Below are 72089 nucleotides of genomic sequence, written 5' to 3' on the forward strand. Positions count from 1 at the left end.
CGAGAAATCAGGCTCATTCCAATGTACACTGTCTGGAACCATGCGAAATCTAGGTGCATAACAAGCAACTTGTTCTTCCAAACAGTAACAGCGGTCGATATATCACATTGCAGAGATGCCTTGATATTTACACACGGCAATGACATGTGAGCATGGAATCTTATAAACCTGCCATTTTTGACAACTACAAGTGCTCTCCCTCAAATTTACCTCATGACGATGATTACCCCTATATGCAGAGTTAGGGTTTATTGGTGTTCTGACTTCAACTAGACCATCTTCATGACTAAACACAGTAACTGAATGCTTTGGTGCCTTTTTTTTTTTCATTTATTGAATTTATTCTTTGAATAGGCTGTAATGCGTTCACCAGCTGTAATCTCTGCACGTGCCTTAGTATACCGATCGGCAAAGTAGGCTACACAACGGTAGTATGTAAGATCGACTAACGCAGTTATGGGAAGATTTCTAGCACTCTTTAGAACACCGTTGAAGCTTTCAGACAAATTTGTGGTCATTGCCCCATAACGATGTCCACCATCGTGTGCCAATGTCCACTTCTGCACTGGTAATTCTCTTAAATACTTATCACCATCTGCATTTAATTGAGTAATTTTATCCCTTGTTATTTGATACTTTCGTAGCTGATTCTCCATACCTGCCCACATTACCATAGCCTTCAAGTTTTTATTCCTAATTTTTTGGTTGAAATTGCTAGCCACATGGCGAAGGCAAAAACGATGATGCCAACGTGTCGATTCACATATAACCCGTATCGCTGACATTATACCAAGGTGGCGATCAGATATGACACATAACTCATCTCGATTAGTGATATTATTCTGAATACAACGCAAAAACCAATACCAGCTATCATCAGATTCCTCCTCCACAATGGCAAAGGCAAGTGGAAAAAGTCTATTGTCACCATCCTAAGTTGATGCAATCAATAACTTACCTCTGTACTTACCATATAGGAAAGTTCCATCTATACTAATCACTGGCCTACAATGTTGAAAACCTTCAATTGATGGGCCAAAAGCCCAGAACACTCTTTCGAATATAGCACAGCCTGGCATAGTAGTAGGTACCGTTCTCCAAATAACCCTGCTGCCCGGGTTTGATTCAGTCAAAGCTTTCAACTATTTTGGCAATAATTGATAAGATTTGTCCCAATCACCAAATGCTCTACCAATTGCCTTCTGTTTCGCCTCCCACACCTTAAAATAAAAAGGCCGGTATTCGTACTTATTGTAAAGACTCTGTTGAAGCGAAAAAATCCTTATGTTTGGATCATCTTTGACAATATCCCTCAACTCTTTCTCAATAATATGAATGTCTAATTGCTCGTGATCTTGTGTGAGCGTGGACTCCGTACATGTGTGTGGACCATTGTATTTCCTAACCTCAAAGAACCCATGCGTAGCCCGGAAGCATGCTCGAAGACGCCAAGAACAATTTTTGCAACGTACAGACCAACATGCTGGATCTGACTCTTTTACAGTAAATGTTTGGTTCCTCTTGATGTGATATTGTTTAACAGCAGCTTGTAGTTCATCCTTATCAGCAAAAAGCAATCCCACATAAAACTCTTGGGTAGGGTCCCAAGTACTCTAAATGGGCTTTTCAAATGGTGGGGTTGGATCAATCATATTATCCCACGTGTTCTGTGAAAAGCTCAGTGATGAAGGTTGATGGAATGCCATTGCTGGACTATTTTCATGATTAGGTTCATTGGGAAGCTTCTGTTCATCTCCAACATCATCAAGGACCTCGTCGTTATCAAGTTGGTCATTACTATCCATGGCCCGCATCCTTTCTGATAATGTATGGACCGCATTTTCAGTAGTAGCAGCTATGCGGTGTGTTTCATTGGGATCATTAGCAGCTCTCTGAGTGGCGGTTTGGTCATACTGAGCTTCAAACTCTGGTGCAACATGCTCAGTTAGGTTATCATAGTCAACATCATTGGTGTTCATTGGCCGATAAGGAGCATGTTGGTCCTCAGTTGCAACATGGGTATATGGAGCATGATAGTCAGCACCACCAATGTTGATTGGGGAACGAGCCACATCTTTAGAATAATGACCAGTATGAGTGGCATATGGATCATGAAAGTGCCCGCCATGTGAATAACTGAACGGTGCACTCGGTCCTTCGTTGCCATATCGAATGGGAAAAACATCTTGGTGACTTCTTATGGGCTCCACACCCACGTACAACTCTGCACCTACAAAACCATATTGGCAGTCTAACATATCGAATATTGCATTGACACCATTATCATCTTCTACCAAAACTTGTTGGTAATTCACAGGATGTGGATGACATTGAAAAGGAAATTTATACCAAATAGTAAGTTTTGAATCTTCTCTGTTTATATGAAGTGTGGATGCTACTCTATCACATAGATCTTCAAATGTCACACCCCTGCTTAATGAAAGCATAGAAGGAGGTGGCCCTTGGTAATAAACCTCATTTTCGCCATGTTTAATTATTCCACCGGAATGGATGAGAAAAATGAACAACTTTTCTGCCATTCACACTAAAACATAAAAGTAGTATTAATATATTAACACTGCACAACCATTAAAATGCAATACAAGAAGGTAATCTATTAAAAATATTCAATGTTTAAATAGTTAGAGTTAAAAGAATTCTATTAAAGAGGATTGGTTCACTGATAATTTATTATTGTCTATCATAGTAGTTAAAATTATTTAGAATGATCTGTTATGGTTACGTAAATTATTTTATGTTGCTCTTCATTTTGCTTCTTCTAAAATAAGACAGATTATATTTCTCATGCATCATTACGATAATAGATAAATATTTATAATATCGTATAATTTTTGTTATTATTATTATAACTAAAACTTAGATTTTTGATTTAGGGGCATATACTAACCTTATTTTTTTGGGGGTTTTCTTATAGCATACATGTATATTTTAGGCTAACAAAGTAAGAATTTTTTTAAGAAAAATTTATGTCAATTTTAAAATTCATTTTTGCTATATGAAATTTTAGGCAAGACCCATAATTTAAAACATATCATACAAATCAGTTCTTGTTGCAAAACACATAATACAAAAACAAGATTTTCATGAACAAATAATTTAACAAAAACAAAATTTTCATGCTTAGCTATGCCCCTAAAACATATCAACATGAATATTATAAAAAGAAAAGTAACTACTTAAAGAGATGTAACTCACCTTGTAAAATGATAACCACGGATAGGTATTTGCAAGTGTTGTTCCTTATAATTGTTTGTAGAATGTATGACACGCATGAATTGAAAATGATTGATAGAATTATGAGGGGAATAAGAGTGAAGAAGAAGGTTGATATAATTTTTGGGGGGAAAAGAGTGGAAAATAAGAAACGTGAAAACTAAAGTAATATTGGTACTGTTTAAATAAGATGCAAGTTTCGTATAAGTTAAATTCTTAGATTTTAAACTGTACTAATAGAAATTGACCAAATATAGCAAGGACCAAATTTTAGGCGTGATATGGTTTTATTGGGAAGGATGAATGAAATCATTTCAGGCAGAAAATAAGAATGAGAGGAAGAGGTGAATATTTTCACAACAAATTATAAGTGTCAGGTTGTTACTAATTGTTATTGTTAGGGCAAAAAAGTATCTTAGCGTTGGGTTCAAATTTGAACCAACAACAACTAACCACCTATGATTTATTGTAAAAATAAAAATGTTGTGTACGGTTTTTTTTTCCTTTTATTTCGGCAATGCCACTGCAAAGAATCTCTGCAAAATTCTCTGTTTTTTTGTTGTTTACACCGTGCACATCAATCATTTTTTCTTCCATAAATTTCTCCCATGCATGGATAAGAATCTGAATAAGAATATCTATGTACTTTAAATTGTACTCATAAAAATTTACCAAATACAACACAGTTCATAAAAAAACAAAAAGCCTAAAAGATGAGGAGACTTGTCACAACACAGTTCATAAAAAAACAAAAAGCCAAAAAGATGAGAAGACTTGTTACAGGGAGAAGGGATAAAAAGTAAAAAGAATCTCTGAAACCAAATTTTAGGCGTGATATGGTTTTATTGGGAAGGATGAATGGAATCATTTCAGGCAGAAAATAAGAATGAGAGGAAGAGGTGAATATTTTCATAACAAATTATAAGTGTCAGGTTGTTACTAGTTGTTATTGTTAGGGCAAAAAAGTATCTTAGCGTTGGGTTCAAATTTGAACCAACAACAACTAACTACCTATGATTTATTGTAAAAATAAAAATGTTGTGTACGGTTTTTTTTTTTTCCTTTTATTTCGGCAATGCCACTGCAAAGAATCTCTGCAAAATTCTCTGTTTTTTTGTTGTTTACACCGTGCACATCAATCATTTTTTCTTCCATAAATTTCTCCCATGCATGGATAAGATTAGAATAAGAATATCTATGTACTTTAAATTGTACTAATAAAAATTTACCAAATACAACACAATTCATAAAAAAACAAAAAGCCAAAAAGATGAGGAGACTTGTCACAACACAGTTCATAAAAAAACAAAAAGCCAAAAAGATGAGGAGACTTGTTACAGGGAGGAGGGATAAAAAGTAAAAAGAATTTCTGAAACCAAATTTTAGGCGTGATATGGTTTTATTGGGAAGGATGAATGGAATCATTTCAGGCAGAAAATAAGAATGAGAGGAAGAGGTGAATATTTTCACAACAAATTATAAGTGTCAGGTTGTTACTAGTTGTTATTGTTAAGGCAAAAAAGTATCTTAGCGTTAGGTTCAAATTTGAACCAACAACAACTAACTACCTATAATTTATTGTAAAAATAAAAATGTTGTGTACTTTTTTTTTTTCCTTTTATTTCGGCAATGTCACTGTAAAGAATCTCTACAAAAATCTCAGTTTTTATTTTATTTTTTATTTATGGTACACATCAATCATTTTTTCTCTTCTATAACTTTCTTTCATATACGTTTTAGAATTTAAGTACTTTGAATAATAATCAAACGGTACTTGAATTTGTTTCAGACAGACGGACAAGACAAGAATCAAACACTCAGCGTACTTGAGTTTGTCGTTTTCCCCTCCGGCAATGCCAATTAATTTTCCTTTTTTTTAAATTTTTTTCTCATTTTCGGCAATTGCATTGCCACAATTTTTTTTTCTTTCCCCTATTTCGGCAACACCATGGCCACAATTCTTTTTTTTTTTCCTATTTCGGCAATCCCATTGCCATAAATTTTTTTTTTCCTCTTTCCCCCTATTTCAGCAATACCATTACCACATTTCTTTTTTATTTTTTTTTCTCTCCCCCTATTTCGGCAATACCATTGCCACATTTCCTTTTTTTTTCTCTCTCCCCCTATTTCGGCAATACCATTGCCACAATTCCTCTTTTTTTTTCTTCCCCCTATTTCGGCAACACCATGGCCACAATTCTCTTTTTTTTTTCCTATTTCGGCAATCCCATTGCCATAATTCTTTTTTTTTTTTTCCTATTTCGGCATTACATGGCAAGTGGCCACCATTCTTTTTTTTTTTTTTTTCTTCCCCCCCATTTCGGCAATTCCATTGCCACAATTCCTTTTTTTTTTTTTTTTCTTTCCCCCCTATTTCGGCAATCCCATTGCCATAATTCAAAAATTTTTTTTCTTTTCCCTCCATTTTCGGCAATGGGATTGCCACAAACCTTTTTTATTTTTTCCTTTTGGGCACTCGCGCATGGGCACTCAGTGGAGCGGGCAGGGCTGGACAGAAGGAATTTTGGCAACACTGTTGCCGAAATTCCAAAATTTCTCTCTCCTCAGTTTCTATTTTCTCTCTCATACTTTTCTTCGAATTTCGGCAACACTGTTGCCGAAATTCACTCTCTCTCCTCAGATGCCTTATCGTCAGTCCCATCAGATGCCTTAGTCTCGTCGGTAGTTGAGTTCGTCAGTCCCATCAGATGCCCCCGGATTCTGTGGTCGTCATGATGTGCCATGACGACCATAGAAGATGAAAGTTTTTTTTTTTAAAATAATCTTTTGGCTACGTCAGTAGTGTACATCCGTCTAGGCGGAATCTTATCACTAGGCTTCGTCAGTAATGTACATCCGTCTAGGCGTAATCTTATTACTTACTTCGTCGGTAATGTACATCCGTCAAGGCGGAATCTTATTACTAGGCTTCGTCAGTAATGTACATCCGTCAAGGCGGAATCTTATTACTTACTTCGTTGGTAATGTACATCCGTCAAGGCGGAATCTTATTACTTACTTCGTCGGTAATGTACATCCGTCAAGGCGGAATCTTATTACCTAACCATTTTGGATGATCTTTTGGCTTCGTCAGTAATGTACATCCGTCAAGGCGGAATCTTATTACTTAATTCGTCAGTAATGTACATCCGTCAAGGCGGAATCTTATTACCTAGCCATTTTTGATGATCTTTTGGCTTCGTCAGTAATGTACATCCGTCAAGGCGGAATCTTATTACTAATTCGTCAGTAATGTACATCCGTCAAGGCGGAATCTTATTACCTAGCCATTTTTGATAATCTTTTGGCTTCGTCAGTAATGTACATCTGTTAAGGCGGAATCTTATTACTTAATTCGTCAGTAATGTACATCCGTCAAGGCGGAATCTTATTACCTAGCCATTTTTTATGATCTTTTGGCTTCGTCAGTAAACCGACGATCTGGACACTCCCTCTTTCGTCCTTTACGTTCGTCCTCCCTTTTTTCCCTTTCTTCTTTTTTCTCCATATCTTTAATGGCGGCTAGCGCATCCTCAGTATTCATGTACTTTTGCGCCTTTAAGAGCATTTCTACCATCGTCTTAGGTGGATTTTTTGCCAGTGAAACCACAAACTCTCTAGACTTTAGCCCTGCTTTAAAGGTCGTCAGCTGTACTTTGTCATCAGCGTCGTCCACTTCCAGGGTTTCTCGGGTAAAGCGTTTCACGTATGACCGCAAGGTTTCTTTCTCCCGTTGCTTAACAGTGAGTAGGTGGTCCGCTGGTCTCTTAGGACGTTGCCCTCCGACGAAATGGCGCAGAAAGGCGCTACTCAACTGTTCAAAGCTATCAATGGATGAGGTTGGCAACTTTATGAACCACTCTCTTGCAGCTCCTTTAAGTGTGGTAGGGAAGGAACGACACATTATTTCATCAGGGGGCTGTTGGAGGCCTAATGTCGTCTTGAAGGTATTAAGGTGATCTTGGGGGTCCTTAAGCCCGTCAAAATGCTCAAGCTGAGGCAACCAAAACTTCGCCGGCACTGGTCGTTCCAAGATTGCCACGGTGAAAGGAGAATCTGTTGCCCTAACCATTCTATCTAGGCTCTGATCTGTCTTCTCCTTAATAGCATTTCTCAGTTCGTCCATCTCTTTCCTCATCTCTTGAAGAAGATCAGAATTTTGTTCGTCTGGAGTAGTGGTCCTTCGTCGGTCGCTTCTCCCATGGTTGTCTCCTTTATCCTACTGGACAACTCTAGACCGATTCTCCTTATGCTGAAGCTGTTGTCTTATCTCCTGATTCTGCCTGGTGAGTTCTTTAACGGTGGCCGCAAGAGCTTTGACTTGTTGGGCTAAGGCCACTGAATCTTGGTTGGACTCCATCTGGATATTGAAGTTGGTAGAAATTACGCTTTCGAATCGTTAGTACGAAAATGTCGTTCCCACAGACGGCGCCAAACTGATGGAGCACAAGTTCTTCAGTTGTAGTGAGGTCGTCCAGACGGGACCAGACTGATGAATCACGGGTTCGTCAGTTGTAGTGAGGTCATCCAGACAGGACTAGAGGTCTGCTTGTGTCGCGACGGAAGAAGAAATTCTTTGGAATGGTCACCGGTGTGGTGCCTACCACAACGCCTCCGATGCCAAAGTTAGTACAAGGGAGTTTATAATAATAGACTATAAGAATGATTAGGGATATCTTGTAACTGTGTTCGTACCTTCTGTTGGCAATGCGTGGGCTTTATATATGTTGTTCTAGATTCTAGCCGTTGTGGCAGTTATTGTGGCTTTAATGCCTCTTTTAGTAACGCTTCTTGCTGAGTAATGGGGTTTTAATATGCCTTCAACGGTTCGTCCAGCTGGTTCTGTAACCGTCCGGGGTGTTATTGGTGGCATTGAATGATCCTGCTATCCTCGTCAGTGACGTGTATACTTGTTTAGGCTCGTTTCAGAGAGCGGTCTCGTCAGTCCTATCAGATGCCTTAGTCTCGTCGGTAGTTGAGTTCGTCAGTCCCATCAGACTTCATTTTAGAATCTTCATCGTCAGAAGACTCATCCGTGTCACTGTTCTTGGCCTTCAATGCCAGGCTCTTGCCCTTACCCGACCTTCCAATCCTTGTCAAACTTAACTCATAGGTCTGCAGATTTCCAACGAGCTCTGTTAAAGGAATCTTGTCAATATCTTTTAATTCCTTGGCATGAAATCTCTCGGGTAGAGATTTGAGCACCTTTCTCACAATCTTGGATTCAAGAATGATTTCCCCAAGATTGAAAATTGAGTTTACTATGTCCTTGAGCCTGTCATAGAACTCATCAAATGACTCATCCTCCTCCATCTTGATTTCTTCGAAACTAGTAGTGAGCCTCTGAAATTTCAAATCCTTGACAACCTTGGTTCCTTCATAAGTTATTTGGAGAATGGTCCAAGCCTCCTTTGCAATTTCAATGGAGGATATCTTCTTGAACTCCTCATTTGTGACTGCACTGAATAAAACATTCAATGCCCTGCTGTTGAAGTTTGCCGCCTTAATCTTTGCATCATCCCAGTCGGTCGGCACTTCCTTCGGCTTGGTTTAGCCTATTTATCTCCAACGCTTGCCAAACTTTCTCATCTAATGACTGAAAAAAAGCTCTCATGTGTATTTTCCAATATGCATAGTTAGTATCATCAAATAAAAGAGGTACAATGAGTGACTGTCCTCTATTCATGACAAACAGGGGGTCAATGGATCTCACAACAAAGATTAAAACCTAATCAGAGTGTACCTACTCTGATACCACTTGATAGACCAAAAATGTATTGACCCATTGTGATGAATTAATTGATTAATTATCAAAGTTTATTAATTAATCAATTAATTAAATTAACATGCAATGTACGTGGCAGCACTAACAAATTACCAAATAACTAAATATACAATGAAAATTAAATGATATGGTGATTTGTTTACAAATAGGGAAAACCTACATGGCAAAAACCTCACTGGGTAATTTTAAGGCCACCACTCCCGATAATCCACTATTATCAAACACAAGCGGTTACAAGTAAAGGAATCCTAGTACCTTATACAACCTATAGTTGAACCCTTACCCCAATACCCAATTGGACTTATTCTATAGTGACAATCTCTCATTGTATTGCACGACTCCAGTACGTGACTAACCAATAGATGCACGGATCCCAATATGCGATTTGATCGCCAACTTGAGAAGGATGTTGGCTGCAAAGTTCTTCAGTTCATCAACCGATGAAGATCATGAAGTTGCTTGGTCACAAAACCTTATAGTATACAAACACAGTAGCTTCTTCAAGATGAACTAGGTCAATTAGGTTTTCAGTCACACTTTTCTTCACACTTGTGGAATTGTGCTCTTGTGCAATTGTGCTACCTGTGACAATCCTTAAAATAATCCTTATATTTGTTTAGGGTTGTGAGAAAAGAAAGCCTAAACACATACTCACATATTTGATGAAAAATAGATCTAAAAAACTGAATTTCATAAACCTCGATGGATAGGCATCTATCGAGATAACTGTCAAGCCACAGGCTTCAGCAGCTTTTAAACCTCGATAGATACTAGCTATTGAGCTAGCTATCGAGTTTTAATGAACATCACTTCCTTACTTGATTCTTGGATAGACTTGCATGGCTTTAACACTTGAACTTGAAATATTGTTTCTTGAAGTATTAAACACATCCTAGATCTACCCAATTACAAGTAAAGTGCGTTTTGTTAAAGGATTAGCCAATACATAAAATGTTGACATATGTTCCTAACATCAAATCACATATGTCCTAACAGTAAGTATAACTACTCTGTAGTTTATCAAAAGAATAATGTCAACTCACCTAACTTGTCTAGTTCAAACTGCCGAAATTTGTAACCAATCCTTTGGATTTTCGGTGGGTCAGTGATGAATTGGAATTTTCCCAACCCGCTAGTGGTGGATTTGATAGAAATATTGGCTTTTACTCGCCCAATCCAACCCGCGCACACTTCTATTACTAAACCCTATCTCCATGACATGATACCCTTGTCAAAGGTTTTGACCCTACTACCCAAAGTTGGAGACTTCAGCAACCTCCTCAACCTTGTCATCCACTAATGCGTCCACCATCGCTTCATCCTTATGAATGAAAAACAAAATTTGCATAGCTCAATTTCTTAATGGTCTGTTTGGATTGAGAGGGAGGGAGGGGGAGTAGAGTAGAATAGTGTAGATGTAGCCCAAAATTAGCCTATTTTCAGCCAATTCTACTCTACTCTCATTCACTCTCCCTTCTTCCCCCCTCCATCCAAATATGGTTGTGAATGGGTGTAACGGTTTAAAATATGAGTATTTGGTTTAATTTATAAATAGAAATATGTGTTATGATACTACTAAAATTATTTCCCAAATTTTTTTTTTTAAATTTTACAAATTCAAAAATAATGAAATGACGTTATTTTGAAGGGACTTAAAGGCAACGCCCATTTACCATAGTGGATAGGATAAGTAATAATTGAAATTTAAATGACTGAAATGAAAGAAAAAAAAAGTTTCAACTATGAGTTGAATTTCTAACAAAATTAATTTAATGTAGATTGTAATTTTCCCAAAAATAATACAACATTTATACATTTATAATATGGCTTTCTTTTTTATTTAAAGTAAAGGTTAAAGATACTACATCTCCATTGATTGAACTCATGCTTTTTTTGTTGAGGCATGGTAATAACATCTAAACTTCAAGTTCATGTGGTCTTTTTTTTTTTTTTTTTAAATCTTCTTTTTATGAACTTTATCATGTGGTCCACGTGAGCATTGTGTAAGTTGTGTTATGAATTTTAAGTTAAAATTATTAGTATTATGCATGTATGATACATAATTTAATCATGAAACACTATTGTGGGGGGTAAAATGATTAAAATATGTATTTGGGCTTTGAGCTTGATTTGGTGGAGAAAGCCTGTTCGAGCATAGCTTTTGAGGCCCGCAAACCAGTTCATGCTATAAGGGTTGGAGGAGTATCTCCTCGGATGGGTCAAGTAAAGGTCATAGGACATGCTAAGGTGTTTGGAGGGAGAACTCTGGAAGATCTGATGGGTAAAGGCATGATTCACGCGGTTATTGGAAGTAAGAGCATATGATAAATATCAAAGGGAAAAGGGTTGCTACCACCACATTAAAGACCCTGCACCTACCTCCCTGGCCGTATTAATGGAGAAATGACATCTAAACAGTAATGTTCAGCCTTCCAGCTAGTGTTTGAAGACTTCAAGAAGGTGCTAGATGGGACAAGTATCTAATTGGAAGATCTATGTTACACGTGGAAGAAGAAAGGAAGAAGAAGAAGATGGATATAAAAGAACAAGAGAGGTATGAGAAGAAAAAAAAGGAAAAACGGTAGTTGTAATATTGTTTTTAAGGAGAGAAAGGCAGTACAATTGGTCCTCGGATTATGTCCGAGGAGAGTTTCTTTGCTATTCCCATCTATTGAACACGCGGATAACGGCAATCTAGCCCGATTCTTCTCTTTATCCAACATCCATAGTCTAGGTTTTAAGCCCACACTCTACAAATTTATTGTATAAGGCTCTTTGGGTCTGAGTCCGTCTAGTGATTGGACCGGGTACAAATTGTGCACTTACAACTATAAACTGAGTCCAAACCTTCTGTCCCACTTTTCCTGCTCCATTCTATACTCCACAAATAAAAACTTGCCACGTGTTCACCTAATTAATTAAATACTACTATTAATTAATAACGGTAGCATTAATAAGTCAATAATGGTAGTATTTAATTAATTAGGTGAACACGTGGCAAGTTTTTATTGGTGGAGTATAGAGTGGAGCAGGAAAAGTGGGACATAAGATTTAGACTCCTATAAACTAAATTTTGTCTAAAAATTTCTTATGTTAACACAAAAATATTTTACACAAAGAGGCTTTCTTACATTCATCATAGGTAAAGAGTAATCGTTTACTTACACTATACTTTTTTTTTAATGCTAATGCATACCAAATATTTTCGGTTATGCTTTCCTTACTTTTAATCTTCTTTTTCTTTACATATTGTTTGGTTTTATCGATAAAAAAAGAAAAAGAAAAAGTACATTGTTAATACAAAGGAGTCATAAATTAGCATTACATTATTCACATAAAGTGATTATGGGTCGAACTCACTTAATAAAAATGCAAATATGGATAATAGTTGTAGATACAGTATTTTATCTGCCTCATTTTACGTGCCGAAATCTTAAATTTTACACAAAAATTGCAAAATTACCATTTTGACTTTGGGAATCAAGGAATGTTTTGAATGTTGGAATTTATCTCAATTGGATGTCATATTACCCCATATTCATGTTTGAGGTCAAAATAATTGGAATTCCCCTATTGATCAATCTTTGATTAAGTTGACTAGGGCTGTCCACGGGTTAGTCTGGGTCAGGTTTGTGCCCAACTCGGAACCGACCCGATCACTTCAGGTTTTCCATGCCTAGACCCGCCACCGACCAGTGAACGAAGTGGGTCGGGTGGTCGGATTTTCATCGGGTATGGATCGATCCTCGGTTGGTTTTGGGTTGTGAGAAACTCTGCCAGATTTTGCCAAAAGCCGCCGGATCTGGCGAGACCTGACCGGATCTTGGGCGAGATCTCGGTGGATCTCAAAGAGATAAGGCAGAACTCGGCAAGATCTGGCCGGATCTCGATGAGATCTCGGCATATCTTGAAGAGATCAGGACAAATCTCGACGAGATCTCACCTAATCTCTTCGAGTTCAAGCCGGATCTCCTCAGATCGGACAGAAAATCAGCGCTATCTCGCCTAATCTCTTTAAGTTCAGGCCAAATCTCCTCATATCGGACAAAAAAATCAACGTTTTCCAGTCAGTATACGGTCAGGTCGGTTGAAAATCGGTTTCTTAGCCTCAAATTCGCCAACCGACCCGCCTTTTTCGGGTTCAGGGGGCAGAGACTCGCCGCCAACTTGGCACCGGCATCGGGTCGGCTGGTTCTCGGGTCGGAGCGGACGATTTAGGTGGGTAGGTCGAGTTTCGGTTCTATTTGGACACCCCTAGAGTTGACTGGCTACCAAACTAAGTCAAAAATTCACTCAATTGTTAAATTTCAAACTTTTATGTCAAAGTTAACCATTCTAAACATTTTTCAAACGTTTGATTGCAAGTAACCCATACCTAACCTTAGTTTGACCAAAATATTCGACCATCGAATTGAGATAATTTTGAGGCCACATGGTAGATAGTTAAATTCTCTTAAATTTGACAATTCATGAGCCCAAATCAAATTTAAATTAAGTAAGATATCGCAAAAAAATGCTTAAATGTTAACTTTTTTGACATGTTATTAAAGTTTTATTATATTTTAATTTTATTAAATTATAAGCAAATAATCACGGATTAACCTAAATGGGGAGTCATTGAAAAGGTGTTGTGACAAATTTCAACCTTTTTTTTTTTTTTTGAGAAAGGTGACAAATTTCAACTTGGTGAGCTTAATTTGCTAAAATTCAAGATAAGTAATTGATGTGAAAAGAGTTTTGAAAGTGTAATTAGTTCATTAATAATGTATGGAGTGGGGTATATTTAATACGTAATATATAATTTTTTTTTACAAGCAAACGTACAGGCACAAAAAGAAGGAATAAGGTTATAAATATGTATTTTTAAGAAAAATATTAATTTAGCCAAAATAAAAAGGATAGTCATGAAATGGAAGTGATAAAAAAGTGAATTAGTACCAGTATTATTGAGAGAGAGATAGGAAGTGTAGAAAACCCCGTGTGGGAGGAGGAAGTAAGCGCGTCTTATAGCAAATGGTTTACTACTACTCATCATTCGTCCTATATGAAAAAAAAAAAGCTCTCTCTTTTGCTTTTCCTGTGTCCTTCTGCGTAAGTAAAGAAACCCCAAAAAAAAACCCCACACAACACAAATATAAAATAGAAAACCCCGTGTGGGAGGAAGTAAAGCGCGTCTTATAGCAAAAGTTTAATACCACTCCTACTCATCATTCGTCCTCTATAAAAAAACAGCTCTCTCTCGTATCCAAAAAAAAAAAAAATAATAATAATAAGCTCTCTCTTTTACTTTTCCTGTGTCCTTCTGCGAAAGTAAAGAAACCCTAAAAAAAAAAACCCCCACACAACACAAATATAAATCATCTTCACCTTCATCTTCGTGGATATCTCATCTTCGCCCTTCATAACCCTAAAAAAAAAAAAATTCCCTCTTTTCCAAATCTCACTCGCTTTTGCCTCTCTCTCTAAAACCCTAACAATTCCTCGAGTTTTTTTTTCGTCTTCGTCCACGCTTTCTACCTGATAATCTTCAGGTACTTTCCACTCTCTCTCTCTCTGTTTATTTGTTAGTGCGAGCTTTCTGATCTGTTAGATAGAGAGGTTTTTGTGTTTTTTTGTTGTTGGAGGTCTGGATTTTGAGTTTCAGTCTTGGAATTCAATCGCAACGTAAGCAAAAATAGAAATACATGTTTGATCTGATTCTCTCTCTTATATACCTACACCTTTTTTTGTTGTCTCTTTGGGTTTTACTTATATTATACATTCGTATAAGTTTAGATCTTTCAATTGCCTTTTTGTCTGTTACATGGATCTTAATATGCTTTTGTTTCTTTTTTTTATGTCGTTTTGATATTCAAAATTTGTAAAATTAGACTCAACTGAGAAAAAAATTGTATTGGGTTTTTGTTTTAAATGGTTTATTACACTCTATTTGCAGCTAAACTGTGTATTGTGCTTTTATGGGACCGGTTTGGACTATGGTAATGTTTTGGTTTTAGAATTTGATATATTCATTAGGTTTTGTAGAGATAGTTGACCTGGAATGAGGGGTGGACTCACTAAGAAGCTGGAATAACCTACCCTAGATGGGTGGGATTTCATCCATAGGATCTTAGTTTTGGATGTATGATCTACTGTGGTTAATACTGAACATGGGATAGATCCCAAGGGATACACTCATCCCTTTCGCCAACTGTTTCACTCTGTTCTTGGTTCAGATGTGGTCATATTTACACATGCATTCCCAAGTGGGTGGGTGGGTCATAAATAGTCTTTAACAGGCACCTGAATTAGTAACCATACTGGTCTGCCCAGTTCACGCGGATCTGTTACTGTGATGATTTCATCGAAACTTCAATATTCGTGGTGTGCAAATGATGAATATTGGATTTTTGTAATGAAATGGTAGTGAAGTGATTCGTGTTGTTGGCTTTGTTTTCTGTGTCTTGGCAGTATACACACATATTAAACCTCAACCCTCACATGCCTAATTTTTAATAGTAACATTATTAATAATTATTCTTCATTTCTTTCCTTTTACAGGTTCACATTTCTCTCTCGAAGACTAATACTTTGGCTACTGATTTCATGGCTACTGCATTGGATATGTCACTTGATGATCTTATTAAAAATAGAGGTTCCCGTGAGAGAGTTAGAGGGCGAGGTAGAGTTCGCCGTGGCCGTGGACCAGGCAGGGCCCCTGGTGGTGGAAGAATGCCTGGGCCATTTCGTAGAGGTCCTCTTGCAGTGAATCCGCGGCCATCAGCATATACCATTGCCAAGGCAAGCTCAAAACTGTGGATGTCTATACATATGCTTGAGAATCTGACATGCTTAAACAATCCAAATACAAGAGGTCATCTAATTCAGAATTAGACTCAAAAACAATTATTCATGGAGAAGCTCATTATGACTCAGCCACTAAAGTGCTTGCGCTGCGGTTGCGTTTGTACCATTATCTCTTCAATTTATATGTACTTGTGGGGTTTTTGGGGTTATGCTTTGGGGGCTTTGCAAAAGATCTCGTTCATTATATGCGGAAGCTTTTTGGTGGTGTCAATAAGCTATAAAGCCACTTCCTAGAATTGTAAGCAAAGGAGCTTTCTTTAGGTGAAATTTTGACATGGAGTTCTCACCAGTAGCATAAAACTACTAAACAATTAGTGGGGTTGATTCTAGAAACATCTATAACTCATACTATATAGTTCCAATCACTTTAGTGTTTGATGACTGGTTCTTTTGACCGGGGGTCTGTGATGGATCCTCTTGCAATGTGGGGAATTCTTTGGTGCAAGATTTCAGTTCGTAACCAGTTCATGGTGTTTTTGCAAAGGAACTTCCTTCGCTCAACTTGAGAACTGGAGCTCTCAATCTTATCTCTGCACCGGTTTACATGCAGTGGGTCAAATCCTTACTCCTATCTACCACTCATTAGCTTAATTTACAGATTTCTGATTAATGGATTGTTTGAGCATGTTTCTAAGACTCGATGCTACTCTCTTAGCAGTTTCTTTTATGTTTTATGGGAATTTTGCTCATTTCCTATGATCTTGAAGAATGGTGAAATTATGCATTATCTGGTCATAAGCTGATGTGTCCTTTTCATTATCTGGATCTTTTTGTGTGCTTTCATCAGTCTGTCCGCAGAAGCAGGAATTTCCCATGGCAGCATGATTTATTTGAAGAGAGCCTTAGAGCTGCAGGGATACCTGGGATAGAAATTGGCACAAAGTTATATGTTTCCAACTTGGATTCTGGAGTGACTAATGAAGATATAAGGGTATGATTCAAGCCATATGTTTTCATCTTAAGTGCTTTCTCTTGAGGATTTTTCTTGAAGTTCACTTGAAGCTTAATGTGCAACTCAGGAACTCTTTGCCGAGATTGGGGACCTGAAAAGATATGCAGTTCATTATGACAAAAATGGTCGCCAAAGTGTAAGCATTTAATTAGTACTTGTGACTTATATTATTTTTTTAATGCCAACTTTATTTTCAAGTTAGGTTTGATGTCTTCCTAGATCTCCTGACTCTGTTGTAGTGGCTATATTTAACGCCTATAGTGTATTAATTTATTTATTATATAATATTTTATGCAGAATTACTCTTTACTCTCTAGCAAATAGATATTCTCTTTGCATTTTGTTTTTTCGGCTATTTTGCAGATTGCATTGGCCATCAATTTATAATTTTGACACATGTTACCTAATATTGGAAAGTCATTTGGAATCAATTTTTTGTGTGGTTAGAATATTCATGTGACCTTAAAAAAATGATAAGTGATTAATGTTGCTAATGTCTTTATGAGAAAACTTATTGTCATCAATTGGAAGCTCCTCCCCTTACAAGTGCTAGGTGGAGGTTGAGGCTGTGGGTTCAAGTCCCATTGCGTGTGTGTAACTTACCCATAAAAAATAATTAGCTTATTGTCATCAACTACCTCTATATTACATTGTTACTCTCTCATGAGAAACTCTTCTAAGAAGCTTATTGTCATCAACTTGGCTCTTGTGCGTGTGTAAAATATTATTTTCATTCTACATTGTCATCAGCTAGTTCAAAGGAAGTTGGGACTGGATAAAATATTATTTAAAAGATTTGGCTCTTGTCATAAGCTTTTTTTTTTTTTTTTTTCTATCTTGTCTTATTTGATCGTTTTAATGTATAATGTTGTTGGAAAATATATGAATAACTTGGTTCCTTAGTGAATCTTATAGAGAAGAGAAGAATTGGAGAAGATATGAAATAATTTGGGCATTGTATTGATATTATAACTTAATTATAGAAGTTTTTCCTATGGCTCTGAATTTAGTTGTCTTAGACCCTCTTACTTGTGGGCTTCATCTTGCTCTCCTAGTGAAAGTTTCTAAAACCTGTCTCCAAATTAGGGTCTCTAATCCAATTAGACCACAGAAGACTCCAAAGCCTACAAAAGCAATCTTTATAAAGGTTATTTGAATTGAATTAGTGAAAGCACGAGTCTTCGGGTTCATTATGCACATGGCCGCCAAAAAAAAAAAACAATACAATGCCCAAAGGCTCATTTCACACATATTTGCAATTTAGGCTTTATTATCTCTTGGTCTGATTTTAATATTTGGAATGATTGATGCTCCCTCTCTGATACCTTCAATTTTTATATGATTCTATTACACGAGTTTCATGAGGTTATGCCTTACTGTAAAAGTCGTCAGCATGAACCATGATACATTCCGAGGTACTTAGCTAATAGTTGGTATGCTATCATACTACGATGGTACTTAAAAGTACATGCATAATGTGTCCCTCAGTATCATAGATGTAGTTCTTTTGAATTTCTATAGTATGGCCAGTTGGATTAGCTTTACTATGGCATTTTTGATATGTTTACTGCCATTTGTCATTGTTGTTGGTATACAAATGCTTTCTTGTGCTTTGTGTTTTGCAATGCCATTCATAGTTACATGCTATATATTTATCAGCTGTGATGAACTGGAATAAATTTGGATTGTTATATATGGAATGCAGCTTTGGTGTTTTATTTTGTTGATTTGTCATATAATATTATTTTTTTCTTCTGTTCTGTGGTCGATTAACGCAGAATTTGTTAGCTTGATATCATACTCTGGTGGTTATACTCCAGTGAGTAAAGTGTAATCTGTGGTACTTGGTTACAGGGTTCAGCTGAAGTTGTGTATACCAGAAGAAGTGATGCCTTTGCGGCTCTTAAGCGGTATAATAATGTTCTCTTGGATGGAAGGCCCATGAGGATTGAAATTGTTGGTGCCAATTCAGATGTGCCTGTCTCAGCTCGTGTGAATGTTACTGGAGTAAATGGAAGGAGGAAGAGGACAGTTGTTATGACGTATGTGATCATATCCCTCTCTATGCTTAAATACAAATGAGGGAAGAGTTTTTTGTTTTTTTTGGCTGGAGTTAAAAATGACAAAATGACAGGAGTTAAATGATTGAAATTGTATGACCTTCACCACTGTGCTAAATGCATTTCCGTCTGTTTGTTAAAGTCTGTAGGGTCTTCTTGAATTTTTTTGATTGGTTAAACCTGCAGTGATGTAATTTTTCCAAGTTTGATGAGTTCATATTGTGGTTGAATCTATTAAATGATTCGAATTATACATGATGCAATAAGTTTTATGTCTATTTGCATTTTCTTGTTGGACAGTTTCTTAGAATTATCTGTGGATAATTTGTTTCAATAATGTTTCTTTTATGCTTGGATTTACATTTTACAGTCATGAATCTCCCATTTAGACATTGTTTTTAAATGTATTTTTTTATCCTTTTTCCCCCAAGTAGTTTTAAGTTTTATCTGTGTAGGGTTATCAAATATTTAATGATTTGCTATGTGTGTGCGATTGGTGAGTTACACCCACCCAGTGCTCACCTTCCACACATTCTTGTGGGAGGGAGTGCCATTTGGAGCTAGGGCTCATTGGCTCTTGAAAATATTTTCGTATTAGATATAAAAAGAGCTTGCAGTCTGGTGATCATTTTGGTGTAAAACTGAGGCAATTTTTTTGAAAGAATTCTGAATTAGTTTAAACAGATCTGCTTTGGTTTTATCCCCCCACCCCCATATTAATGCACAAAAAGGTTGTGTTCATGTTGTATTGTGCACGCATTGGTGATTTGCATTTGATGTGCTATTCTTGCTAAGTCAGCCATGATGGATAAATATTTGCAAAGCTTTAAAACAAGAGCTCTTCAGTTGTTTTTCCATATTTATTTTATTTACTAAAACTGTTGCAAGTTATTTACTGAAGCTTCAATATATGCAGGCCTAGGGCAGGTCCAATTGAAGGCTCTGCTGCAGTTAAGCGTGGCTCTGGGTAAATCTCTGACTTTATTGACCATTCTGTACCTAATTATTATTATATATTTAAAGTCCATCTAGTGTACCTTATGTTTTGTTTACATTGTGCAAATTGGAATGAAGTGTCATAAACCATGTTGCTTATTGGCCTAACTTTGCATGGTTGAAGTTGGATTCAACCTTGATTCAGGCTTTGAGCTTTACTCAAACTGAGTTAGCCTTTTTTACCTATGTTTGGCTGATCTCAAAGTTCAAACTGGCTCTCAAGCCTGATTTAAGCTTTTTTAATTTTTGAAACAGTTTCATTACATTTAGGATATTGGACCTTGTTGAGCAGTTAGATGGGTCCACTGGTATAGTCCTCATCAGCATCCTAGTGGATGCTTGCTTGAACAGTTTCTACCATATACTTTTGTGGTAATTTATTTTAGTCATATCTGAAAAAGAGATTGTGAAAGCTGTTCAACAGTGTGGAATTTTGGATGTCATTTTCTAGTTGGACTTTGTCTTCTTGTTGGGATGAAGATTAGAACTTAAGTAAGCTTAGATCCTATTTGTGTGCGCAAGGTAAAAGGTCTTTTATGCCAAACCGCATAAAAGAAAATACTCACCATTGAGATTCCTGTCCTGGAATAACATCTGAATTTGGTCTCCTTTTCCATGTCTTTGCATTTCTTGGCATTACATTTATTGGCCTCTCCATTTTTCAGCATTTGGTTTAGTCACTTGCAACTGACTTTTACGTATTTCTGGATCTTCTTGTAGTCAAAGCCGACGTGGGGGTGCAAGGGGTGGCCGCGCACGGGGTCGGGGTAGGGGCCGAGGTCAAGGTCAAGGTCAAGGTCAAGGACGAGGTAGGGGTCAGGTCCAAGGCCAGGGCCAGGGCCAGGGCCGGGGTCGGGGTCGTGAAAAGAATCAAGCAGTTGAGATGTCTGTGGATGAACTTAATGATGACCTGGATAGCTATCATGCTGGAGCTAAGCACACTTGAGAGTTTCCAAGCCGAAGAGCTGTTCTGTGGAATTAAATATATTAATAGTAGTCAATTTTAGCTGTCAGCTGTACAAATTTGGTTATTTTGTTGGTGACTTGTGTCTGTTTTCGGATATGTGTAGCGTAAAAGCAGTGAATTTTCATCACAGGATATGTGTAGCGTAAATGAAGTTGCTGGATGATTCTTCATTCTCTAGTCTTGGTTTTCTTCACAAATTTATATGTAACTCGTTTGCCATTTATCTGTCTGCATGTGTTCTTAATTACTTGTATATTATTTATTTGCTGTAAATGATGGAATCTTAGGATGTTATTTGCTAGTGGTACTTGAGCCAGCTTTACATTCCTGATAATGGATGCAGGTTGAAGTCTGAAACCATTGTCATGTCATATCATGTCATGCCTGAATTGAATATTTAGTATTTAGTATCTTCATTTGTTGGATCTAACGTATGTTTATAGTCATAATATTATGATGTTGGTCAATTGATACATAATGAGTTGAAAGAATCTCTTTCCGAGGGGAAAATTGTCTAGAAAGAAATAATGTGGCCGGAGATGCAATGGTTTTGTTCTCATTCTGTACTGACAATGCTTTGTTTTCATATATATATATATATATATATTTTGGCTTTAATCTCCGTAAGGATCTTACACTAGGTCCCTAAAAAGAGCAGCGCTCATGCAGTGGCTCTGCTTTCCCTAAGGTACTTGTTGGGTGGGCCATGTTATACTGAGGGGGAAGAAATCATTACAACAGATCTTAGTTGTCTCTATTATTGTTATAGTATCGCTAATCTCGATGGGTTGTTCTGGGCATTTTGGATGCTTTGCCCTGTGGTGATGTTTGGCAAACGTCCATATATGGAGCCATACTCATACAACCATTCTCAAATGGAAATATCTCGTCCCCAATCCCCCATTGATCCATAATCTCAATGGGTCTTAGTGCTAATCTCAATTCTACCCTTTGATTGCCAATATAAATGTTTGGGGTCGACTACCTAGGGCTAGCAGTAGCAGCAAGGATCTGAACTGCTAAAATGCCTTAGGAGCCACTTAACCTAAGTCAAAGAGCAAATTGGTTTAATTCCTCAAGGCTGAGAAAGGGTTCTAAATGCTTGGAAAATATGTCGTGTCAATCCAATATTTATAAAACATCAAAACAGTACATCAAATCTAGGCAACAAGCCCACTAAAATATTTATTAAGGGCATCTCTTTTCCTTTCTTTCCTAAAATGGTATTTCCCCTTGTGGCTGGTGAAACCGGGGTATGTAATCATGATAATTCTTTCTACAAGATGTACAAATGTGTAAGAGAAGAACCAAAAAACAAATCCTAACACTCCTAACCTCAAACTTAAAACAATGAGGAAACGAAAATGGTGAAAAGAATAATTGCTGTTATTTCAGAGCTTTTGCATCGCTCTTTAGATGTAGTTTTCCTGCCTCATCCTTGTTGAAAAGCTTTTCAACCACTTCATCCCAGTTACTCGTTCCACTGATGGACACTGACTTTGTTTCCGAGGCATCCTCACTATGACTCTCTGAAGTCTCTGGTCCGCTCTCATGAGAGGGTACCTCCTCAGGGTTGATCACAGCATGAGGTATATTCAAACTGACAGCTCTTTCCAGTGCATTTTTGTGTTCTATTTCAATAGTCTGCAACCTCTCGAGTTTCTGTACCTTTGGAGGAGTTGTTACAGTCTCAGAACTGCTTTCCCTCATTCTCTGAAGGAAGAGAGTGAAGTAATATTAGGAATTTATCCAACAGACAACTGAAACACTAAGTCCAATGGCAAGCGGGACAGTGTCAAATAAAAGGCAACAGAAGCTATAGTAAAATCTACATGTCCGGCAGAGGTTGATAGAATACAGTTTGACATGCATATATCTGGTGGAATGCAGGAAACATCTATCATGGAATATATAACACTAAACTGATACAGTGTCACTACAAAATCAATTGGGAAGTTATTTCACATTCTTCTGGTATATCTTAAATTTGCTGAATATCACTATTGGAAGGACAAGACACCCATTGATTAGCAGTTTTATGAATTGGTGATATTTGCCACAATTCCTTAGTAACTTCCATGGCCAAAATTAATACAGAACATAGGAAGAAAATCTCATCAGCCCTAAGGCACCCCAATCATACACACTGCTAATCAAATTTCTTAATTTTCATTTGTTCAAATTTATTAAGTGACTTAAATGAGAGTTCAAGATATTTTTGTGTTAACCCAAGAAATATTAAAAGGAAATTTTGGTGTCAAACATGGAACATACAAAAAGAATGAGAAAAGCCTTTTTTTTTCTTTTTTCTTTTTTAACAAGTAAAATTTGTTTAGTAAAAATGATATATTAAATTAGCACTCACAAATTCTATTTATTCTTTTTTTATTGGTAAGTCACACATGCATCGAGTGGGTCTTGAGCCCACTAAATATGAGAAATATCTAAAAACATGCTAACTACTGAAGATGCCCTACTCACATGTAGCTGAAGTTCACTTCATGCTAACTTACTAGCATCTAATTGTTAACTAGGAAAAATAAACATCTAATCATTAACTTGGAAATAGAATCTATTGAAAACACAAGAGCCAAATATTTATTTTGGATTGGGAAGATAACACATGCACCCAGTATTAAACACATGACTTTATCATCCACCCAATTATTTTTCTTTTTGTTTGGGGGGAAAGAGGAGGAAGCACACCAGGGGAAGAAAGAAGGTTGGGAAGAGAGAGAGAGAAGGGGGGGCGGGGTGTTGACCCGCAAAACACTTCAAACCCAAAGATGTAAAGGCACAAAAAGTTGGACCCTCCAAAAATTGAACCATATACCCGGCCATCAGATTGACACTACACATGCATCCATCTCATGGATTATATCCAGAAATCTCTACATTACATCCCTTGTTGATATGAACCTCTTAATGGATTTACTCCTTATTTTATGTATCACCGGTTAGTCCATGGATCATGTTGATGTTAACAGGAAGTAAAAGAGATTATTTTATATCCTTCCATTGAGAATGTCAACATCTGTCATTGACCTAGATAAATGCAGAGAAGATGCTTTGAATGAACTATTTTACTTCATTTTTTAACCGACTCTGATAGAAATTTCAAGATCATGGAAAGATTTGATACATGCATTCAATCATATTTTTGTTTTATTGGTAAATAATATCAGAGAAAAACTTCATTTAGAATAAAATGATGAAGAAAAAGACAAACAAAGAGTTGTAGAATGTTGATGGCTACTTCCTACTTACTTGTAGTGCCTTTTCTGCTTCCCTTTCTATCCAAACAATTCCATGATCTGATGTTGCATTACATGACAAGACAATATGTTCAAATCTCCCATCAACAGGAATCGCCGTTCTGACCTCGGGAGGAAACCTCCCACATCTGCAATGTACCAAGAAATCAGGAACTCAGTCTAGGATGAGCAGCAGTATTGCCAGCAACCTACCACTACAGTCCTCTAAGAAAAGATAACCTTACAATAGTTTAATATGCATATTTGCAAAATATAAACTTGTGTTCATCATCTAAAATCTATAAAATATAATAGGAAGGTTTTCCTTGACACACACAAAAGGATAAAAAAGAAAGCAATTTAAAAAAAAAAAAAAAAACTTTGTTTCATCTGTGAATAGTCATAACCATTATATGTAAGAGCAAACAATTTTGTTTTGATAAGATATAAGAGCCAACAATTTGTGCAAGACTTGACTCAACAAACCATTGAACATTGCTTATTTATTGATTACTTTATAAAGGATAAAAAAAAAAAAAAAAACCCTGAATATGGCACTAAGCCTTCCATAGAAATCATAAATATGGGAGGTTGAGCGCAATTCTCAGAAATATCTTTCAATCATAACCCTCGTGACAGTCATTACTCAATCTATGGCATGTAAATAACTATTCCTTTGCCTCACAAAGAATAAATTGAACATTATACAATATCCCTAAAATAACATAGTTTGAATTTGTCAGTACCTGCAAAATTTTCTCTCTACAATATGATACATTCTTCCAGGTGCATAAAGTCTTCTTGGATCCCCAAGCTTTTTATTTTCTGGTATAAAGGTATCCCTCAAGCAAACCAGAAATAACAAACATGGCAAGCTGTCCAAAGCATTAATGCCTGGTTTAAGAGATGAGTACTCCACTAAATGTACACAGGTGGTGAATTGCATGGTAAAAGATTCAAGGAAGGATTTTAAGCATTAATTTGAAATTTTGAGAGAAGAATACTAACCAAAAGATTGACTTGAATATATCTTCCAAGGGGGTGGGTGTTCTCGGTAAGAAATCATCCTGGACAAGAATAAATTCTTAACATGACGCTTTCAGTCCAATTCAAGAGACTGATTCTACTAAATCAAATTACTTATGAGGAACATGCAGCTTCATGCAAAATAATCAAAATGAACACCACACTTTCGAACCAAATAACAACCAACCGTAATTATTAGTAGGAAATGCAAGGTTTTTATTTATTTATCGATAATTTGATAGTACAATGGGGGGAGGGGGTTCTACTAATAAAGGAGAACAAACTGTGCAATTAAGCTACAAAACTCTGGGTAATAGGAAATGGAAGTCATTCACCCAAATGTTTGCATATGGAAGACTCATTTTCTAGAAATGATGCGAGCTTTATATAGAAAAAAAAAATTAATATTAAAAAAAAAAAAACAAAGAAGCTTAATACCCCAATATCAAAATGATAGCTTAGATTTAAACGAATAAATTTCAATTTACACTACTAAAGTTTTGGGTAATTTTGATCCCATATATAAAATTATGTCATTTTGAGCTAAGGTTAAGGTAACACTTAACGAACACCTTGCCACGGTGCATAGACAAAGGAGCTTAAATCCAAATGATTTGCCACGGCGCATAGACAAAGGACATGATATAGAATGTTAGGGGTACACATCCAAATTTTGAAATTTTAATGGCTAACATTACAATTATCCCAAATTTTAAGGGTGTAGATTAAATATAATTGATTTAAAAATAGTAACTAAAAAAACCAACATTTCCAATATAGTAGTAATTTTTCGAGAAATGTTATGTCCACAACATTTTCATAATAAATTTAAAGTAGTAAGTTGTTATAGATTGTTATTGATATGGCAAAAAAGTAATTTCAGTTGTAGGTTTAAGATAGGACCGATAACAACTAACCACTTTTGATTTGTTGTAAAAATATTGTGGACATAACACTCCTTTAGTTTTTCACACAACCTCCAGAAAAATAGCCACTTTAGGCAACCTTATAAATAAAACAAACAATACCTTATAAGAGATACTACGTTTACGACATTTTTACAACAAATCACATATGGTTAGTTGTTATTGGTTCTAATTTGTACCTACCATTGAAATTACTTTTTTACCTCACCAATAACAATCTATAACAACCTGCTACGTAAAACTTATTGTGAATGTATTATAAAAATGTTAAAAAAGATATTATCCCTCGTAAAGAAATTTTCAAAGCCAGAAAAAATATCCCATCCCATCAACATCGTTACTATTCGTAAGCCAAAAACAAACTTCACCTAATACTACTACAATACTCTTTTTTTAACTTATTCTATCAGTCAAATTGACAAACACAAGGTAAGCAACAAAAAAAAAAAAAACCATTAACCAAAAAGTTCACCTGCAAGACAACGGAGTGAATGACATCAGCATACTTGACGGCCAAATTGAGAGACATACACCTCGCCGGCGCCACCGCATAGCACCGAATCTTGTCCCTCGGAATCCCACCCAACCTGTCCCGGTGGTTGACAACGATCACCGTCAAGAGCGCCGCCACACCAGACCCGAGCGAGTGACCCGCAAAAACCATCTCATACTCCGACCCATTCTCCACCCAAAGCCGCTTCAAAATCTCCGACTCCTCGTTCAACAGCCACACCGCCGACTTCAAAAGCCCGTGGTGCACATACCCGCCGTCAAACATTTGCTTCCCCAGCCGATTATCCAAGAGCGTCTTGTAATCGCTCTCTTTGACCAAGTTGAGGCCGCGAATCGCCACCACGATTTGGCGGTGCTCTTGGTCGCAGTAGATCAGGTAAGGCGGCGCTTGGCCCTGGGTTTGCTCGTAGGTGACGCGCTTGATGACCCAGTCCGGGTTCAGCCCGTACCCGCCCGACGGCGCCCACTGCGGGTTTCGGAGGTCCGATTCGTAGACGGCGAGGATTATCCGGCAGATACGTGGGACGGGGTCGAACTCGTCGGACGTTGCTGTCGGCCACGTGGCGCTGTCGTCCGAGCCTATGTAGGTGCAGCGCTTCCACGCCCACCGCGTGCAACCTAGTACCACCACGCACTCCAGTCCACACGAGAACGACATGTCGTTGTTGGTTTTTTTTTTTCAGTGTGTCCGAATGAATCTGAAATGATTGATGAATTTTTGGTTAATTACTGTAACACTCTTTATTATTAATAAATAATAATAATAATAGCATAGCAGTAGCAGGTGCTTGTCTTGGTGGTTAGAACTTGGATTATCTGTTTTTGATTTGCTTTCTTGGCTTTGCTGGCCTTTGCTTTTCTGGTTGGTTTGTGTCTGTCTACGTGAAAAAACAGGCTTGCTTATGCGTTGTTGTTGTTGTTGTTGTTGTTGTGTTTTTACAACCTTTGACAACTGTATGTCTCTGCATTACGTGGAATATGTTAACAGATTCCTTTTGTTAATTTTGAATTTTTTTTATAAAAAATTTAGTACAATTTTTATGAAAATATATTTTTTAAAAATAGATAAGGTATAGTTAATCTCACTTAAGGCTATAATCTTACTTTATATATTTTTCTTGAAGGTAAATTTTGACAATTCACCCTTAGATTATGATGGGGGATAAAACAAACATGACGGTACCACCACATGTAAAATTCGTTATGATAGGGTGACGGGTGATATGACCAAGGAGGACGGATGCGTAGTGGACGGACAGGTAGAATGGATGCACATAATTTCCCCCGTCCTTCTCCGGGCTACCTCAAGTCACACTATATGACTAGGGCTGACGTGGCCTTGATTGTTGATGATGCCAAGAAAATTAGTAGGCTAGATGCTTCGGACTTGAAAGGACTACTGGTTCTTTCAACGGCCTGAAAAAGAAAGAAAAGCGTATCAGAAGCGGCCGCCGACGAAAATCCTCCGATGGTAAAGCTAGTTTTCCCTCTAATCGAGTTCCAACTTTTTGAGTAAAAGCCGAACATACCTTTCGCCTTGTCCGAATCGGTCTTTATATAGTGCCTTCATAGACGGTTATCGAAATAGGAACCTCTCCCCTGGATTCGAGGCTTAAACGTAATCGCCATAACCGTCCGAGTTACACTTCTATTTCACAACGGATACATGACCGTTATGCGTGGGATAAGGATTTGTCACATTATATTCGGAGATTCTCCCAAGTATGGTGCCCTCGTCCTGAATTTCCTTCGTCGAGTGCACCTGCTGATCCCAAGTGTAAAATCCTAGTCCATGGATCTTCACGTGGACGAGTCCTCTCAGGGTAGGTTGTGCGCATCCCACGGACGAGGGATGTAGCTTCGCTATCACCCTCTGGACGCCCTTGTTCGTTACCCTCGTCCTAAGGATAACTTCTGGACGGCTGCCGAGGTGATGACCGTCCGTGGACGGTTTGGGTGGTTTGAGTGTTTTCATCCCACATCAGTTGCCCCTCGTCCAGGAGTTATACGATGTACCAATAGATTTTAAAACGCACCACGTGTCGCACATCCATAGGAGGTTAGTCAACTGGTTTACTCCTCCGAGGCATGCGCCACGTGTCACCTTATAATTAGGTCCGTCGTTGCGGTTACCGAGACTTTTCTGCTTATAAATAGTGGTTTCTCTCTCATGCCCCTCTCACTTTTTCAAATTTTTCGCTTTGACACTCTCGTCCGTCGCTTCGTCTAAGAGTATCCTCAGCGTCCTTAGTGTCCCTCGTCTAGAGCCAGGTAATCTTTCTATACTTACTTTAGCTTTCCTTGTTAAGTGTTAGGACGTTTTCAATGGCCTCCTGCTCATCTAGCGACAGTGTGGTCAGGGCCATAGACGAGTATCGCGACGACTCTAGTTATGACACCTCTAGTAACGTCAGTAGTAGTAGTGGTCACACAACTGAGGAATATACATCTGGTGTTCCTGGAATTCCTGTAGAAACTCTTCAAGAGAGTATTAGGAAGAGGACAGCCTCTGGGGCTAACACCTCGACAAGCTCCCCGCCGTCCTCCCCTTTAGACGAACAGGAAACCGTATATAGTTGTGCTCTAGAGGTTCCTTCCAGGACGGACGAGAGAAGGTTAGATTCCCTTAGGACTTGGTTTCAGATTCCTGATGATCTAAACCCTAGGCTAGCTGTCCGAGGTGAGTGGTGTTGCCAGCCTCGTTTTGGAATAGGTGTTTATGAAGCCTATTTGTGCCAGGGGCTTAGACTTCCTTTAAATGCCTTTGCTAGGGAATTACTCACTAGGGCCGGGCTTGGGAGTGTGTCGGCTTAACCCCCAACGCATGGAGACTAGTTGTCTCCATGCAAGTCTTATGGATGGAGGTGTTTGACGGGGACCGTCCTATTACCGTGGACGAGTTCTTGTCTTGCTATAAACCCTCCGAGATAAATCAATCTCGAGGCTTCCATCGGTTCACGGCCGGGGCAATGGCTAGACCGGGGTTAAGTCTTTGCCCTCGTCCGACGAAACCGGAAGACGGAGTTTTTCTTCGTCTCTCGGTTTCCGGCGGGGCATCCCGTTGAGATTGGTAGAGACTCATTTGCTCCTTATACTGGAGACATAGGGAACCTTCGTCCAGAAGGTATGTCACGTTCTTCTTTTTTTTGTTTCTTTTATATTATACTTTCTGTTTGGACGATGGTTTGACCTTAATTTCTTTCTTCCCTTTCCAGCCGTTGGACGACCCTCTTTGAGCAAGTTCCATCGTGACCGCGTCCACAGGGCCCGTCTACATCCTGAACGAGACTTCCACTCGTTAGTGACCCTTAAGCGTCTACACAAGTGGGGACTCGGCCCTGAACCGTCCGTCGAAGCTTCAGCACACGAGTTAACCACCCGTAGACGTGAGTGCTCCTCTTAAGATATGCACTTTTCATTTTTGTTTATGATTACTTGTATATTTATTTATTATTATTTATTTATTTATTTTATATATTTAGGAATGGCAACCATGAAGGGAAACAAGGGGAAGGAAGTTGTCGACGAGGTAGCTAGACCTGAGCCTCGTCCTGCTTCTAGAGAAAAAAGGAAAAGCCTGTCCAAGCATGTGGACTTGGCTAGCTTGCCAAGTCGTCGGGGCAAGAAAGCTAAGTCCGGGCCGTCCAGGACTGAAACCGTTAGGACTGAACTTCCTCCTCAACCACCCGTCCTGGTCTTTGACGTAGATTCGTCCACGCCCCTCAGTGCCACTCCGTCCAAGTCCCCTGCTCCTGACTCGTCCCAGCCTCCTCAAAGGACTTCTACTAATTTATTGGAGAACGAGGATCTGGCTTGGGAACGATTCCAAGAGGCTGTGAAGGGCGAGGACGTAGCTGCGTGCTACGACATGTCCTTGAAAGAGTTCGAGCACTCTGGCGTCCACGATCTCTTCAAGGTAACCATCTTTGCCTCGTCCTGATTTGTCCATGTTTTCCCAATATTACTTCTATCATCTAAACTTCCTATTCTTCTATGTAGGCAATGTCCAAGTTCATAGTTGCGTCCAGGGGCGGGCCTACGTAGATGGACAGGACGAGGGTCCTCCCCGGAGAAAAGAATAGAAGAGGTCAAAAACGACCGTAGGACGTGGGCGGTGGCGAACAAGGCCAAGGACGAGGCCGCGAGGGGTTCAAAGCTTTGGTGGGGGAGGCCGAAGTCCGACACCGGCCAGAAAGACGAGCGTCTTGAACTTCTTCAAAAGGAGAACGACGAGCTGAATCTACTTTTGAAGAAGGCTAAAGACGAGGCAGTGAAAGAATTCAAAGCGTCCAAAGAGTTCACTGACCTGATGGATACAAACTACGCAGCAGGGTTTGAGGACTTTAGAATGGATGCTATGGACAACTTTCCTGAAGTTGACTTTAGCACCATTAAACTCAACCTTGCTGCTGCTACAAGTTCCCTCGTCCACACAGGCTTAGACGATGTCAACATCGAGGACGACGCTTCCACCAAACCGGCTCAGGACGACCCCAACGTTGATGCCCCTTCCTCTTGAAGAAGTTGTTATTGTTGTTTAGCTTTATTCTTTTCTCTTTTTCTCTTTTTTATTTAAAATGTATTTGAGAATTTGAAATGTTATTTAAGTACAATTTCCTCGTCTAGAGTGTTCTAGACGAGCTTATGAACAATGTCTTTTACTGTTTATTTTATAAGGGTTTTTGGACGGTGGCCGTCTACCCTTTTCAAGTTAAAGAATATCTTCTTTGTTTGTTTATCATTTATGTCATTGTCCTTTAAACTATGCTCTAAGTGTTGAATGACCGTCTACAATCTTTTTATGGACGACCCACTTAGGACTGATGATGACTGCATTACTTTAGCCTGTCCTTTAGGCAATTATTATTCGCCTTCTCGAAAGCAGTTTATAATGTTTATGCTTTCTTGTCTTGACGAGTGCTCGTCTCTGGAATGTTATATCTTTAAGGCTTACTTTTCTTCCTTAGACGAGTGGGCCTTGGCCTTCCTTTTGCTTTATTCTTTTTTGAAGGAAAGCTTTGGACGAGCAGTCCTTGGCTTCTTTCTCCTGCCTTTTTTAAAGGAAAGCTTTGGACGAGCAGTCCTTGGCTTCTTTCTCTTGCTTTATCCCTTTTTTTTTTGAAGGAAAGCTTTGGACGAGAAGAATCTTGGACGAGCATGCCTTAGCATTTTTTCTTTGCTTTATCCTCATTTAAAGGAAATCTTAGACGAGTTTGCCTTCATCCCGAGATTTTATTTGTCTAAGGCTTTTGCCTCGTCCGTGGATATTATCAAGAAAACTGGAATTCAAGTACATAAGAAATCCAAACCATATTATTACATGAACATTGTTCACAAACTTGGCACACACTTACAAGCTAGTGCCTTATTAAGATATCAAGTACATAGCATCGTCTTTCATAAGCTAGTCTGTAAGTAGTGCAAAAGTTTAAGAACTAGTGCACTTTTATTCATAACACACCATAATAGTAGTAAAAGCACAAGTAAACATAAGCAAACACGCAAATCACAACTGTAATTTTGCCAACGACTTCCCTTGTCCCCGCTCATCCTTTGATAGTACCTTCGCAGATGTTCCACGTTCCAAGGATGCTCTAACTTCCGCCCGTCTGGGGCTTCCAGGTAGTAGGACCCTTGCCTTTTGCAGCTGATCACCCACGTAGGGTCCTTCCCACCGGGTCCCCGGTTTTCCATGAGCCGGGTTCCCGGTCGCCAAGGAGACCCTTTTAAGGACGAGGTCCCCCACACCGAACCGTCTCGGGTTTCACCATGGCGTCATCTTTGTCCGGCCATGAGATTTTTGTACCTTGCCGTCCGTTGTTCCGCATCCATTCTTACCTCATGGATAAGATCGAGGTCGAGGCGAAGTTGTTCCCCGTTGTCTTTCTCCCTGGTACTCCATCACTCGGTGACTCGCCATGTGGACCTCCGCCGGTATGACGGCTTCCCTCCCATAGGCTAGTTTGAACGGGGTCTCTCCCCGTTAGAGTTCGTGCGGTTGTCCCATAGGCCCCAAAGAACACCCGGTAGCCTCGTCCGGCCATATCCCTTTTGCCCTTCAAGCCGAGTCTTGATGATTTTCGAAGGGATCGGTTTGCTACTTCTACTTGCCCATTTGCTTGTGGATGGGAGGGTGAAGAGTAGTGATTCTTAATTCCAAAATGATTGCGAAGTCCCCGAAGGGTGCGTTGTCAAATTGACGCCCGTTGTCGAGGATACTAATACCCCGGGTACTCCGAACTCGCATAGGATGTTCTTCCATACGAAATTTTTCACGTTTCGCCGAGTGATTGCCGCAAGAGGCTCGCTTCTACCACTTGGTAAAGTAATCTATTCCAACCACCGAAATTTCATCTCGGATTCCTACGGGAAAGGACCCGGGATATCCGTGCCCCACCGTGCAAAGGGCCATGGGGCCGTCATTGGGGTCCGGTACTGCGACTACCGGCTCTAGGTACGTTGCTATAACGCTGGCATTGGTCACATACCTTGACATAGGCTTTAGCGTCTGCCTGCATTGTTGGCCAATAGTAGCCGGCACGGATAACCTTATGGACAAGGGACCTTGCCCCTGAATGATTTCCACACGATCCTTCATGAACTTCCCTTAGAACATAGTTTGACTCGTCAGGAGCCAAGCATCTTAAGTAGGGTTGGGAAAAGCCTCGCTTGTACAACACTTCATTAATGAGGACATACTTGGCCGACCTGACCCTCAACTTTCTCGCCTCATCCTTGTCCTCTGGAAGCCTCCCATCCTTGAGGTAAATTATTATCGGACTCATCCAATTCTCTCCTCCTCCTATCTGGCCGTATGTCGTGATGTCTTTACTCGGCATGTACTGGATGTCGTCGAACTCGTCTATGACCCCTGCCGAGGCGGCTTTTGCCAAGGCGTCTGCTTCTGCATTCTCCTCCCTGGGAAGTTGAATAAAACTTATGGCTGAAAATTTTCGGGCAAGGCGTTTCACTTTGTTAAGGTACTTCTTCATTCGATCCTCCTTGACATCACACATCCCATTTACTTGGTTGATGACCAGTTGAGAGTCTCCTTTGATTGTTAACGACTCCACCCCTAAGGACTTGGCCAATTCCAACCCCTTGAGTAGAGCCTCATACTCGTACTCGTTGTTGGTAGTTGGATACCGCGAGACGGCCGCATACTCCCGGCTTGTCACCTTCGGGGGACTTCGCATACAATTCCAATCCCTCCCGCATACATTGTGGACGATCCGTCTACATTTACCACCCACATTTCATTTCCTTCGTCCTTGTTCGTGTCATCCTGATCGGGGGTAAAATTCTGCAATGAAATCTACCAACGCTTGCGCTTTTATTGTGCTCCTCGGGAGTGTACGACATCGAACTCGGCCGAGCTCAACGGCCCACCTCATCAGCCCGGCCCGCAGACTTCCAACATGCTCATCGCCTTTTTTATGGGATGGTCTCGTTAGGACGTTGATGATGTGTGCTCGAAAATAATGTCTCGGCTTCCCCGGAAGCCGTGACTAACGCGAAGGCTAGTTTCTCCATCATCGGGTATCGTCCTTCTGCCCCTCTCATCGCGTGGCTTGTGTAATAGACCGGCCTCTGGACTCTTCCCTCTTCTCTGATCAACGCTGAGCTTACTGCGTGTGGGGACACTGCCAAGTACAAGTACAACTCTTCCCCAGGTATAGACGGACTCAACAATGAGGCCGTCATTAGATACGCCTTCAGGTCTTGGAAGGCCTTTTGACACTCGTCCGTCCATTCAAAAGCCTTCCTAAGGACTTTAAAGAAAGGTAAACATTTGTCAGTAGCTTTCGATACAAACCTGTTGAGGGCGGCGACTCGTCCAGTAAGAGACTGGACTTCCTTGATATTTCTCGGTGGCTCCATGTTCAGTATCGCCTGGATTTTATCCGGATTCGCCTCAATTCCCCTGTGCGACACCATAAACCCCAAGAACTTACCCGACGAAACTCCGAAAGCACACTTGCTCGAATTTAACTTCATGTGGTACCGTCACAACGTGTCAAAAGTCTCTTGAAGGTCTTCAAGATGTTTATCCTCGTCCTGGCTCTTCACCAGCATGTCGTCCACATAAACCTCCACATTTCGCCCGATTTGAGGACAGAACATATGGTTAACCAGCCTTTGGTAGGTCGCCCCTGCGTTCTTCAAACCGAAGGGCATAACCTTGTAGCAATACAACCCTTGGCTTGTGACGAATGAGGTCTTCTCCTGATCCGCTTCATTCATCTGAATCTGGTTGTACCACGAGAAAGCGTCCATGAAGCTAAGTATCCCGTGACACTCGCCGTCGAGTCCACTAATCCGGTCAATGCGTGGCAATGGGTAGCTATCCTTGGGGGCAAGCTTTGTTGAGATCGGTGAAGTCCACGCACATCCGCCACTTGCCATTGGCTTTTCTCGACCATGACTACGTTCGCCAACCAGTCCGGGTAATGAACTTCTCGGATAAACTTCGCGGCGACCAACTTCGCACCTCTTCCTTAACGGCATTATCTCGCTCGGGAGCAAAAACTCTTCTCTTCGACGCACCGTTTTCGAATAGGGACACACATTCCGTGGGTAATGACGTTTGGATCAATGCCGGGCATGTCCTCATGACGCCATGAGAAGACATCGAGGTTTTTCCTCGAACCGGACCAAGCGTGCTTTTGCCCTCTTCCATGCTCGCCCCAACTCGGTAGACTTCTCGGGCTGGTCATCGTCCAAAGGACGTCCTCTTAATGCTTCAAAGGGCTCGGCCCACAACCCTTTTTCCGTCTATACTCATCGTACGCATATGCTCGTCCATGGCCGGCATGGCTAGGTAGCATTCTCCGGCGACGGTGGTCTCCTTGTACCAGCCTACTCCGTGCTCGGTCGGGAATTTAATGGACAGTGGTAGGTAGAGGTTACCGCTTTCCAGTTGTTCAAAGTTGGCCTTCCAATAATTGCATTGTATGACGATGCACAATCAACAACAAGGAAATTCACTTCTTTGGGTATCTGCTTTGCGGATGCGTCCCGACGACTAGGCAACATGATGGTGCCCACAGTTGCACCTTCATTCCTCCGAATCCCACCAACGACGAGTTCACTTTGGTCGAAGCCGATCTCGTCCTAGCTTCATTTGTTGGAACGCGGGGTAGTAGAGAATGTCCGCAGAGTGCCATTGTCTATCAATACCCTCTAGTCATGTAGTCGGAGATGAGTAGGGTGATGACTATCGCGTCATCGTGTGGATGGTGAATTCGTCCCCGCCTCCTCGTCCGTGAAAGTAATGTACCGTTGAACGTCTACCTCCTCGTCCTAGGAGGTCGTCCGCACTGTTGGATGTTACTGCACCACCCTCGGTATGTCTTCCTTGATTTGGATGATCGCACCGTCGAGCCTTCCTCCTATAATTACCCTTATTTCTCCTAATGGGGGGCGTGATGATTCTTCCATCTTGGCCTTCATTTTCTCATCTCTCTCGGTCTCGTCCAAGGAAGTTCCTCAATTTCCCCTGTCTAATGAGATTTTCTATCTGTTGCTTCAAGTCAAAGCACTCGTCCGTATCATGCCGTGGTCCCTATGAAAACGGCGTACTTGCCTCCTATTACGCTTGTTGGGGTCTCCCTTCATTTTGTCCGGCCACTTCAAGGACGGATCATCCTTGATCCGCATAAGAACTGCTCCAACGGCATAGTCGTGGGCGTGTATTGCCGATTCCTTGCAGAACCGGCCTTCTTACCATCCTTATCTTTTCTCTCGTCTACCCGAACTTTCTTCGGACGAGGTCCCCGGTCCCCGGTAGCGATGGTGGCCCACCTCCGAGCGCTCTCGCCCTTTTCTTTTCTTGGCTATGATGGCGTCTTCGACATTCATATGTACGGGGCCGAATGGACAAGCTCGGCCATAGTACGTAGTTCCCGCTCGTAGAGCTTATGAATAAACAAGTCGAATTGACCCCATTGTGGAAAGCGGCCAACAATAGCTTGTCATCCATCTCGTCCACCGTTAAGGCTTCTCTCGTTAAACCGGGTGATAAAAGATCGCAAACTCTCATTGTCCTCTTGCTCTATGGTCAACGGGCTGAGGAGGAACGCTTGTGACGCCGTCCTCCAATGAAGTTGTTGACAAACAAACCTTACTCGGTTCTTCAAATGATCCCACCGAGCTCGGGGAATCTTGCTGAACCACACTCGCGCTGGTCCCTTGAGTGTGGTGGGAAAAGCTCTGCACATGATCTCGTCTAGGACCCCCTGCAGATGCATGGTCATCTTGAAAGTTGCAATGTGATCGCAGGGGTCGCGATTTCCATCGTACGAGTCTAGAGAAGGCATTTTGAACTTTGGGGGTAGAGGGTAGGTGACCGTTGATTTGGAGGCCGTGGAAAGGGGAGTCCGTTCGGTGGACCATATCATCTACTGGGTTTGCTCGCCTCATGTTTTCCCTCATTTCATCCATGGCTTTTCTCATCTGGTCCATTTCTTTTTCCAAGTGCGACACCCTTCTTGAAGCGGTACCCTTTGTTTGATCTTCGGACTCTACATTCTCCTCTCCTCCTTCCCCGACTTGGGGCCCTTCCTCCATGTGTCCTTGACGCCGCCTCCGAAGTTGATTTCCTTATTCAATTCCCCGGTTCGACGCGTCGGGCCATAGCGGCGGCCATGGATTGTATGTGCCGCATAGAAGGCGGTTGCATTACAGTGCCGATCTCGTCACGAAGGGGATTGCCGGAAGCATCCCTACTCTCCCGGTGGCACAGGCCGGTAGCCCTTGATCTTGTTCGAACCATTCAACCTTTTGTCCGGGATAGAATAACAAGTTTACCTTTCCCACGACGGCGCCAACGATGATGCCAAGAAAATCGGTAGAGCGGATGCTTCGGACTTGAAAGGACTACGGGTTCTTTCAACGGCCCGAAGAAAGAAAAGCGTATCAAAGGCGGACCGTGGCTGCCGTCAAAATCCTCCGATGGTAAAGTTAGTTTTCCCTCTAAGTAATCTGAGTTCCAACTTTATTGAGTAAAAACTGAACATACCTTTACCTAGTCCGAATCGGCCTTATATAGTGCCTTCATAGACGGTTATCGAAATAGGAACCTCTCCTGGATTCGAGGCTTAAACGTAACTGCCATAACCGTCCAGGAGTTACACTTCTATTTCACAACGGATACATGACCGTTATGCGTGGGATAAGGGATTGTCACATTATATTCGGAGATTCTCCCAAGTATGGTGCCCTCGTCCTGAATTTCCTTCGTCGAGTGCACCTGCTGATCCCAAGTGTAAAATCCTAGTCCATGGATCTTCACGTGGACGAGTCCTCTCAGGGTAGGTTGTGCGCATCCCACGGACGAGGGATGTAGCTTCGCTATCACCCTCTGGACGCCCTTGTTCGTTACCCTCGTCTTGAGGATAACTTCTGGACGGCTGCCGAGGTGATGACCGTCCGTGGACGGTTTGGGTGGTTTGAGTGTTTTCATCCCACATCAATTGTAATTCACGCCAACGTGTATATGAAGAACTCTTGCGCTACACGTTAAGCCTTGATTGAAAATTCATATAAGGAAAAGAACTCTAAGAGATACAAAATTTCACGAGTCACTCTCCTAGAAGGAAATGATTACTTGACCAAGGCGAGAATCTCGGCCCTACGCTACTATATATACTCCAAAACCCTCATGCGCAGTACGCACATTTGACTCAACTCTAGCACTTTAGGGTTGAAAAGAAATTCTAACTTGACTTTCGAGGGTTTTTTGGCCGCACCAGTCTTTTCCTTTTAGGTCTCTTTGTTTTCTGTTTGCAGGTTTGATTCGAGTTGGAGAGTGCTCGCAACTTATTGGTGATATTTTCGACATCATCAGATTACATCTTATTCTTATATGAATATCTTCCATACTTGCAAAATTTTTAAAAATATTAAAAATCAATAATTATGTCATTAATAAATTGTTTAAAATTAAATTGCATGTTTCTGTAATTTAAAAGTATGTATAAGATATAAACTTAGAGATAATATAGTAAATAATATCCAATTGACACAAAATTTAACATATATATTAAAAACTTAAAGAACATGCAATTTAACGGTTAAATTTTTAAAATATATATTAATGTTTATCTCATTAAGTAAGATTGTAGTCTTAAACTATATACTTTAAGTATTAATTGATTTTTAAAAAAATTTTAAAATTGTGTTTTTTTTTTTAAATTTTAAAATTGTGTTTTCAAACACGCACATAATTAAGGGTGTGTACAATAACAATTAATGATAATTATTTATAAATAAATGTGTGGGTTGATTAGTCTTGACTGAGTTATTGATACAGAAATTTAATTTAAAAAAAGGACAAGAGGATGAATCTATCACGTGAAACTGGTATACGATGTTGGAGGGAGGCGTGTGTGTGTTAATAAATGTGACGAAATCAATGTAGTTGATTGGGGAAGGTTCCATTCTATTATGTACGCGTGAAGGAATTGACATTATTATGACTTTGAAAAATATGGGAGATTAGTCTTCTTTTTTTTTTTTATAGAAAAAATTAGTCCACCTCTACATTATTAAACACACACATTAAAACTTGTAATTGATAGAACATAAGAATAGGACATAAGATTTTCTTTTCTATTCCACTCAATTTATTTAAATTAGCCCCATCACAAGCGCTTTGTGCGTGCCATGAGACTTTTTTTTAATGGTCCTATTTTGTAAAAAATAAACTGTATTTAATTATTTTATATATATATAATTTTTATTTTAAAAATCTAATTTATAAGTGAATAAATTAATTTAAAAATTAATAAGAGAGTGGTCCTATTTTTTAGGCAATGTTTTAGTAGGAATTAGAGTTGCATTTTTACTGGATTTTTCTTTAGTTTTGTTTCTTGTTAAACATAGGACTGTAGGGGCATTTTTAAACTAAAAAAATGAGGAATACAAATAGGAAAAGTTCCTTAAATAGTAATATAGATGACGTATTTTAAGTCAAGAGTCCATAAATTTCAACATCACCCTATCAATTTTAAGAGTTTTGAGGTGTCTCAATCCCTAGAGCTAGAGGCCATGTATCAAATGTAATTCAATTTCTTGCTGTTAATTTTAGTACAAAATCTGTATGTACACACAATGTTTTGTCATTCTATTACCAATTTTACAATTTAATTAAAAAGTGCACTTCCTTTTAGAAATCGGCAATTCATTGTCATTTTTTAACTTTTTTTATTTTTGAATAATTCAGCAATCACATTGCCAATTTTGTATTTTTAAAAAATAAATTTTGTTTAAGAAATCAACAATCATATTGCTAATTAAAATAAAATAGTTTTTTTAGGAGCTTGGCAAAAGCATTGCCAATTTTTTTAAAAAGAAAATCCTTTATTTTAAAGAATTCAACAATATTATTCTTACTTTTTTTTTTTTACCAATTTTTACACTATTTTGAATTTCCTCAAAATTGTTTGCAATTTTAAAAGTAAAAAACTCAAAAAGTTTATTGAATGATACTATATTTTACCAACACTGTCGTTAGCTGTACTCCACAAATAAATAAATTGGATGACAAATGAGAAAGGGAGAATAAAAGCAAGATGCTAGAGCTTTTTTAACAATGCGAATGTGCCACCTGGCTAAACTATTTTTGCATTGCCCATTTTATAATATATATTTTTTTCTTTCTATTGATAATGAGAGAGAAAGAAGAAACAACAGCTGGTGAGCTGCCTGTGATTCCAATGCAGCAATGCTATGCAACTTTTGCTTTAGACAGAATGCACCCACCTTATGCTTATGCAAAAGCGATTTTGGGTCGAAAAAAGGTATTATAGTTATTTGCTGCTACTACAATATTTTTTTATAATCATAATAATGAGAAAATAAACATCAGTAATTAATTGAATTAATTGGATTCAGAGTCTGAAAATAAGAAACACCTTTATATCTCAAATCTAAAAACTCTTTATCATTGTATTTACAAATTACAAGATAGCTTATACACTAAGTAATTTTTCAATTATAGCCTTTTATTGTAGAAGTTCTGCCTATGGTTAAAAAAAAGCCCAAAATCTGATGGGTGATAACTGTGTCATCGTTTATACCCAAAAAAAAAAAAAAAAAAAAAAAAATATATATATATATATATATATATATATATATATATATATATATATATATATATATATATATATATATATATATAAAAGAGATAACTGTGTCATCAAAATTGACCGAATAAAATAAGGCATTATAGTCCAAGAACATTCATTATTTTCTTCTATAAAAAAATAAAATAAAATAAAAGAAAGAAAGAAAAGAACTTTCATTATCTCAGGTGGTCCATCTGAGCGTCTAGAGTGATGAAGTTTCAACGGACAGAAGCTGAGGGTTGGAAGTAATAGATTCATGACAAGTTTACCCTTCTATAGTTCAAAATGAAAAATTTCAACTCTCAAATGCCATATGAAAGACACATTTACTAGAGCTCTACAACAATTTTTACATTCATCTAAGTTGTACTACCATATTTGTTGTCCACTACTTGCAATTAGTAGACAAATAGAAACTACATAACCAAAAAATAAAAAATAAAGCAGACAAATTAGAAACCACATTCTCATGAACAAGATGCAAAGAAATGATGACAGAAGAACTACAAATCCATAGGGCAAGTATATTTATAAATATGTATCTACAAAGCTTAATTTTAGTGTAGTAAAGGATACAACATTCATGCTTCTATATTCCATACTGCATATGAATGATGCAGCTGCTAGAACCCTTTCAGTAACTTTTACATTCAAAGTAATATATTTGCATCCGCAGTATAAAATTAGGAACTACATTCTCAATACATCTAAAGAAATGATGATAAACCGATTACAATCCCACAGGGTGAAACTCAAAGATTCAAATGTCATAGTAGTTAGTACTACAGAAGTGTAGAGCAAACAAATATCATACATAGCCTTAATGTGGCACAACAATTTGGCCAAAAGTAAAGAAGCATTATAACAAATCCCATTTGCTTTGCCTCTCTATTATAAACTAAAATTCTGTGTCAATGATAAAAGCAGTCATTTTTCAGAATATCTGTTTATAGAGAAACAGCAAGGCCATAGAGCACCATGAACCCACTATTCAACTTTCTAATAAGAAAATGACAAGTTCTACAGATCCGTATAGCCAACGGGCCCTAGCTCAAATAGCACCTCCTAATAGGTTCATTACCCAACAGGTGGGTGTGTACTTATTATTATTATTATTATTTTTTAAAAGCCTATAAAAGAGAGGCCACAACATATCACTGCCAGCACTATCTGGTGGCAAAGACAATGTTATATAATTGTATTATTCATTCTACACAGATCTATATGAATAATCATTATATCATTATCCAAAATGATCTTTCATTTTGGATAATGATACAAATGATCTTTCATCTTACCAAATGGAGTGCACCTCTGTCTGTTGGAAGGGTGAATGTGAAATCATTTTCCTTCCTCTCAACAGGGACCAGGATTTTATCAATGGCAGTCACTTGGCCATGTGGTATTCAAAAGGAAATCATAAATAAAATTTAAGGAGTTGAAAGTAACAACAAGAAGTCATAGTATTATAATGATGCCATAGAACCTATCCAAAGTTTTTATCCAACAGCTTGTTATTCAAGGAAATAAGAGCAGTAAATCCTCTACACTTAATAGTGCTAGAATTCAAACAAGTGCCCTAAAGTATATTAGTTTTTCAAACCTCAAAATCAAATAGGAAACAATCTTCCATTTCATGGTGCAAGAAAAGAAATTGACTAAATGGCTAGACCTGTTTTCCAAATTGGTGTCTAACCTATTTGAACCTATATCTCAGGAGGTTGAATCCAAATTCTTTCAGGCCTATCTTTAGTAACCCGTGGATAAACCGTACATTGATAACTTTGCTCAGTCTCCAATGAGTAATAGGAACTGTAAGGATCACGGTGATAATAAATCCTCTCTGCAAAACCCGAAGTTTCTCCTTCTGCTGAAACTGAGAACGAGGTACAGCCGAGAAATAATGCTTGACATCCCAATGCATGCGTCCTATCCCAAGTCTTTTCTGACCAATCAAATTTGAAAACTTTGAAGCACTTAGAACCAGAAGGACACACTAACCAGAGCTGACCATTAGACTCTACCATATGAGCCCTTGAGGTAAACATTTCCCCAGGAATCAAATTCACATCTGTGAGCAAGCTCCAGTCACTGTCTGCAACACAAAAGGCCCCCAAAGCTCCTTCACTAAAAACACAGTAAAAAGTTCCATTACTGTAAACCACATCCTCAACTGCCTTTTTAGGACCAATAAATTTGACTGTGCTGCTCCATTTGCGATCACCTGGTTGACATGTGCTTAGACACATTTTGCTACTGCTTTTGGAACTTTGTATTGCAAAGCAAACACAATCAGGAGAAGTTGGAACTGAGGAAAACGTACTTCGATTGAAGCCAATATCAAGATCAGGTAGTTTGATTATACTCTTGCTATAAGGATTGTAGAAGAATGACAACGTAGATTTCTGTAAAAGCAACCAACCAAATCTTGAAGCACATATGACTGCACCATGTAAATCATTCAACTCTTCTCTCCGAAGTTTGTTGTGAGTGACATGACTTCGGTTGACAATTGGAAGGTGAAAGCTACATACACTGTAGACATTTTTGTCATCATAAGTCCAACTGTGTTCCATAAGCCATGGAAGATTCTTATAAAGTGGAACAACCTGAGCTTGTCGCCAATTCTTACAAACGAGACGAAAGCATAATTGTTCAATAAAATCAAGTCGTTCGGCAATTATATTCAAAACATCGACTGGAAGATCAGACCACCGTCTAAATTCTTCTCTGTTTCCCTCAAAACCACCTAGGTGCTCCTCTAGTCTCCTCATCACCATTGCTCTATCCATTGAACTATCCTTCCAACAATTCCACTTCACCAGTTCCAAAAAGATCAACACATATGTTACCTTCGCACCCAATCAAATTCCAAGTACCTGGATCACAATCAGAAAGTGCTATAGTCTTTGGTCTAAAAATCCCATAAACATACATACATACATACATACATGGTAACAAAATTCGTGGCATCTTTTTCTTTGTGGTGTCACATGTCTGTGGTTCAAACCTCATATCCCATTATCTACCCATCTAAACAATTAATTGAAGCATTTGCAAACCCAAATTCAAGAATCTAAAACCAACATGCTGTGTTAAACAACAAAACAACAATATGGAAAGTGAAGTAACAGAATTAGCAACTGAAAAATGAAGGGTATCTAAAAGAGTGTGATAATTACCTCAAGTTTTTGGCTTTGGGCGCAGTCAGCACTCTGGTGCAGTGGGTTTCTCCCAGATGTCACTCAAAGCAAAGCAAAGCAAAGCAAAGGGTTTGAGCTTTCTCTGTCTTCTGCTGATTTGGGTTTTGCGAACGAATATGAGACCAAAATATATGTATTTTGATTTGTTTTAGATTTAGATTGCTTCTACCTTAAGGCTTGAGTGATGCTATTTTGACCAGAGTTTGTTGGTAAACTTTGATCAACCCGAAGGTCCCGTTAAAAAATTAACGGTAGGAGCAAGGTTACAAGAGGGTCCCGTTAAAAAATCAACGATAGGAGCAAGGTTAGCAAGAGGGGTCCCGTTAAATTAGCAATTCCTCTTTTAGTATTAGTTTTACTTTTAAGAGGATTCCACTCCTCTTTTTTCTTTTCCTTTTTTTAATGGAGAGAATTCTTAATTCCTAGTGTTTTTTAAAAAAATGCTACATTCACAATAAATTATATATGGTCAGTAATTATTGATTTTAATTTGAATTCATAATTTAAAATTATTTTTTTACCCATTCATAACAATCAATAATAATCTACCACTTAGGATTTATGGTAAAAATATTGTAAATATAGTATTTATCTATTTTTTGGGCCACACTATTCAACTTTTACAAATTAGATTTATCCAAAATAATATTATTATTTCAATATATTGAGCTAAATTTATTATTTGTCAATTCTAATGTTATCAAATCTAATTCATGTTACCAAAATTTAGGATACTTTATTATTAATTTCATTGTAATTAAATGTTTACAAATTAGATAAATCCAAGTTAAACACTGTCAATATATTCTTTTAAAAAAATAAAGAGGTTGACGAAAAAAATTATACATATTTTGGATTATAGGGCTCAAATCTCAATTCTCAAAATGAGTCTTAAAATTTTCGAAGGATAATTTTTTTTTCATATAATTTATTTTATAACTCAATTGACATTTTTAAGTATTTTTAAGGAGGAGATCAAAATTCTCTAAAGTTTTTAGGGTACTCTACAATGTAAAGTCTCTTAAATCTTAATATTTCATTTATAATAAAAGTTCAAGATATTAACTGTTTATCACACGTTAGGCTTCCACTATAATAATCATGACTAAAACACACACACACGCAACTCAAACTTACAGTTTGTTGTGGTTTTTTCCCCTATGATTTTCTCATTTATCCGCAAGCACCACAACCAATAAAATAGATTGAATCAAAAGGCTAAGTATGTATTTAGCATTAATTATTTTTATTAGCTTATTTTTGCTACTATTTATGAGTTCTATTGTACTAATTCAGCTAACTTTTAGCTTTATCTACAGTACTTTCAGTAAAAAAAATTTCACAGTTTTAGCTAATTAAGCTGTTCCCAAATGGACACGTTTGCAATCAAAAGATTGTGCATGTATAATCCTTGGGATTTTTTTTTTCCTTGAAAGGGAAGTTCAGACCAAAACAAATTTCTTCTCCATACGAAGTGTGTGTTTGGTACAAATTAAAAAGTTAGTTTTTTTTTACTATTCAACTTATTTTGCTACTATTCATGAGTTCTATAACACTTTTTGATACTATTTATAGGTCCTACTATACTATTTCAGCTATTTTTTAGTTTTATCTACCGTACTTTCAAAAAAATAAAAAATCAATTTTAGCTAAACAAGATGTTCCCAAACAAACATGAAGAGCATTAAATCTCATACAATGGGCAACCCAGCATCTTGTTTGGTTGCTCTGAAAATGCATCAAAAGACCATTTGATCCAATAAAAAGAATTTCAATGGACAATTAAAAAATCAATAATGAAAATCAATGGATTATTTGGTTGGTGACAACAGTTTTCAATGTTTAAGTAACATTATATGTATTTTCACAAACTTTTTCACCTACACATATTTCTAAAAAATACAAATAACGTGAGTAGAACAACATTATCAAACGGGCCCAATTCTCTTACTTTCCCTAAATTTTGCTTAGCAACAAAACAAAAGGATTGCATAACCCCAAGCCCCACCTCGATGGGAGTTGGATTGACTCTGCTTCAGTGTTTTGGCAATCTTGGGTTGTTTTGTTTGGCTCTTGTAAGCTTCATTTAAGATTTTTTTTTTTTGGGTGGGGGGGGGGGGGTTTAATTGGATTATTAAAATGGAGTACTAACATGGCAACATCTTAGTCTTTTATTACTATAAAGAAAATGTCACAACATCTTAGTCTTTTATTATAAAGGAAATGCTATGATTTAAGGAACTTTATGTGGTAGAGACTAGAGAGTAACCTAAATTTTTTAAATTTTTTATGGGACCCTAAGAACTCTTGATCCTCTAGGAAAACCCTCAAGATTCAAATCCTTCGCATTCAACTATAAAATAATAATAAAATAACTATAAAATAATAAATAATAATAATTGACTGAGGAAAGAATTTTGTTTTTAAACCCTTCATATTGCCCAACATAGAAAACTACCCCAAGAGCTGCCTCCCCCCTTCTTATTCTGATTCAACTTCTCTCTCTCTCTCAACAACCCCTCCCACCGACCCATCATTCCATAGCCACCGGTCCATTTCTTCTCAAAAGGAAGCTCTTGCTCTTAGTTATATTAATATCTTTTTTGTCGTTTTTTTAATTAACAAATGCATAGTTTTAACTTTTAAGTATATTTATTAACATGTATCTACAAATCTTAATTTTAGTGTTGTAAAGGATGCAGACATTTTAGCAAAACTTTAGGGGAGCATATTTCATTTTTCTATATTCCATAACCAAAGCTCTAATTGCACATGAATGGAGCAGCTGCTGGAGCTCTAACTGCAATTTTTATGTTCATAGTAATATATTTGCGTCCACTGACAACAATGAGTATACAATTTTGTTTTTCTTTGTTTTTTGTTTTTTGTTTTTTTTTTTTGTTTTGTTTTGTTTTTGTTTTTTTTCTGAAAAATCAATCAGTATTCAATTAGGAACTAGCATTCTCAATACATATAAAGAAATGATGACAAACCAATTACAAATCCACAGGGTAAAACTCAAGGATTCAAATGCCATAGTTATTTATTACTACAAAAGTATAAACCAAACAAATATCATACATAGCCTTAATGTAAAACAACAATTTGGCCAACAGGTAGAGAAGCATTATGGATTGTTTCCGTTATAGCCAATCCCATTTGCATTGCCTCTCCATTATAAACTTAAATTCTGTGTCAATGTTAAAAGCAGTAATTCTCAGATTATATATTTATAGAGAAACAGCAAGGCCGTATAGCTCCATGAACCCACTCTTGGATTCAACTTTCTAATAAAAAAAAGGGCAAGTTCTGCTGATCCATATAGCTAATGAACCATAGCTTCGCTCTGTTTGTTTCAACAATGATGTTTTCTAGAAAATAAGTTATTTTCTAAATAGCATTTTCTATAAAACTATCTCATTTTCCAATGTTTGGTAGCAACTTTAAATGAGTTGAAAAACAACCTCCTAACTTCCCTTATTTAGCTTACTGTGAAATAGAGTTGTTTTCCAAAAAAATTTAATGGAAAACAATCTCAAAAAATAAGTCATATTTTTTATGTTGACTAAAGATAGATTTCCTTTGACTCATATTTTTTTATGCTACCAAACACTGAAAAATAAGGAAAACTATCTTTACACAAGGTTTTCCATTGAAACAAACGAAGCGATCTCTGTCTGCCAGAAGGAAGAATGTGAAATCATTTTCCTTCCTCCCAACTGGGATCAGGATTTTATCAATGGCAGTCACTTGGACATGAAGTACTCAGAAAGGTCAAAATCACTAATAAAATGTAAGGACTTGAAAGTAACAATAACAAAGTCATATTATTATAATGACACCATAGAATCATTCCAAACATTTTATACAGATAGCTTGTTATTCAAGGAAATAATAGCAATAAATTCTCCACAATTGATAGTGCTAGAACTCAAATTAGTGCCCTAAACAAGTATATTAAATGGCTAGACCTGTTTTCCAAATTGGTGTCTAACCAATTTGGACCTATATCTCAGGAGGTTGAATCCAAACTCTTTCAGGCCCGCGTTTAGTAACCCATGGATAAAATGTACATTGATGACTCTGCTTAGTCTTCAACGAGTAATAGGAACTGTAAGTATCACAATGATAATAAATCCTCTCTGCAAAACCTGAAGTTTTCCCTTCTGCTGAAACTGAGAACGAGGTACAACTGAGAAAAAATGCTTCACATCCCAATGTATACGTCTTATCCCAATTCCTTTTTGACCAATCAAAATTGAAAACTTCGAAACACTTAAAACCAGAACGATACACTATCCAGAGCTGCCCATTAGACTCTACCATATGAGCCCTTGAGTCATACAATACTGCAGGAATCAAATCCACACCCGTGAGCAAACTCCAATAACGGTGTGCAACACAAAAGGCCCCCAATGCTCCTCCTGTAAAAACACAGTAAAAAGTTCCATTACTGTAAACCACATCCTCAACTGCCCTTTTAGGACCAGCAAACTTGACTGTGGTGCTCCATTTGCGGTCACCAGGTTGACATGTGCTTAGCCACATTTTGCTACTGTTTTTGGAACTTTGTATTGCAAAGCAAACACAATCAGGAGAAGTTGGGACCGAGGAAAATGTACTTCGATTGAAGTTGATGTCAAGATCAGGTAATTTGATTATAGTGTTCGTATAAGGATTGTAGAAGAATGATGATGTAGATTTCTGTAAAAGCAACCAACCAAACTTTGAAGCACATATGACTGCATCATTCATCTCTTTCCCCTCAATCTTGTTGTAAGTGACGTGACTTTGGTTTTCAATTGGGAGGTGAAAGCTACATAAACTGTAGACACTTCCATCAAAGCCCCAACTGTGTTCCAATAGCCATGGAACTGGAAGGATCTCAAAATTTGGACCAACAGCCTGAATTTTTCGCGAATTCTTACAAACCCGTTTAATAAAATCAAGTTGTCTGCCAATTATATTAAAAACATCAACCGGAAGATTGGACCACGATCTCAATTCTCGGCTGTTTCCCTCACAACCACTTAAGTGCTTGTGTCTATTCTCCACCATTGATGCATCTTTTGAACTATCCTTCCAAAAATTCCACTTCATCGGTGCTCAAAATATTAACACACACAACCTCCCAAGAGTCCCAACCCTATCAAACTCCAAGTAAAATGACAATTAGAAAGTGCACTATTGTCTTGGTCTAAAAATCTAATATATATATATATATATATATGCTTATTGATCATTGTAATGTTAGAACTATCTTACGAAATTATCAAAAAAAATAATCTATCTTACAACTCTCAGCTACTGGTTTACTTGTTGAATTTTTTTTTTTAATAAAATTTATTACTTAAAAAAAACTCTATACACACACACACACACACACACACACACACACAAAATCCTTGGTCTAATTACTCAATTTATGGGGTTCAAGTGATAACTCAAATTCAAGAATATAAAAACAATATGTGGTGATAAACAATAAACCCTAATATTGAAAGTAATAACAAAATGAAAAAAAAAAAAAATGAAAAGAAAGTAACAAAATTAGCAACTGAAAAATGAAGGGTATCTAAAAGAGTGTGATAATTACCTGAGGGTTTTGGTTTTGGGCGGAGTCACCACGCTGGGGCAGTGGTTTTCTCGCAGATGTCACTCAAAGCAACGGTTTCGGCTTTCTCTGTTTTACTTTTGAGCTGAATTGGGTTTTGAGCATGATCAAGGCCAAAATATATATATGAAATAATTGTGTTATCGTCGGATCTTTTTCAGCTTCACTTTTCACACTAGTGCAGCCCACTTCAAGAAAAAGTTAGATAAGTTGAATAGAAACACACGCTTTATTAAATTGTCCTTCGTAAAAAGCAATAAGTGGCGGAAAGAAATATGACAAGTCTATATCATATTGACAAATAACAAATAACAATCTTCCACCCGAAACAGTAATTGCGTGCGAAGGTATGACTTTTTAGTCGAAATACATTGGTTTGTTTTAGATTGCGCAAGGCTTGAGTGATGCTATCTTGCCAAAAAAAGAAAAGAAAATTGATCTACACCCTTGACATTGATTTTATAGTACTAGCTCTCAAAATCAACGATAGGAGGAGCAAGTTTAGTCGATAGTCTGTACGAGGATTCCAGTGAGATTAGCAATATCCTCTCTTTATTTATTAATATTTTTTTTATAAATAGTTTTGAGGCTTTTGTTCTATACTTCTATCGAAAAAATTAAAAATTACCAAGAAAAGAAGAAAGAAAAAGAAGATGCAAAAGTTGTAATCAATTCTACTAAAAAATATTACCTAACAATAAATGTAATTAATATCACTTTGACAATATTATAAATTAGTTGCTAATCTGTGCTATGCACGTAAACCTACGTATTTGTGTGGTAAATTAAAATAATTTTATAAAATCTTAAATTGATTAAAAAACTACACTATTACATGATTTGCTCTTGTATGACTTCAATTTGTGTTACAATTTGATGACGAAGTCATTGGTTGAACGCGCAATGACTTACAAAAAATTTGTTAGAAAATTTCAAATACTGTAAAAAAATAACTCAAAAATTCAAATATTAAAACTTCAACAAGACCAAAAATATTAAATAACTCAAAATTTTCAATTATTGCAAATTTTTTTATCTTGTAAAAAACAGCTAAAAAAAGTTTGGTGGTTTATGTATGAAAATTACTTTTTTAAAGAAGTTGCAGTAGAATTATTCTATTATCCCAAGAAGTTGAACGTTATCAATAGTTGATAATTTTTATATTTATCCAAATAAAGCCACGTTTAGGATAATCTTAATATAGGATTTTTTTTTTTAATATCAACGTTTGAGTTTGATTTTAAATTAGACTTGTTAAAGAGATAGAGTTTCACTTATTATTAAGTTTGAACTAAACAAAATTAATTTTGTTTTAAAAAATGATAATGATGAGTGTAGGGATGATTGGCCCAGTAGTATATATTGGGCCAAGGGCCCGGTCTGAGGACGCCTAATTGTCCGAGGACGGGTAAACACTGACATGGAGGTCGGCATTGATGAATAAAGAAAGGGGTCTAGTTATGATGATCCGAGAAGGGGGTTCAAGGAGAGATGCCTCCTCGGCTGAGTGAAGCAAATGTCAGAAGGTATGGGTTGCCATCCAGGAACAACGTTCCAAGAGATTCTATTGATAAGGATATACATCACGAGAGCACAGGACAAAATAAAGCTATGAAATATATAAGAGAAAGTTGTTAATACCGCATTGAATGCTCTGTAACTAACTCTTTGACCACATTAATGAGGAAGTGATACCTGAACAGTAGTTTTCAGCCTTATAGCTACTCCCAAAGACTTCAAGAATGTGCTAATGGGATAAAGATCAACTCCAGTAATCTGGTCTACACATGGAGTGTAGAGACATAAGGGGGAAGGTAGTATAAAGTAGGGGGAGGACCCTGAGGGAAGGGGATTGAAGAAATTGTGGACTTAGTAGGTTTAACCTGTTCCGTTGCTAATTAAGAAGGTGTGATAACTGTACTACCACTTATGCAGATAACCAAATAGAGTTACATCTCATTATCATGTTAGTTAAGTGTTAAATAAAATAGAAACTATACTAGGAAAAACACAAGTATCACAATTATGAAAGAAAAACTTATAATTTTCATTGACCTGAGCCTTAGAAAAAGGTAAGTTGCATACAAAAAATCAAATTGCATTACAAATTCAAGGAACAAAAGCAACAGTTAAAAAAAGAAAAAGAAAAGAAGACAAAGACAACTCATGGTTTCATCTCTGTTACAAGTTTGTCCTCGGGAGTCTTGGCAAGCTAGGTGGTTGCTACTGTTAAGGATGCCAAACCCTTACTCTTTGGATTTTCCTTGGCAGGAATGGGGAGAGTTGCTAGGATCAACTCGTGGCTTTGAGAAACCACCCCTCCCTTGGAAGAATCCTTGGGTGCATCTGAGGGCTTTGTCATCTCAGAGGGGGCTTACCTGGGGACTTCGTACTCCTTGTCAGGTGCGCTGGTTTGCTCTACCCCTTTTTGAGGGCTGCTAGGAGGAGGAGGGTCCTTGGTCAAAACCTCTTCAATAAGGCTTGCAACGTTAGGGGCTGTGTCGTCCTGAGAGGCTGAAGAGCCTGATGCCCGGATTGCAAGGGGGTAGTATACGTTTTCTGCTCTCCTGAGTGACGAGAAGGCCTCAACCCTTGCCTAGTTGAGGGCCTTGTTCCACACTTGGAGGCAGTATACTCTGCATACCCCCGAAACCTCGGACTTGAAGGCCTCCTCGGCCTCAGCTACCCCCATGTTGTAGCTGTCTTGTTCGGCCTGATCCTTGGCTTTCTCAGCATCCTCTAACTTTTTCTTTAGCAGCTTGATTTGCTCCTTAGCAGCAGCAAGATCACCCTCAGTTTGGTAGAGTTGCTTGCGCTGAGTCTCGGCATGTCTCTCCGCCCCCTCCATGCTGCCTCGACGCTTTTTTTCTCCTTTTCGGCCTCGGTGAGTTGAGCGTTCAACTCTTTCACCCTCTTTTCAACCACGTTAAAAGCCTTAACAGCAGCAACTCGCCTGCCCTCCTCTTCCTTCATTTTTCGGTGAGAAAAATCCACCAACTCCTCGACCCTGAAAGTGACTTGGACAGCCTACAAAGGAAACTTAACAAGTAAGTAAAGGCAAAAGTAAAAAAAAATAACAATAGAATAATATAAGTAATAATAACAAAAATAAAGAAAAGTGAGCAAACGAATAACAGATTTAGCTTGAACGACACACCAAAGCCAGATCTCTTTTCAGATTTAGAAACACCTCGTGTTTCTTGAGGATCCGTAGATCAGCCATGTCACTGGGTAGAAGCAGGGCTTGCTCTACAGCGTCTGCAACGTACCCGGCCTTTCCATATTGGCGGTCCCTAATTGAGGAGTTCGTAGGGAGAGGAGACCTGTTTAGCACCAGGGGGGATTCTAGTTTGGAACCCCGGTGCGTAGATCGCGTCCTCTGTCACCAGGTGCCCTATCACTTAGGGACCTTGTCTGGGTAGTCTTGGCTACCTTGGCCCCTTTTTGGGGCTCATCCTCCTTGGAAGGAACAGCCCGACTTTCTTCTACCACCTCCTTCCCCTTCTGTTCCCCTTTCCTCTTTTTATCTACAGGTTTGAACTGAGGATCATGGGACGTGGGGAAAGGGGGGTGTTTAGCTTAACCGACAGCCTCTAGCACCTTGCCCCCAACTTGGGACTCCATCATCTCCATAAGGTTGCCCTTGGGTTTGCGTTGTATCCCTATTGCTTCAGGAATAGTTGTGTTTTCTTGGATACTGCTTACTTGGGCCATAGGAAGTAGCAAGGGTCGCAGATCTAAGGCTTTGGAAATTGGGGTTGGTCGAAGATGGCAAACTCGTCCTCGAAGTTAGACACTTCAACTACTTCTTTTTCTTTTTCTTCCCTTGAGGTGGCTGGCTGTGAAGGGGTTGCTTTGTCCTTGGCCTTGTACTGTAAGAGTGGTTCTACCTTCAATACACCTTATGGTCCCGGACTTGGGTTAAGAAAACCTGGCACGACGATGTTGATTAAGGGCAGACGCGGGTCCTTTGCCTTTATCATGCACTTCGGTGTTTGAAAGTTGGATGAGAGTGGAGTGTAGCCAAGGATCAGATGCGTCGCTTGTAGTTGACCGTTAGTGTGGACAAACACCTCGGCTTGAAGTATCTGTCAAGGCTTTGCTGGTTGACAAGGCTTAAGTTCGGTTCGACGGCATGCTTATCTGCGAAACCATTAAGTAAACAAAAATCATCGGTAATAGAACAACACAGACAAGGTAGGATGCATATCGAGTATGACAAAGAAAAATAAAAGACAATTTAGAAGCAATAAACCTAGACCTGCTACCCCACCTAGTTTCACCTCTCTCGTTGGATATGGGAGGCCATCATGCCACTCCCCAAAGACAGTTAGAAAGTCTTTATTCATGCCTTTGTTGGATTCAGGGAGGCAAGAGTTGAGTCTAAACTCGGGATACCTAGTTTTTAGGTAGTATCCCTGCCCTTTTAAGTGGTGGAGGTTATAGACCCATTTGACATCGTGATGGGTAAGACCTAACCCCATTTTCTCATTAAGGGCATCTACGTTACCTAAAATCCTAAACATGTTTGGGGCACATTGGGTGGGAGCTAATTTGTGAGCCCTAAAGTAATCCCTAGTGACCGTGCCCATAGGGATTTTCATCCCTCCTTCTATAAAGGCAATCATCGGGACTACCACCTCTCCCTCTTGCCTTTTAGTGTGCCAATCCCCTTACTTGCAATGCCTAATGGAGACTTCTGGCGGGATTCTATATTGAGCTTTAAAGCTCTCTATACCCTCTGCAGAGTCTACCAAGTAAGCGAATCTACCCATGTGTGATAGAGGGTAGAAGGTACTATGACAGTGAAGAGGGATTGCGGGTGCCGAGGAGAAAAAGGTACTGTATAAAGAAAAGAAGAAAGGGATGAAAAGACTTACGCGTAGAAAGAAACTCTCCTCGGACTAGCTCTTGATATTTATGAGTGCAAAAATGAAGGAAAGGAAGGGTTCAAGCGATATTTGTATCAGGGAGAAAGATAAGCAGGAAAATTCCCGCCCGAGTTTCAAGAAAATCCCTAGTGGTTGGATCTGCATCACACCGTAGGATGTGGGGAACATGAAGCCGCAGAAATTTAATGAAGGCGCGTCTCGAGTGCCGAAGCATCAGGAACGTGCATTGGGCAGTTAAAAAGGGTACCTACACAGACAAGAGTGGTGTATGGTAAAAGTGAGGTACTTAGGGTAATATCGAAATCCCCATTTTCTTCACGAAGAGCTAAAGAGGAGGATTTTGAGGGGCTATTGTATGGAGGATTGGCCTAGTAGTATATATTGTGCCGGGGGCCCAGTCCAAGGATGCCTAATTGTTCGAGGACAAGTAAACACTATCATGGAGGTTGGCATTAATGAATAAAGAAAGGGGTCTAGTTATGATGGTCCGAGAAGGAGATCTGAGGAGAGATGCCTCCTCGACTGAGCAAAGCAGAGGTCAAAAGGTATGGATTGCCATCTAGGAGCAATGTTCCAGGAGATTCTATTGAAAAGGATATACATCACAAGAGCACAGGACAAAATAAAGTTATGAAATATCTAAGAGAAAGCTGCTACCACTGCATTAAATGCTTTGTAGCTAACTTTCTGGCCGCATTAATGAAAAAGTGATACCTCAACAGTGGTTTTCAGCCTTATAGCTACTCCTAAAGACTTCAGGAATGTGCTGATGAGACAATGATCAATACTAGCAATCTGATTTACACGTGGAGGGTAGAGATATAAGGGGGAAGGTAGTATAAAGTAGGGGGAGGACCCTAAGGGAAGGGGATCGGAGAAAAAAAAAGAGAAAAACACTGTAGAGTCAAGAATAATACTTGTAATCAATCTCAAAAGAATGAGAGATAAGAATTAACCTCTTCGAATTGTGTCCGATGACGATTTTCTTTATATAAAATCAGTTCATCTTTATTCTATTATCATTTCTGCTTACTATGATCACTATCTAATCTCATTAGAACCTAGTTTTCTAACTCACTCTCTACAAATTTATTGTATTGGGCTCTTTGGGCCTACTCCCTTTCTTACTTTGGGCTTAGGTACAAAAATTGTGGCCTTACAATGAGTTTGAGTTTAAGTTGGACTTCTTAGAGAGATAGAGTTTCACTTCTTGTTAAGTTTGGACTAAACAAAAATAATTTTTATTTAAAAAAAATGATGAATTTGAGTTTAAGTTGGACTTGTTAAAGAGATAGAGTTTCACTCTTTGTTAAGTTTGGACTAAACAAAAATAATTTTATTTAAATTAAATTAAATATTGTGCTAACGTGGAAAATTGTGAAAGCTTCATAGGCTTTGGTTATATATATATATAAAACCGAAATGGTTGTTCTTGCTGAACTCCTACTTCCCCTTTGTCTGTAACAGTCGGCCTTCCCCTTTGTCTGTAACTTACCCCCCTTTTGGTATTAGAGCCAAGTTTGGCCGGTCGAAGTTGTAAGTTACATTTTATTTTCAATCAAGTTGACGGCAGAAGCAACCATAGTTATCCAATTATTTTGAGCATTATAATTATTTTAATTATTTTCATGGATATATCTCCCATTCCCCATATTTTGTTTTACATCTATTTCATCATAACTCTTCCATTCCCATTCATTTACTTCTTCACCTGTTACTTCTTCATCATTTTCTACTATCTCTACATTTTCTTCTGGTATGTCTATGAATGGTAGGTTGAGCCTCCTTCTTAACCTATCTGTTTATTATTTTGTGATTATCTACCCAAGTTAACTTTTGCATCCAAGTTATCTGCTTCTTCTTGTTTCTGTGTTTAGCCCCAAAGTTTGTTGCTGATGTGTACTATTGAGACTTGTAAGACCCAATCTATGTTGTTCGTTAACCCAGTAAGTCTCGGTATCCCCTGGTTTGTGTTGGTCAGCCCGTGTTAGCCGTGTGTTAGGCGTTTTAGGGTGGTCCTGCAGTTTGGAGGATTGTGGCAATAGGAGATTGAAGTTTGCACGAGATAAGGCGGTTGTCTTATTTGTATACCCTGTTTTAGATCTAAGGTTAGATCTAGAAGTTTGAGGATAAAGGTGATTAGGTTGTAATTGTTTAATTTAAGCTTTTAATCCAAAACAATGAATAGGTTGTTTAGAAGTTACTCTTCTACCAGTTCTACATCATTCCTCCCAGAAATTCCTCAGATTCCACATAATGCTAGAATTCTTAATTTAGAGTCATATGAGTTATCAGATGTAGATTTAAAACTAGGAGATTGGAATATCCCCAGAGTCCCCACCAACCAGATCTATAAATCTTCATGGTCCTTGGAAAATATTTTCAAGATAGACTACCATGTTAGAACTATAGAACAAGTTTATGGAATTAACAAGGAGTATGAGACATGCTACTTGTTATCACCATCTTGAAGTTTGCACGAGATAAGGCGGTTGTCTTATTTGTATACTTTGTTTTAGATCTAAGGTTAGATCTAGAAGTTTGAGGATAAATGTGATTAGGTTGTAATTGTTTAATTTAAGCTTTTAATCCAAAACAATGAATAGGTTGTTTAGAAGTTACTCTTTTACCAGTTCTAGATCATCCCTCCCAGAAATCCCTCAGATTCCACATAATGCTGGAATTCTTAATTCAGAGTCATATGAGTTATCAGATGTAGATTTAAAACTAGGAGATTGGAATATCCCCAGAGTCCCCACCAACCAGATCTATAAATCTTCATGGTCCTTGGAAAAGATTTTCAAGATAGACTACCATGTTAGAACTATAGAACAAGTTTATGGAATTAACAAGGAGTATGAGACATGCTACTTGTTATCACCATCTGCCATAGCTGCATACAAGAAAAAAGGACACAATTACCTACACATAGGTTTAGTCCAGGTCAGAGTTAAACCTTTGATTAGAGAAGGGTTGAATTGTTCAATCCTCATGGCCCTTAGAGATACTCGTAACATACGATTTGATGACAGCCTCTTAGGAACCATCTAGTCTAGTCTTAGTAATGGACCAGTCCATTTTGATTGTTTTCCCAATTTCGCAGTTCATCTTCATGACCTGCATATCATGAAGACTCTCACTTTAAATATCAAGACCCAAGGAACCCTCATGGTGCAGGGAACTTCCCAGTTAGCCTTGATATACAGAATTTACTATAAGTGCATTAGGACAAACATGAATGTCCAAGCATGTGATAAGAAGAAAATGGGAGAAACCACTCTCATCTAATGTCCAGACCCTAGAGCCAAATTTTAGGTACCAAGAACCCTGAAATGGTCCAAGGTCACTTTTCCCACAAATTGGACTCTAGAAAATGAAAATCATCATTTATAGATCCAAAACCCAGCCTAGAATCCAGATCTAGATTTGTTTCAGCAACTAGCCAATGGTACGGTTAGATTAAGTTTTGACCAGTCTAGGTTAAGATCCTCTTTGGATTATGATGAATCTAGGTTTAGAACACCTTTAGATGAGTCAAGGTTTAGATCCCCAATAGATCTACACCAACCCATTAGGCAGTCACCTATCCTTCTTAGAGATAGACTTGCATCCCAATGTAGCTCAACCAGACCTTTGGCACCATTCCCGAAGTCTAGAAGAGATTTAGGATTAGAACTCCAGGGAGTCAAAACCAGATCTTAGGTTAGCACACCTTGCTACACAGCCAAACAGGACTCAGTTGTCGATGAGAAAGACAATCGTGAACAATCCCCTCCATCCCCATCTGGGTTGATATGGAACAACCATTTCAGCAAGAACCCCAGTACCCTCCAATAGATCACCAGCTCATGGTAATTAGGAAAGACTTCACCCCTGACCTAGTAGTTTTAGGAAAGGAATTTGATTTTGAAGAAAACAAAGTCAAAAGAAAAGCCTATAGAGCCAACCATACTAGAGAGCAAAAGATAAAAGTTTTGGAAGGATGGAAAGCATTCATGAAAGAGATATCCAGCAATGTCCCTTTCTTTGAATACTTTGAAAACCATTTTGAATGGCACAAGCAGTCTTGTGTCATCAACAAAACCAGTTGGACCAAAGAGGAAACTAAGGAAGTTGTCCGGTCCAGTCATCCACCCTCGGAAAGCATAACCATCAAACACCGAGGAAGTGATGTAGTTGCCTTACCTTTCAAAGTTCCCTCAGGAGAGGAGAAACCAGTCAAGAAAGTGATAGAGCAAAACAACTACACTAACCAATGTTTAGATGTTATAGGAAAACAGCTTGATAGGATAGAAGATAGGATTGAGAACAAGGTTATCCTCCAGCCAGGAAGCCCTAGCAAGCCTATCCAAACCCTAGAAAAGCCTTTAGTCAAGCTTCCCACAATTAGGCACACAAGCCTCAAACCTAAGGACAAAACAGCCTTAGAGATAGTCACTCAGAAGCTTGAAGAACTAGTGAAGAAGGACCCAGTTACTCCTTCACCAGTATCAACTAGTAACAATACCCAGCTTAATGTCTTAGGCACAACCTCAAGGAGCCTGACAGCCTTAGAGATTTTTACCCAAAAGCTTGAGGAATTAGCAAAGGTGAAACCAGTCATCCCTTCGCCTAGAAAAGCCCCACAACTTAAGGTTTTAGACATCCACACAGCCTCTAGTGGTTCTAGTCAAGTCTCCCAAGAGTCTGACAAGGAAATAAAACAACTAAAAGACCAATTTAGAGACTTACAGGTAAAAAGGCTTTACCACCCCAAAGTAAGTCCAATTAGCCTAACCAAGAATTGGTATCCCAGACCAACACCCCCTAACCTCCAGTTCGAGGAAAGAAATGTTAGCAACTAATTCTCAGTATCCTCCGATAAACTCTATGAATGGAACATAGATGGTTTATCAGAACAGGAAATCCTAAATAAGATCCAGCATATGACCATGGTAGCCAATAACTACTTAGACAAAGGACCTCCCCACAAAGAGGTCATAGAGCTCATAGAGCTCATAGCTTTAGGATTCACAGGAAAACTTCTGCAATGGTGGAATAACTGCCTAATAGAAGAGTCTAAGGAAGATATCAAGAATGCAATCCAAAAAGATAAGGAAGGACTCCCTATCTTTATAGAATGCATAGGAATAGGAATCCCTAACAGAGTCAATACCTTGATCTATACGATCATGAAACACTTCGTAGGAAAATCCAGCAATATCACATCTAGGATTTATGAACCGTTGAGTAACCTTAGATGTAAAACCTTAGGTGATGACAAGTGGTATGAAGATGTTTTTACTACCCGAGTCATGCATAGAAGCGATTGTAACTCTCCATTTTGGAATGAGAAGTTTATCAATGGCTTACCCACATTCTTTGTCCAGAAAGTCAAAGAAACCCTTTGCAACCCCGTAGGTGTCATAGATTATGATAACCTAACCTATGGAGATATCTCTAGCACCATCTGAAGTGAAGGAATGAAGATGTGCAAAGATCTGAAAATCCAAAGCCAAGCCAACAAGAACAAAGCCAAGTACGAAGTAGGGAACTTCTGTACACAGTATGGCTTACCCTCAGTAAACCCTTCCAAAAGGAAATCTAAATACAGAGGAAAGGAATCCTCTGAGAAATTCCATAGGAAGAGAACAGCCTCTAAGTATTATAGAAAACAGAAATACAAGAACGATGATTTCTATAGGAAACCCATACCATGCAAAGATAGTTGTTGTAGGAACAAAACTATCAATGTCCTCACTAGGCAAGAACAGATTCTTCTAGATCTTATAAAAGCTATAGAAGACCCGATCATCAAAGCTCAGGAGCTTAGCCAATTCCATGAAACCTTACTTAGGGAATCCAGTAAACCTGAACTAAGGATCCAGCAACCCAAAGTAGATTTAGAAAAGATCTACAATAGGTTCACCGAGTCTAAGAAGGAAGTTATGGTCAACAACCTTCAAAAGGAAGCCAAGGAGACAAAGTCAGAAATCAGAACCCTTAAGCAAGAACTAACCATTCTTAGGGTTGATCACAATCTCCTTAACCAAAGAGTTCAATAGTTGGAAAATACTTTTCATCAAGGCAATGAGTAAGGACCCTCATTTCAGAACCCTTTTGATGAAGAAGTTGATGAAACCGTTAACCCTACAGCAGGCTTGATCCAAGAACCATCCAGTGAAAAGTTCTTAGATACCATCAGTAGGATTAACTTCCAAAAATGGCATTCCAAAATCAGGATTGTCATCAACAAAGATATTGAATTTGAGGTCATAGCCTTAATAGATTCAGGTACTGATCTCAACTGCATCCAAGAAGGAATCATTCCCTCCAAGTACTTCAAAAAGACTAAGGAGAGATTGACATCTGCAAGTGGCGGAAAAATGGAGATTGAATTCAAACTCCCAAAATCCCATGTTTGTCAAGACAATATATGTTTTAAAACCACATTTGTCCTTGTCAAGAACATGACAGACAGAGTCATCTTAGGAAACCCATTTATGTGTCTGTTGTATCCTTTCATTACAAATAGTGAAGGAATCACTGCTCATCCCTTTGGCTAGACAGTCAGGTTTAAGTTTCTTAGGAGCCTAGAACCATGTGAGATAAGCACCCTCCAGAAAGTTTCTGTCTCCAAGACTCTTAATACAATCAGTACCAACATCCTTCCAACTACTAACCTTCACGGTCCCAATCAAGCCTAGAACCTTGATCCATTTGTACCAACAACTTCATCTACTGCTAATCAAGCAAAGAACCTTGAAATTTTGGCACCAACCACTCCTCCAACAGTTGATGATCCTTTTGGCCTCCTTTAGTCCCAAATATCATCATGCATTCATCATAAAAGTATTTGCTTTTCAACATCCTTTGTTTTTAACAATAAGAGATTCATAAACAATTATTTTAAAACTTTGGCTTGTCCAAATATCTCTTGGCAGGATAAAGAGAAAGCAATTTTTAATATCACTAGTAAGTGGAAAATGATTTCTTCGACAGAGAAGAGGAACAAGGGGAAAGCACTCGCAAAGGGCTATTCTCAAGACAAGAGGCTTCCAGCAGGACAATCTTTTGTAATGCATGAAGGCGCATCCTTTAAGGGGAACCAAAGAGGATCAACATCCCTTCAGGAATTTGTCCCGGCAGAGGTGACATATTCCAAAGGTGACATGGCTATTGTTTTACAGGAAGTTTTATCAAGGACCTCACAGTTCAATGATGGAGCCTATACAGATCTACCACCCTCCATTAAATTTATCCTTGATAACCTTCAATCAGCCTTCACCAGAAATCACCAAGGCCTTTTTCAGAAAACCCTCAGAGCACTAGAAATCCACCTAATTAACCTTGAGGCAAGAAATGAAGCCATCACTAGTCAACTCTATAGCAAAGAGGAAATCCATTCAATGGATAAAAAGACTATTATGGGCACTAATTATGCTAGGCTTAGTCTTAAGACTCAAGCTACTTTAAGAAGTGCTATTGCCAACTTACTTCCTGAGATACAGACCAGTATTTAGGATCTAAGGCAATGTTTGAATCATCTGACAAATAGTTTGAACATTTCAAAACATTGGCCACTACTACTTTCCTAGTCTATGGAGATAATTCAGATGACATAGATGACATCTTTGTCCAGGCAAGATGGGAAGATTACTTTGGGAGCAGTCTCAGAGTATATGAACAAAGACATCCATTTCTAGGTCTTCTTATTAACTATGAAGATGGGTCTAACGACACGGAAAGGGATCCTAGCTGGTTGTCAAGAATGTTTGAGTATGGCTTCATAAGAATGGTTAAGTTATCAAGCCATGATCAAATCAGCTAGTTTCCATAAATCATCCAACAGGTTGTGACTCAGATCAAAAGTCCTTTTGTTTCTATCAGATGCTGGAGCACAATCTCACAATGGGATGGAAACAACTGGATAACAGTCCAGCCCTCCACACACTTAGTACTCATTAATGGGTACACTCACCAAGGTCCCTGGTATGAAGGAAACTCCTACTTATCCTACAATGATCCATATACTTTTGCCGATTGCTGGAGAAATTATTTAAATAATGAAATCCTTGACACAGTCCAAGATCTATGGAAGAATTATCATTTTGTAGGAAACACAAGAAGAATTTTTGTATTTACTACCAAGCCTTATTCTGCTTCCATCCTAAACCTACACAGAGTCGGTTACATTAATCCTAATCAATTCATTACAATGGAACCAAACTACGAACCATTGTTATACTATGGATTACACAACCAGTATGCCATTTATCATAAGCATGATCACAATGATGACCCACCATGGGACCCTTATGATGGTTGTCCATCCGAAGCTTATGATACTGATTAAAATTCCAGTCATGAGGAGTGACAGCCTTAAGATTGATCAGGTCGTCAATCAAGTCCAGAAGAATGTTCTCTCTCCTCCAGTTCCAAAAGACATTGCTCACAGAACAAGATCTTAGTCTAGCCTAGACTCTGTCCAGATCGCCGGAATATCTAGCAAAGAATTAAAAGATCTTGCCCAGCAGTTGCTTCTCCGATCAGAATAACTAGAGTCAGAAGAAAAAGTCTCTCCTACCTTTTTCAGAAGCTTCAGTTAACCGCAATCCAATTGACCCTTTCCAAGATTCCCAGGATCCGTATGATGGTTACAATTTGGATAGTGATTAATTCTGGATGGCACAAGTCACTATTCAAACATGCTACTATTCATCTATAGTACCAGTCATTATTGATGAACAGTTAATATTCCGGACAAGTCACTATTCATCTACAGCACCAATCACTATTCGATGAATAGTTCCAGACAAAAGAAGCCTGATAAGGACAAAATACAAGTCACTATTCATGAACAGTATGGTTACTATTCATGAACAGTACTTAGCACTATATTCCAGAAGTGATGTTGGCTTTCGGTGGAAAAGGTTTTTACCTATGAGTAAAAGCAATTCACCTTCCGGGATTCCAGCAATCTTCATAAGAATCCAAGGCTCCCTCCAGCTATATAAGGCAGCCAAGACTCCATTTTGAAGCTAGTCGAGTTTTAAGGTCCATTTTTGGCTAAGGTCCAATTTTAGGTCCCCAATTGAAAGCTCAGCTTTGCCTCCTCTTTACAACCCAGTACTTGTAATTAGATTTCAACCTCTTACACTTGTATTACCCTAGTCGGTTCTTACATTTGTAATCAGATGGCCTCAGTCGGCCTTTATCTTTGTAATTATATGGCCCCAGTTGGCCTTCCCCTTTGTCTGTAACTTACCGCCCTTTTGGTATCAGAGCCAAGTTTGGCCGGTCGAAGTTGTAAGTTACATTTTATTTTCAATCAAGTTGGTAGCAGAAGCAGCCATAGTTATCCAATTATTTTGAGCATTATAATTATTTTAATTATTTTCATAGATATATCTCCCATTCCCCATATTTTGTTTTACATCTATTTCATGATAACTCTTCCATTCCCATTCATTTATTTCTTCACCTGTTACTTCTTCATCATTTTCTACTATCTCTACATTTTCTTCTGGTATGTCTATGAATGGTAGGCTGAGCCTTCTTCTTAACCTATCTGTTTATTATTTTGTGATTATCTGCCCAAGTTAACTTTTGCATCCTAGTTATCTGCTTCTTCTTGTTTTTGTGTTTAGCCCCAAAGTTTGTTGCAGATGTGTACTGATGAGACTTGTAAGACCCAATCTATGCTGTTCGTTAACCCAGTAAGTCTCGGTATCCCCTTGGTCTGTGTTGGTCAACCCGTGTTAGCCGTGTGTCAAGCGTTTTAGGGTGGTCCAACTGGTTTTGTTGATGACACAAGATTGCTTGTGCCATTCAAAATGGTTCTCAAAATATTCAAAGAAAGGGACATTGCTAGATATCTCTTTCATGAATGCTTTCCATCCTTCCAAAACTTTTATCTTTTGCTCTTTGGTATGGTTGGCTCTATAGGCTTCTCTTTTGACTCTATTTTCTTCAGAATCAAATTCCTTCCCTAAAGCTACTAGGTCAGGGGTGAAGTCTTTCCTAATTACCATGAGCTGGTGATCTATTGGAGGGTACTGGGGTTCTTGCGGAAATGGTTGTTCCATATGAGTCTCAGATGGGGATGGAGAGGACTGTTCACGGTTGTAGATATATATATATATAAAAGAATCCCTTTGCTTTTCCCTCATGTATGTGTGTTTGTTTCTTAAAATGAGAAACATATTATGTTTAATAAGATTGGATAGATATGATGCATTCAAATTTATATGTATAGTAAATATCCGATTTTTTTTTAATTGGTGCTATATCATTTTGAAAGGTATTGTAAAATTTACAATATTTCTATCACCCAAAAAAATAAATATAGTGGTAAGTTGTCACTTGAAATAAATGAAAGGCAAAAATAAATAAATGAAAAGCTGAAAACAATTTTTTTTAAATATAAAAAATGGTAGAATTTAAATTTCTAGTGTTTCTTATGTGATAATTTCATTTTATTATTATATTAAGACATCAATTGATTTTTTATGTAGGAAAAGTTTGAACCCTAATTCTTTTATTTGACAAAGAAAGAGAATTTAACAGTGAGCTAACTGAAACTTATAGTTAAAAACAATTAGATGTAATAATTTTTGGTATTTTAAATTCATTTTTTATATTTTAATCCCACTACTAATTTTTTACAATTTTATAATTTGTTGTGATTTATTGGGGGGGGGGGGGGGGGGGGGTTTTTAAACATTAAAAAATGTATGGTAAAACTTATGTCTAATGTATGCACGGTGTTGGATCCAGTGCATTGGATTCAAACCAAATCCAAAATGTAAACACCAAATAGTCATTTTTTTAATTATTTTTCTTGAAGGATAATTCATTGGTAAAAAAAAAGAAAAAATTAAGAAAGGAGAAGCAATACAACAGACCACTACAAAGCCATATTTTATACACGTGTGTCAATATACTAGTGGGATGGTGGGAGGAATATGAGTATAGGGCACCCTCAAATCTATTTGGAAAATTTCATTTCAACGCTAGGGTGTAAACAAATTAATTTTTATAGTTTTAAAAATAATGAATTAAATCATAAATTAGAGAAATTAGCATAAGAAAAAACAACAATTTTTTTATTTATTTGTAGTCTTCTTTGTGTTGAAAGGAATACAAAAAATAATATCATCAATTTAAAAATAAAAAAAATTACATGTGAAAAAATGAGTCATATTGAGTTGGGTAAGTTTCATTAGTCTTGCCACTTGTTTAGAGCGGCCTGATTCTAATCCAACCACAACTTACCTCAACTGTTTGTTAGGTATAGATGAATAATTAAAATATAGATTTCAAGATAATATTATTTTTGATATAGTCAAGATTGGATTTTATGGATCTAAAGATATCATGTTATTTAAAATCTTAAACGACCAGCTCGTATATTGTTAGATTAAAAAATATATATATATGAATCATGAATTGGATGAAAACTGATTAGGGTATGTTTGGTAACTGTTTTTTCCTCTTATTTTCTGTTTTTAAAAATAATTTTCTATTTTTAAAACTTAAAGACTTGTTTGGCAACCCAAAACAGACAGAAAACAAAAACTATTCTCAAAACTCAATTTGTTAAGGAAACTGAAAACAACCTTTTGCATGTTTTCAGTTTCTAATTTTCAAAAGTCAATAAAAATACGATTTAATTTAATGAATCTAGCTCATTTAATGAGTTATCATTAGAGTTCAAATCTTAATAACAACATATTTTAGTATTTTCTATTTTTTTCTTCAAAAAACTATCTTTTTTAATTTCAACTAACTAAACATGTTTTTTATTTAAAAAATACAATAAATTTTTTTTCTTTATATTCTCAAAAACAAGTTTTTGAAAATAGAAAATAAAAATTGTTACCAAATATAACTTTAGTTTGCATTTTAAGGGGGTTTTTTTGGGGGGGGGGGGGGGTGGTATTGGGGAAATAATGGAGTTTTTACTTTGGAGGACTTAAAAATCCTCTTTCGAAAAAAAGGAAAAAAAAAAACCTGAGGTAAGGTAAGATTATTTATTATTTATTTTTTAAAACCTTTCATATTGCCCAATTCAAAAAACAAACCCCAATCATCTCAGTCTGATTGAAGAGCCACCTCCTCCTTATTATTCTAAACTTTTACAAATTAGATTTATCTAAGTTATATCTATAAGAAAATATTAAAATAACTGTCAATTTTACTATAAAAAGCTTTGAATAATCACTAAATTTTTATTTGATTTATTTTGACTAAAGTAAAATAAAAACTTAGTATCATCCATGTTTGATTTCATTCAAAACAATAATATCATTTTAATATATTAAGCTCAATTTATTATTTGTCACTTATAATCGTATCAAATCTAATTCATATTACAATAATTTAGTATAGTTTATTATCAATTTTAGGGTAAATTGCAAACTATATCACTAAAGTTTGGAGTTGTTTGAATTTTACACCTTGAAATTTACCACCATTACCAAAGCCACCTCTCCGTAGTGGACTCGCCTACGTGGCCGTCAAGTGACATACTAACATTTGATATGTAATTTTTTTTCCCATGTCAGCTAGTTGTTTTTGCTAATAGGGATAAACTTTAAGGTGTAAAATCAAGATTTTCAAACTTTAGAATGTAAAATCCAAAAAATCCCCAAACTTTTGGGGTGTACTTTTCAATTTACCCTTTAAAATACAAAAAAAAATTAAAATTAAAATTTTAACACATGAGATAATTATTGATATTTGATAGTATTGAAATTTTGTGTGCATGAAGGGTGTATAGAGATAATGTAATTTTATGGTAGATTTGATAAATAAAACATTATTGAGTTGTGCAATATTGCAAAAAATTACCCCGGGTGTAACTTAAATCTCACCTCACAAATTTCATGTTAATCAAAGGAAAAATTCTGGTTTTGTATCTCATGCAAAACCCACAGCAGAAGCAACGAACTATGATCTATTTCATTCATGATTGATAACGTGCATTATGTAAATTTCAGAATCTAAGAACAAGATAGCGTACCTTGGTGTGGAGAAATTCAAAACAAAGATTAAAAGCACTTGGGAACACTTTTAATCTTCACTTCAATTCCACTTTACGCCCAAAATGTGTGGTCTCTCAATCAGTTTTTCAAAGGGAGAATGAAAGTGTGTCTCACACTCTCCAACACACCGTTTCTTTTTCCTTTCTAATCTCTTCTTAATAAAAATTCTGTATGTTTCTCCCTTTATAACTAACTGATTATCTAATTGGGCTGGCCTATTGGGCCTTTCCAATTGGGCTTTAGTGTGTGGCTTGGAGTGGGACCAAAAGGGACCCATAAGACACTAGCTCCAATGGGCCTTGGGCTTTTCCGTCAACTCTTGACAAGTCCAAAGTTACCATTAATTATATTTAATACCACTATATAAATATAATTGCACTCTAGGTCTTATTAATAAATTATATCCCAAGACTTTATTATACACGTAACCCCTTCATAAAATATTCGTAGTAACACAAAGTCATAAATGTAAACTGTCACTTTGTAAATTACTACATCTTATCCTTGAGTACCCGGTTTAATTCTTTAAAGTTATTCATTATATATTTATGAAATCCAATTTCATAAATATATACTTTAGTAATTTCTTACTAAAGTGGTTAGGCCTAACTCTCTGAATAACTGAAACCATTAAATTTATCTCAAGGGAATATTTTATATCTCCATCAAGAGACTATGAATTCCATCTTGAGAATATATGTTCCATCAACACTAAATGTGGCTGCCCAACATACTGAGGTTTTGACTGTCACTTCAGATCTCACTCCTGATATATCAAAGCAACCTACACTTCATGATCAGGTCCATTATTCTCTCAGGATTAAGAGTTCATGCAAATAGAAGTCGTGAGATTTATTATTCATTTGACAGTCATTAAGATAATAATAAATCTCACAGCGGTCTTGTTCAATATGTCTTAACTCTTAAAACATATCAACATATCAACTAGAAGTCTCCACTTCCATGATCAAGACAAATCATCTTAGTTGACACGTTATAGTCTTCGCAGATGAAATGCTCAATTTCATCACCGACTACGAACTATAAATTCTGAGTTTACAAAGAACTTGTGATTTACATCTTCTGTGACTTTTCACATAAATCATATTCAATGCATCTCATGGACTATATGATAATGTCCCATATTCATGTTACCATTATTTTAGATAATAATAAAATAACTTTATCAATCACAATATTAAGTCATACATCATGTCATACATAATGTCATACATAATATCATACATAGCATCATACAATAGGATTTAAGGGCACTAATCCTAACATTAATTGGATGTGATTTATTATTTAATTTATAAACTCATGTTTTGCATATAATTTTAAAATTAAAAATAGTTTAAATTTAAATTTTTTATGATGAAATAGTTATTAATCTCTAATCATCTTGATATTTGTAAGTACGAAAATAATAACAAAACAATGTAATTCAAATGTTGATTTCTTGAAATATTCCTTAAAAAAAAAAGAGGTAACATAATAAAAAATTATATAAAATGACAAATGTAACTTGAATGTATTTTTCGTATAAAGTGAGTCATTAAATGGAAGAAGCCAAAATATTTTTATTACATGTAGGGCTTTTTGGTAAATTAGAGTTCATACAAATTAAAGAGGCAACAAAGGATGATCCAAAGACCATTTTGGTTGGTTGCTGGGTTGCAGGTTTAGAGCAACCAAACTAAAAACCCCACACACAGTAAATTTAACATTTCAATTTCTTCCTACTCTCTCACTTCAGTTTCTATGCTTTGCTTTGTAGTCGGTAGACTCAAGTTACAACCCACGTACACAATAGAGAGAACCAAATTTTAACCTTTTGAGGAGACAAACAGAGACCACCTTCAATTGAATTATATGTTTTTTTTTTTCTTTGTTTTTTTCTCTAAAAATCAGGTTGAGATGATATACTGATATGGAGCATGTATATTTATATCTATCCTTAGTATTTTTTATTTTCCATGTGAATGTTTAATAGTTATCATCATTGAAAGAGTCAGTTTATTATTTTAATAAAAATTTTATAGTATTTTACTGCATTTTTTGATTTTGTGTAAATATATTAATGATGACTATGAAAGGCTTATTTTGTTTGTTATTTTAGTTTATGAAAGGACCTAAGAATATATTCTAATTTCAATAATGGATTTATAAAATTTTCTTTATAATTTTATAAAAAACTTTTTTGTGTATGGCAAGGGTTTGTAGATTGGAATCTTAATGAGCAATCACATAAGAAGAAAAATAAATTGTTTAAATCTTATATTTGCAAAACATTCATATATATCTTAGAAAAATAAATTTGCTAAAAACTATGCTCATTTAATGTTCATGCACAAAAGATTGAATAATAATGCATACTCAATAATTTTTCCGTGCATTGCACAAGTTAGCGACTAGTTGCATATGAATTATGGTGCAACTGCTAGAACTAATAGCAATTTTTATATTCATAGTAATTTATTTGCGTCCACTGCCAACAATGAGTATGCTTTTTTTTTTTTTGTTGAAAAAACCAATGAGTATACGATTAGGAACTACTTTCTCAATACATATAAATAAATGATGACAAACCAATTACAAATCCTCAGGGTGAAACTCAAGGACTCAAATGTCATAGTTATTTATTACTACAAAAGTAATGTAGCACAACAATTTGGCCAACAGGTAAAGAAGCATTATAGATTTTATGTGTTATAACAAATCCCATTCGCAGTAATTTTTCTGTGTCAAATCTCCATTAAGCTTATATTCTGTGTCAAAGTTAAAAGCAGTAATTTTTCAGATTATCTGTTTATAGAGAAACAGCAAGGCCATATAGCACCACGAATTCGCTATTCAACTTTCTAATAAGAAAAGCACAGGCTCTAAAGATCCGAACAGCCAATGAGCCCTAGCTTAAATGACACCTCCTTACAAGTTCATTACCCACCAGGTGGGTGTGTAACTTATTAAAAGAAACCTATAAAAGAGAAGCCACAACATATCATTGTCTGCACTATCTGGTGGCAAAGACAATGTTGTTAATTGTCTTAATGTAAAACAAAGATCATACATAGCCTTAATGTAAAAAGAACAATTTGGCCAAAAGGTGAAGAAGCATTATGGATTGTTTATGTTATAACCAATCCTATTTGCATTGCCTCTCCATTACAAACTTAAATTCTGTGTCAATGTTAAAAGCAGTAATTCTCAGATTATATCTATTTATAAAGAAACAGCAAGGCCATATAGCTCCATGAACCCACTCTTGGATTCAACTTTCTAATAAAAAAAGGACTAGTTCTACAAATCCATATAGCCAACAAACCATAGCTCAAATGGCATAATGGGGTGCAACCCCTGTCGGCCGGAAGAAAGTATGTGAAACCATTTTCCTTCCTCTCAACAGGGATGAGGATTTTATCAATGGCAGTCTCTTGGACATGAAGTATCCAAAAAGGTCAAAATCACAAATAAAATATGACTTGAAAGTAACAATAACAAAGTCATAATATTATAATGATGCCATAAAATCCTTCCAAACTTTTTATACAGAAAGTTGTTATTCAAGGAAATAATAGCAATAAATCCTCCACGCTTCATAGTGCTAGAACTCAAATTAGTCCCCTAAGCAAGTATATTAGTCCATTTCATAATGCAAGCAAAGAAACATGACTAAATGGCTAGACCTGTGTTTCAAATTGGTGTCTAACCAATTTGGACCATATCTCAGGAGGTTGAATCCAAACTCTCTCAGGCCCGCGTTCAGTTACCCATGGATAAAACGTACATCGATGACTCTGCTTAGTCTTCAACGAGTAATAGGAACTGTAAGTATCACAATGGTAATAAATCCTCTCTGCAAAACCTGAAGTTTCTCCTTCTGCTGAAACTGAGAACGAGGTACAACCGAGAAAAAATGCTTGACATCCCAATGAATATGTCTCATCCCAAGACTTCTCTGACCAATCAAAATTGAAAACTCTGAAACACATAGAACTAGAACGATACACTAACCAGAGCTGCCCATTAGACTCTACCATATGAGCCCTTGTGTCAAACAATATCCCAAGAACCAAATTCACATCTGTGAGCATACTCCAATAACGGTGTGCAACACAAAAGGCCCCCAATGCTCCTCCTGTAAAAACACAGTAAAAAATTCCATTACTGTAAACCACATCCTCAACTGCCCTTTTAGGACCAGCAAACTTGACTGTGGTGCTCCATTTGCGGTCACCAGGTTGACATGTGCTTAGCCACATTTTGCTACTGTTTTTGGAACTTTGTATTGCAAAGCAAACACAATCAGGAGAAGTAGGTACCGAGGAAAATGTACTTCGATTGAAGTTGATGTCAAGATCAGGTAGTTTGATTATAGTCTTCGTATAAGGATTGTAGAAGAATGACAATGTAGATTTCTGTAAAAGCAACCAATCAAACTTTGAAGCACATATGACTGCATCATTCCACTCTTTCCCCTCAATCTTGTTGTAAGTGACTTGACTTTGATTTTCAATTGGGTGGTGAAAGCTACATAAACTGTAGACATTTCTATCAAAACCCCGACTGTGTTCCAATAGCCATGGAACTTGAAGGATCTCATAAAGTGGACCAACAGCCTGAATTTTTCGCGAATTCTTACAAACCCGTTTAATAAAATC

The 72089-nt window shown here is 37.6% G+C and overlaps 5 protein-coding genes across 5 annotated transcripts in view; 1 reads left to right on the forward strand and 4 right to left on the reverse strand.

The window, feature by feature from the left end:
* The first annotated feature begins 14189 nt into the window (after positions 1-14189).
* LOC142612982 (THO complex subunit 4D-like) lies at positions 14190-21061 on the forward strand. Its single transcript, XM_075785162.1, has 7 exons — positions 14190-14550; positions 15560-15799; positions 16653-16796; positions 16885-16953; positions 18672-18859; positions 19794-19844; positions 20594-21061. Exons 2-7 carry the CDS (start codon positions 15605-15607, stop codon positions 20817-20819), a joined length of 873 nt encoding a protein of 290 aa, XP_075641277.1. The 5' UTR covers positions 14190-14550; positions 15560-15604; the 3' UTR covers positions 20820-21061.
* Positions 21062-21996: 935 nt separating this feature from the next.
* Positions 21997-27472, reverse strand: LOC142638507 (uncharacterized). The gene is made up of 5 exons (XM_075812539.1): positions 26519-27472; positions 25103-25161; positions 24841-24969; positions 24108-24243; positions 21997-22553 (listed from the first exon to the last, which is right to left on the reverse strand). Exons 1-5 carry the CDS (start codon positions 27215-27217, stop codon positions 22227-22229), a joined length of 1350 nt encoding a protein of 449 aa, XP_075668654.1. The 5' UTR covers positions 27218-27472; the 3' UTR covers positions 21997-22226.
* Positions 27473-42133: 14661 nt separating this feature from the next.
* On the reverse strand, positions 42134-44006 carry LOC142640608 (F-box protein At3g56470-like). The gene is made up of 2 exons (XM_075814785.1): positions 43871-44006; positions 42134-43567 (listed from the first exon to the last, which is right to left on the reverse strand). Exon 2 carries the CDS (start codon positions 43478-43480, stop codon positions 42395-42397), a length of 1086 nt encoding a protein of 361 aa, XP_075670900.1. The 5' UTR covers positions 43481-43567; positions 43871-44006; the 3' UTR covers positions 42134-42394.
* A 3693-nt stretch (positions 44007-47699) lies between these two features.
* On the reverse strand, positions 47700-49709 carry LOC142641472 (F-box protein At4g00893-like). The gene is made up of 2 exons (XM_075815915.1): positions 49488-49709; positions 47700-49037 (listed from the first exon to the last, which is right to left on the reverse strand). Exon 2 carries the CDS (start codon positions 48989-48991, stop codon positions 47897-47899), a length of 1095 nt encoding a protein of 364 aa, XP_075672030.1. The 5' UTR covers positions 48992-49037; positions 49488-49709; the 3' UTR covers positions 47700-47896.
* A 21207-nt stretch (positions 49710-70916) lies between these two features.
* Positions 70917-72089, reverse strand: part of LOC142638343 (F-box protein At3g56470-like) — a 2459-nt gene continuing 1286 nt past the window's right edge. The window contains exon 2 of the mRNA XM_075812368.1: positions 70917-72089. This exon is cut by the window's right edge and continues 199 nt beyond it. Within this exon, the coding sequence (XP_075668483.1) occupies positions 71109-72089 (981 nt within the window). The 3' untranslated portion in view covers positions 70917-71108.

Source organism: Castanea sativa, chromosome 1 (genome assembly GCF_040712315.1).
Source record: "Castanea sativa cultivar Marrone di Chiusa Pesio chromosome 1, ASM4071231v1".
Lineage (NCBI taxonomy): Eukaryota > Viridiplantae > Streptophyta > Magnoliopsida > Fagales > Fagaceae > Castanea > Castanea sativa.

Bases quoted from the DNA above. Each gene is read 5' to 3' on its own strand.
- LOC142641472 (XM_075815915.1), bottom strand. From the start codon at position 48,991: ATGAAGTGGAATTTTTGGAAGGATAGTTCAAAAGATGCATCAATGGTG.
- LOC142612982 (XM_075785162.1), top strand. From the start codon at position 15,605: ATGGCTACTGCATTGGATATGTCACTTGATGATCTTATTAAAAATAGA. The intron at 16,797-16,884 runs GTATGATTCAAG...TGTGCAACTCAG, and splicing joins TGACTAATGAAGATATAAGG to GAACTCTTTGCCGAGATTGG. The intron at 19,845-20,593 runs GTAAATCTCTGA...ATCTTCTTGTAG, and splicing joins GCAGTTAAGCGTGGCTCTGG to TCAAAGCCGACGTGGGGGTG.
- LOC142638507 (XM_075812539.1), bottom strand. From the start codon at position 27,217: ATGTCGTTCTCGTGTGGACTGGAGTGCGTGGTGGTACTAGGTTGCACG. The intron at 25,162-26,518 runs GTGAACTTTTTG...ATTCTTGTCCAG, and splicing joins TTCACTCCGTTGTCTTGCAG to GATGATTTCTTACCGAGAAC. The intron at 24,244-24,840 runs GTACTGACAAAT...GGTACATTGCAG, and splicing joins GTAGAGAGAAAATTTTGCAG to ATGTGGGAGGTTTCCTCCCG.
- LOC142640608 (XM_075814785.1), bottom strand. From the start codon at position 43,480: ATGGATAGAGCAATGGTGATGAGGAGACTAGAGGAGCACCTAGGTGGT.